Genomic DNA, 72,089 nt, shown 5'->3' with positions numbered 1-72,089 from the left:
TTAATATGATTTTATAAATCTCCAAACACCCCAAATAGGTAATTTCTATATAAACACACTAATGTACATGAACACACATACATAAACAATTATTTTAATATCTAAACACTGATTATTTTATATTTGCTCCCATATCACCCCTGACTCTTTAACTTCCATAAACTCACCCATGTTCTCCATTTGAAGTTAGCCAAAGTATAAAAAAAATAGTAAATTAAATAGCAATCCAGCTTGTGCCACACCAAGAAAGTTACAGATATTTTATTCCTCAATTTCCTCAATAAAGTGGAGAAAATTATCACATGTAACCTACTAGGGGTTGCATCTGTTAATTATTAATACATTTAAAGTCTTTGGAATTATACCTGCAACATAGTAAGCTTTCACAATGGTTAGCTATTATTATTTTTACCTCTTTGGAATTGATATAATTAATTAAAAATTTTTTAATGTTTATTTATTTTTGAGAGGGATCAGGGGAGGGGCTGGAGACACAGAATTGGAAGCAGGCTCCAGTCTCTGAGCTATCAGCACAGCGCCTGATGGGAACTCTAACTCTCTAGCCATGAGATCATTACCTGAGCCAAAGTCAAATGCGTAACTGACTGAGCCACCCTGGCGCCCCTGATGTAATTAATTCTTAAAAAAGAGTTAAGAAGAATGATATTTTGCATTAGTAGAGGACATGGCATTAAGGGAATTGAGTCAGCAAATTCAGAAGCAACAGCACCATTCTCAAAATCTGTGGGAGACACCAAACAAGCATAACTGCATAATAAGGCAATGACAGTCTTTATATAATTTTGCTGAACATATCTGCATTTAGACAATTTGTAAAGAACTAAGACTTAGGAATGGAGAAAGGAACACTTGAGTCTTATCCTCTACTTTTTAATCCTTTAGGTCTATTGACTGACTACACAGTTGATATTTTGGAAAGGGGCGTAATGTCGTTAACTCTGAATTTGTAATTGTTTGGATTTAGAGTTGATAAGGGTTATCTGTTTTTAATATCTGTACTATAATGGAAGCAGCATAAGACAAGTGAGTTCTAGGAAGAAGATATGATACTGAATTAGACAAAGAATGCCACAGGAAATGTTTAATGATAATATAATGGATATTTCAGAAAAGAGAGGGCCACATTCTAATATTTGATTGTTATTCCATCTGTATGATGAAAGTAGTATAACCCAAACACTTAACAATATTCATACAAATGGAAAAGCTAATGAGATAGATTTTTCTGCCAAAGGCCTTATATTTTCAGACCTGTCAGGACTGAGATGTTGCAGCCACAGGCATATGTTATGAACAGTAACCTGGTGTCTTTCATGGTTGAACAAATTTTGCAGAAAATAACCTTGAAAGTATAGCATCAGATTTGGGTCCCCAAATGAAAGCCAGTAATATCACAATTGTCACTTTTTGGTAGATATTTAATAAGTAGAAATAATTCTGAAAAGTGTGTATGCAGTTATTATAGGGTCTGTCAATAACATTATGTACTGGGAACCCCTTTTTTTCATTCATAGTTAGGTATGATTAGTTTGATCACTTGAATTTCTCCAATATTCACTGAGGTTTTTTTTCTAATTCTTTTTCCTAAATTATTTTCCCCTAAAATCTTTACTTGGTCCTACTTCCCACAACAACAAGAAAAAATGCAAAGTGTATTTACTGAGATATATTACTTTAAAACAATAAGATTTTTCATTGTTGTGACTTGAGACAAATCTCATTTAAGCACAGATATTATCTATATTCATTTAATTTGATCACTGAAAAACTCCCTTATTTCTTTAGAAAGATAAGTTGGTTTCACCTTAATTTTCAGTCAATCCCAAGTAATTATATTTTATGAACAACTGTGACAGTAATGTTTTTTAATCAAAATTTCATTTTTTCTCACCCCCTCTCCCTCTGGGGAAGAGAATACTTTCCTAGCTCATTGATTTGGGGATTTTTCCATGTGAATAGCACTAGCTGAAAAAATAGAGATGGAAGTGACACTGTGCTTGTTCTAAAACTAGGTGTTAAGACTCTAAAAGTATATGTTCATCTCCGTGGGAGCTTCTTTTCTGTCAAAAGAACATTCTCTAGAGTTGCTACCCCTTCAGCCTGAACACTGGGGTACGACATGCAGAGGAAAATCCCTCTGACTGATCTGCACATCTGCATTTTTTTTTAATGTTGATATATTTATTTTGAGAGAGAGAGAGAGAACTCAAGCATGGATAGGGGAGGAGTGGAGAGAAGGGGAGAGAGAATCCTAAGCAGGCTACACACTCAGCACAGAGCCCAATGCAGGGCTTGATCTCACAACCATGAGATCATGACCTGAGCCAAAATCAAGAGTCAAACACTCAACTGACTGAGTCACCCAGGTACCCTCAGATTTGTATTTTGAAGCAGATCTATTTTTAATCCACATACTTGTAAAGTATAAACACTTATGCCTTATACAAATAAGCACTGAGGTGATGAAAACAGCACTATGGTGAAAATGGTTAACAAGCACAGCAACTATCTGCAAACATAGTAGGAAAATAATCTGGTAGAAAATATTCTGGATTAACAATTGAACTAGTACAAATATTCCAGAAAACAATCTTAATTTACAAGGTATTTTGTTAAGTAATACTCTTTATATAACACCTAGTGCTTCAACCATGATGTGCAAGTATTAGAATTTTGTATCTGAGACTCAGTGCTTGCTACAAGCATGTATGTAGGGTGAATAGTGAAAATATTTTGGAATCATTCAAAAGCATGTATAACATTTACAAAATCATTTATTATTAACCTTCTTAACAGTGCATATTTTAACATGTAAAGTGTGTTAAAAAATATATTTATTGAGATAATAAATTATTCCTGCTATGTATAGTGAAAAAATTGGCCTAGCCCAAAAGAAGTTTGGCATTTGCTCTTTGTTTTGGGGCTGTAATTGCTGTACCCTTGAAATGACATTCTTTGCAAATTTGTGGTCATTCTGATTATTATAAGCCTATGTTATATTTTATAAAGTATTTATTAAAGATTTTTTAGTCAATTGAGAATTTAAAGAGCTATAAATCTTAATTTCTTGCTCTTATATTGAAATAATAATCTTGGTTTATATCTATCACTTTGTTTTGTTTTTATATTCCCTTATTAAACTTTTTCATAGTTCTCAAAAATAGTGTGTCATTGGATTTTGTTTTCTGAATAAATTGGAGAAGCTTATATATTCAAAATATGGCTTGTTTTTATTTTCTTAAAAAATATTCAGTTGCTTTTGCTCTTCTTATACCATTTATAATTTTCTTTGAAAGGTAAACTCTATAAAGCACTTCTTATATTTCAAAATAACTGTTTTAGGTTTTGAGTTGTATTTCATCAAACATATAGATTGAGGTAGATTTAGTTGTTACAGTTAAAAGTAGTATATTTTACCATTTATTAAAAACTTTCCCATTATGATTACAAATAATTGTATTCTTTTCTTCTGATGACTCAAATATGTTTCTGATTAAGATTACCCCTGTGTTTTATTGCTCTTCAGTAGACTTTCTGGAAATTTATTGAAAATTGAACAATTAATTATCTCTTGCTTAATTTGTGCCAGGTACTCTACCAGATATTTGACATACTTTGTTAACCCTTTCATAAAAACATTTGTTCAAATAAGAGAAAGGAGTACATGTTCTATGATAACAATGTTTGAAATACTTTCATTGAACTGTAAAGTAATACTGGAACGTTATTACTTTTTCTGAACCTGTATTTCTCCGAGGAAATATATTTCTCAGAAACCTTCTATAACATGGCTTCTTAAATGTCGATCGATAGATAAATGCATAAAGAAGATGTGTGTTAGATATATATAATGGAATATTACTCAGCCATAAAAAAGAATAAAATCTTGCCATTTGCAATGACATGGATGGAGCTAGAGACTATAATCCAAATAAGTCATTCAGAGAAAGACAAATACCATATGATTTCATTCATATGCGGAATTTAAGAAACAAAATAAATGAGCAAAAGAGGGGGTAAAAAAGAGAAAGAGAGGCAGACCAAGAAATAAACTCTTAACTACAGAGAACAGACTGAGGGTTACAAAAGGGGATGTGGGTGAGGTGGTGGGAGAAATAGGGGATGGGGATTAAGGAGGGCATTTGTGATGAGCACTAGGTGTTGTAAGTGATGAATCACTAAATTCTATACCTCAAACTAATATCACACTACATGTTAACTAACTGGAATTTAAATAAAAACTTGAAAAGAGGGGATAATTTCAGACATCTGGTGAAAAAGTTCAGAATATCTGGTTAAAAAAACTTGAAAAGAGAAAAAAAAGAATGAAATTTGCCATTTATAACAACATGGATAGAGTTAGAGAGTATAATGCTGAGTGAAATAAGTGAGTCAGAGAAAGACAAGTACCGTATGATCTCACTGATGTGGGATTTAAGAAACAAAATAAATGAGCAAAGAAAAAAAAAGAGAGACAAAGCAAGAAACAGACTCTTAACTATAGAGAATAAATTGGTGGTTACCAGAGGAGTGGTGGGTTGGGGTATGGGTGAAGTAAGGGAGGGGGATTAGAGTACAAAAATAAACCACAAATAGTTGAGAGAAAAACAAACAAAATCAACTTGTGTGTACAAATTAAGACTGTGATATTATTTCTCTTCTATTAAGAAACAGATATCTTTTAATATAATGTCATACAAGTTAACAGAGATCATAGCCTTTATCCATGTGCATCTTTATACTCTACAATCCTTTTTGCTTGGCCCTTTGGTGGCCAATCTGCTTCAGATTCTGTCTCTCTCTCTCTGCCCCTCCCCCACTTGTACATGCACTCTCTCCCTCTCTCTCTCTCTCTCTCTCAAAAATAAATAAATATTTTAAAAAATGGTTTCTGTTTGACACAGAAATTTCAATTCTCATTTCTGGGAATTTATACCAAATAAGTAAGTACAATATTGTAATTATGAGAATGTTTACTCTTAGATGAGAAATAATCTTAACTGCTCAAAAATAAAGATTTGGTTAAACAACAACAACAACAACAACAAATAAAGCACAGCTATTTTCTCTCACATTGGTCTATGACAAGGTCAGCTATGTGCTCTCCTTGATTCTTATCGCTGGCTCCTGACATTAACATTTTTGCCTTAGATGATATCAGTGGCCATGTTTTCTTGCTATATACATCCTAAGCATCCATTTCATTCCCCATAAATTCTTAATATTTTTCACTGATATATTTCTTAGTGCTTCAATAACTACATAGATGCTGTTTTTCAACATACTGTCTACTTAGTTCCTAAAACTTCTTTTGCCCACCATTGATCTTTACCCTATTTTTTTTTCTCTTAAGACTTTGTCCTTGGCAATAAAAATCTACTCTTTGCGTCATTCAGGGCCCTGACAGGCATAAGGCCCATTAAATTTGACATACTTTATGGGAGATTTATTTATTAGATGGATATTTGAGAAAGTATGGGAAGGGAATAGAGGAATCTTAATCACAGTGAAAACGCATGTGGTTAGTAGCAACAGAGTTTATTGTTCTTAAGCCCCAAGGATGAGGCTAAACTAAAAAGATGTCATGCAGAGAAGACTATCTAAAGAGGAACAGTGTCCTTGAATTGAGAAATATAGCAGTCAAAAGGATCTCACAGAGAAATAGTCCATAGAAGGGATATGCTGATCTTATTCTCTCTTCCACGGTGATTTTATGTTTGGGTTACCCATTGGCTGGACTTAATCTGTATTCGTAGAGTGTGGTGAGTATTGTCCATAGAGGTGAGTCTCCTGGGGAAAAGATAACCATGAAAGATAGAGAGTAGATCAGGAGAGGCAAAGAGAATAAATATGCCCCACATCCTATAATTTCAATTTAAATAATTTTACTGTGTATTCTTCTATCTCACTCTTTATAAAATCCCAATTGCAATATTTTAAATCTGTTACCTAAAATCCCATGATTCTGCAATACCCATTTCTTTCTCAGTCTATGCATGTCTAATTTTACTTTGGCGCCATTAGATTCCATTGTCAATCATAGTATTCACAACCTTGCATATTTCAGTAGTTCATTTGCCCTTTATTTTCTGTTTTGAACTAAACTGGCGTAATCCAACCCTTGTTAAATTCAATTCTCCATTTACTCTGTCTAGCTGTAGGTGGTGGTAAGAAAGCACACAATTATGATGGCTGATTATATCATTAGTGCTTCTGAGCAAGTGTGTTGGTTTCCTAGGGTGACTGTAACAAATTATGACAGACATGGTGGCTTAAGACAACCAAAATTCATTCTTTCACAATTTTGAAGTCAGGTTTCCAAAATCAAGGTATTTTCAGAGTTGATTTCTTTTGGGGGCTCAGAGGAAGAATATGTTCAGTTATATATTTCCTGGCTTCTCGTAGTTGCTGGCAATTCTTGAATTCCTTGGCTTGTGGTAGCGTGAATTCAGTCTCTGTCTCCATCATTATGTGATGCTCATCTTTTTGTGTATTTCTTTGTCCACGTTTCTCTTTACTTATAAGGAGTATAGTATTATATTGTATTAGAGACCACCATAATCCAACATGACTTTATCTTAACTTGATTGCACCTGACAAAACACACACACACACACACACACACACACACACACACACACACACCACACACAATAACTATTTCCAAATAAGGTCATGTTCACAGGTTTTAGGGGATGTGAACTTCTCTGGGACATTATTCAACCCAGTACTGCATCATACAATTTTTCCTAAGGACACTCACTGTGTCACTTTTTCTAAATTATTATTTCACTTTTTCTCTTCTTGCTTGTTTTTATTCCAGATAATGACGATGGTATATATTTAATTGGGAAAGTATAAAACATAGAACAATTCCTCCATGTTGCTATTACAAGGTCTATTGATAATTTGCCTCTTATTCCTTATATTCTGCCTTACCTGCTCTTATTGGGGCATAGATTTCCTTGTCTTCCAACTAAGTTGAGTCTAACTACTTATTAGAAATTTTTACATGAGTGTGTTGATAAACCGTTTTGCTTTCTTGAAAGTACCTTTATTTTACTGTCATTTTAAAAGATAATCTCATTCTTTATATGAGTACATATTAAGAGTTACTTTCTTTCACCTCATTAAAGTGTTTGGACTCATCTTCTGAAAAGTCCTGAAAAGAATGGAAAATTATGAAATATACATACTGTCAGTGAAGAAGTGATTCGCTACAACTCTGCAAATCTGACATCAACTGTTAGAACTGAAGATTTGCATCCTCAAGCTGTGTAGATATGCAACAGAGGAAGCATAAAATAGCTTCTAATGCTACATAGAATCATTATCCATGATCAAAATATGGAAACAATCCAAGTGGCCTTGAACACTGAAAGGATATGTTTTTTTGTGTTATTTCCCCCAATTACCTACTGACCCTTTCTATGAGGGAAAAGCACATGCACTCCACACTTGAACTCAGGCATGGATGTGTGAGTTGTTTGGGAATGGAAAGAGAAACAGACATGTGCCATCAAACTTTCATGAGACATATAGTTCTTTTATTTTTTCCTCATTGTTATGAAAGTAAATATCTGAGATAGGGCCTGTTCTTTAAAGGCTAGAATGAAGAGGCCACATAAAGCAGGAAAAAGAGAAAGAAATGCGCAATTGTTGTAGTGCACTGAGATTTGGAAGGTCTTGTTTCCAGGCAGAAGCAGCTAACACCACATATTAAAAGCCCCAACACAAGAAAACAATTATGATATTTTGGAAAAGTCTATAACAACTTTGTTACTTAGAATCTAGTGTTTACTCATGGCACAGCATTACCCATAACCCTAAACATCAGCCATAATGACTAAAAGAGATCAGTGCTTCAAACAAAAGACGACTATTTCTGAACACTATAAAAGTTTGTGGTTTGTGAAACTGCCAACATTAAAGTCAAACACTGCTTTGGAATGAGGAGACATTTGAATGGCAGAAGTGTGTAAGTAAGAGCAGAAACAAATTAATCCACTCTCAAAGCTCTTCCTCTCAGATATTGAAATGCAAAGAAGTAATATTTTCTGTCAGTAGCAAACATCCATTTCATCCATTTGCATCCATGAAGCAAAACTCTTCATGTTTTGTTTGTGGTTCTGAAGGAACTCAAAATTAACATAATATTGAAGAGTTTTACACAGAGCCTAAGGAACATTTGCAATATTATGATTAATAGTACTTTTGAATATATATAGTTCTAAATGTAACAAACATTGTTTTTCGCCTACATAATTATAAATTATCATTGGATAAAATGCCACCACCGTCTTATGAAAATGTGTTAGTTATTTTCTGCTTCTTTTTTCTTATATCATCTATCATCTATCTTTGTATCTATCATTTCTCTCTCTATCAATCATCAACTATCTACCTATGATGTATCATTTATCTATGTAATAATATTCTTGTCATTATATTGGTTTTCTGGTAATGACAGGAGAGAGTTTTGAGATCAATATATTCTTGAGTATGACTTACTAGCATTTGCCACTGATCTCAATATTAATCAATCCATACAAAAATAATTTGACAATTATGGAGTGACTACCAATTATATTCCAGCCACTCTCTTAAGACCCTGAGAAAATGCTGTAAGCAAGAGCCACAGAGCACAAGTTTGGTTGGGGTGGGGGGGATATTAACAAAAAACCACCATGTAATTTCAGTTATATATTTATAAGGAAGGGAAAATCTAATCTTGTTTGGTGGAATCTTGGGAGATCTCATTGAATGAGAAACAAGTAAGCTGAGGCAACAAGGATATTAAGGAGTTAGCCAGGTAATGTAGCAGGAAGAGAGTTCAAAGCAGAAGGGTTTACATTTGCAAAGGCCGTGAAACTTAGATAAAGTCTTAGGAAATTCACAGAATATGTGAGTAACAGAGGTTTGTCTATATTTATTTTATGTAGCTATAATATTAATATTTCATTAAAATTTTAAACAGCATAAATAATTATTGTTTTGATATAAATTATTTGTTTTGATATAAATTATTTGATATAATTATTGTTTTGATATATCAAAACAGCATAAATAATTATTAAACAGCATAAATAATTGTCAATTATATACTATTTCTCACTCTATTTTATATATATATTTTTTAATTTATTTATTCATTTATTTTTGGAGAGATAGAGCAGAGGAGGGGTAGAGGGAGAGGGAGAGAGAGTATCTTAAGCAGGCTCCATGCCTAGTGCTGAGCTCAACACGGGGCTCAATCTCATGAACCATGAATCATGAGACCATGACCTGAATCAAAATCAAGAGTCAGATGCTTAACTGAGTGATTCATTTTATTCATTTATTTTATTTACTTGATTAGATTTCTGAAAAACTTTTCATTAATCATATTTCTTAGCAGAGGTATGACCAGGTCAAGCGATTACAATATTCCAAAAACTTCTCAATCTCAAGATTCCAAAGAATGTTGCTGGCAGTTTATGGACTTAATTTATATCAAAAGCTGTAGCATGCATTTTTATTTTTCTCACTGTCGTATCATATGGATCTATGCAAACCTCAGACCTTCCTTTGTCCTGTTTTAGTTCACTTTTTATAGCAGAAATTCTAAGGTATAGTACCTTTCAATTCTATAGGTGTCGAGCCAGAAGAGGGGCTCTGGCAAGAGACTGTCACAAATGTCCTACTGTCTTTGATGAAGTTGATTTCATGCTTGCCTGGTAAGAAAGATCCTCTTAACTGGTTTCTGGATTCCCCACAAAGGGTATCAATCCTTGCTTTGTTGAATCAGTGTCTTTGTGGTTGAAGGAGGGTCTGGGCTTCCTATTTCACCATCTCTCTGATATAATCTCCAATTAATGACTATTATTCACTCAGATTTTGCATTTTATATATATATATATATATATATATATATGTATATATATACACACATATATATCACTATATATCTCACTATATATCTCACTATATATCTATCATTATACATCTATCACTATATATATCACCATATATATCATGATATATATATATATATATCACTATATATGTATATATAATATGCATATATATGGATATATATATCACTATATATGTATATATAATATGCATATATATGAATATATATAGTGGTTAATACAGTTTGGAGGAAAATGCAGCTTGCATCTGTATGTGCAAAAGAGAGGGATGGCTGGTTTACAAGAGAGAGGAAAAGAGAGAGGGAGATAGAAAATCTGGTAAAGCAATGCAGAATTCTTTCAGTATCTATGCCAGCTGGTTGGAAATCAAGCAGGTTTTAATTCCAGAGAATAGCTGCAGGGCTCACTATGACCCCATTAAGTTGGCAGAAAGTAATATTTTTATTTATGACCATAAACACATTGTGTGTTTCAAAGAATGTCATATTTTAAACTTAAGACAGGGAGACTAAGAGCAAGTCCTTCCCTGGTAGATCACAGCCTAGAATTGTAGTATATTCTCTGATCAGGAATATTTCAATAATGGATATGAAAGCCTATAGATTAACATTTTTTTGTGTGTTTGTGGAAGGATAGCTCTCAGATTTTGTTATTATTATAACCAATATAGATTTGGTTCTTAATTTTCAGGCTGAAACATAGATTTAGAAGTTTATTTAAGCAGAAATATATGAGAACATGTGGATTTATCAGGAAGTTACAAACATAAAATAAAATAAAAACATATATATATATATATATATATATATATATATTTTGAGAAATGAAACATCCTTTCATACTCTAATATCTTCCCAGAAAATAAGACTAAAAGTCATGTTGCTGCTGCTTGAAAATAAAACATAATGAGATTAATTTATCTTTTAAAAGCAAAGAATTTAGTTGAATTTTGGCTCCTCAGTCATATATTTTACTTACTGTGATCTGGGAGGCAAGATGGGTACAAGAGATTGAAAATTACATTCTATTTTAATCTCATCTCACTGCTTGCTACAAAACTTACCTTAAGATTTCTAAATCTAATGTGTTCTACTCAAAGTTTAGGTAGATTTTAATGGCAAATCAGAATGTGGTCTATCAACCAACTGCATCTGAGATGAGAACCATGGGGATTATTATTTTTAATGTAATAATTTTCATTTTTCTTTGAACCAGCCATTTAAATTGTGGGTTGTAATTGGAGGGGGTGGGGGGCAGGTCAGCCTCCAAACTTTGACATCAGAAGTTCCCTACTTGAAAACCTCAGTTTCAGGGATGATGACAAAGTTTGTGGCTTTCAAATATCCCGTCTGGGAATGCTGAATAAAATAGAGAATTCATTTTCTTGGAGTCATCTGAAAGTGCTGTCACTGAGGACAGAAGTTGCTGTAAAACTAACTAGGGGAGAACCTCACAGAGGTAATCTTATTTTTCTAGCCATTTTACCCTGGAGGTACATGCTAATTTGGGTGTGGGAAGGAGACTGAGAGGCTGAGCAAAAAGCTAAAGATAAACAAAGCTGGAGGACAGAGAAACCAGAGTTTGGAACAAAATTTTTGGAAGCTTCTAGGATTCACTAGTGTTTATCTCAGGATAGTTTCTGAATTTCAGCAAAGAATGCAGCATAGATTTAATTTAGCAAAATCCATAATTTAATCAATATTTATCACACTAAATACCTAGCTGAAGAATATAATTTTATACACATTATTTCCATCTAATAAAATCACTAGACAAATCAAAAAACAGTGGAGTATGATTTTTTTTTTAATCAAGAGTCTAAACAGACAATATAAAGGAATTCACAGGTGTTTGAGACATTGATGATAGCTGGCAGGACTCTAAGAGAACTGTGAATAACATTCAAAATGTATAGAGAAAGAGAAAAATACAAGAAAAATTGAAGGAAGTCACTACAAATTGGAACCAACAAAAATAAAAGTTCTAGATATTATAATTATAATATCTGAAATTTGATCCCATTGAAACAGTTTAAAACCACATTAGGCACAGAAGATACATAACTGTATTGGAGAACAGATCAATATTACTGTGATGTGGGGATAAAGAGTGCTCCATCCTGAGAAGAGAGAGGGGGACAGAAGATGCATCATAGAGTGGAAAATTCAAACATTATTGTATATTGGAATTGGAGCCACATAAAAGAAGAAAGTACGACAATTGCAAAAACAATACTTAAAGCAATAATGATCAATCATTTTTTAACCGGTACAATATAAACAGATTCAAGAAGCATACTACATGCCTCACAGAATAAGTACAAAAAATACCATGCATAGACACACCACAGTGAGAGTGTTAAATACTAAGGAACTAATAATAAAAGCAATAAGTGTGGAAAGATACATTTTCTTCAGAAGATAATCACCAATACAAATTATTTTATTAGGTTATAATATGTCAATGATGCATGCTATAATTTCTAGAATAATTTCAAAAGAAGAATAAACATATTGTATAACCTACAATTTAATAGAGAGATAAAAATGGAACAATGCTAAATTATAGATTGTTATATAGCATATGTAACAATAAAAAGTTATACAGAAAAGAGAGCATAAAATAAGAGACAGAATTAACTGTGAGATGGTAGTCAAATCATAAATGCATATGTGTGTAAATACATAATAGAAAGCATAAGTCAATTAAATACTACAAGTAATAGAATGATAATGTCAGATTGGGTTCATAAAGCAAAATATGGAAGAGGAGACACATTTCAAGTATAAGGACACAGAAAATTTAAAAGTAAATGGAAGGAAAAAGATAACATGGCAATATAAACTAAAAAAAAAGAAAAAAAAAAAGCAAACATTGTGGACCTGTATTGACTCAAAGGGTACATGAGGAGTTCAGCCCCACATGTGATGTTTTTAGGTAGGCAATTACAAAGGTTTTACCTGGCAGGACTCCCCCGGGAGCCTGCCCTCCCCACACCAAATTTGGTGCACAGGGAGTGCATCTCCGTCTCTGAAGTGAGTTGTAATCAAGACTGAGTTCCCCTGGTCATCCATGCTCTTACAGATAGCTGCATTCCTAGGCCAAATGTCTTCATTTGGGGGCCTCTTTGTTTGGGGCCTTTGGCTGGGGCTTACATGAGGTTCCTCTGCTGAGGTATTTTTATTGGAGAAGCGGTGAACTTGAAGATACTTCTCTACCTCAGAACTTTTTCTCTCCTAGACCTTCCTCCTTCCCCCAGTCCACAGGTTCATAAGACTGCAGAAGCCTTCTGTTCAGGACTTTCCTTGAAATGAGACATTCCCTACCTGTGTCATTCAGTGTGGAAAGAGAATGGAAAGGACAGGAAATCATTGCTTTCTTTGGTTGAGCCTCTTGCTTATACATACTATCAAAGTAAATGATTAAAGGCTTGATGGTTACTTTCATATTGGCTTGTTGTCTTAATGGGACACTCTAATATCTGGTAGCTGAGCTGTCTTGAATTTTGCTAAGCTTGTATGACAGTATACATTAAGAAGAGAGGTATCCTAGAGATAATGAAGGAATGTCATAATGACAAAAGAACCAATTCTCTATGAAGAAATCACTATTCTACATCTTTAAGCATATAATCTATGTACAGCAAAAATTGACAGAACTTAAAAGACAGTGGTTGCCACCCACCTACCTTTCTTAATAGCTAATAGAACAAGACAAAACATCAGTAAGGATACAGTGCATTTGAAGAATATAATTAACCAAATTTACCTAACTTGCATAAATGAAACACACTACAAATCAATTTTGAAAGTGATTTGGCACTAATACCTACAGCTCAGTGCATATACATGCTGTAGTTATTAGTGCCAAATCACCCAAGACCTCACTATTCCACTCCTAAGAAAATACTATATAGAATATGTAACTTGTTTCACCAAAGACATGAACTAGATGTTTATTAATATACAAGAACCTGGAAATTGTCCAATGCTCACCAAGAGGAGTATGGATAAATGATTGTAATATATGTTTACCTAATCAATTATGACTCAGTAAAGAAAATAAATTAACTACAGCCACTCAACAATTTGGAGAACTTACAAATATGATGTTAAGCAAAAGAAGTCAGATACTGAAGCTCATATACGGTATGATTTAATTGACATAAAGATAACAAAAACTGGAAGAACTAATCTCTGCTATGAAAAGACTGGATACCAATTATCCTTTAGTGGGAGATGTGAAAGGGAAGATTGTGTGGGCCTCTGATCTTCTGGATCTGTGTACAAGTGACAAGTGAGGAAAAAAATTGAGATCTTGTTATACTTTAATCAAAAATTTAAAAATAGCAATGTTAGAGTTCAGGATTTAAAAACTTTAAGGGGCACCTAAGTGGCTCAGTCAGTAAAGTGTCCAACTTCAGCTCAGGTCATGATCTCACGGTTTTGAGTTTGAGCCCCATGTTGGGCTCTGTGCTGACAGCTCAGACCCTGGAACCTCATTCAGATTCTGTCTCCCTTTCTCTCTGCCCCTCCATCGCTTGTGCGTGCTCTCTCCCTCTCTCAAAAATAAATGAACATTAAAAAATTTTGTTAAAGAATTTAAAAATAAATAAGTTAGAAATAATCACAGAAGAAAAGATACTGTATTGCCCTTGTTATCTATGCGAAGTCCATAGAACGGGACTTTAATCTTTCAATGAGAGCAGAGTATGCACCATATACAGACACTACCAGTAGAAATTGTATTTCTACTGCCACAGATAAGTCGCTGTTGACAATAAAAGCTGCTGATACAATCACTGCTATTGCTGCATCCAGAAAATTAATGCAGTTGCCACCGTTATACCCAATACTCCCCCCTACCAACTTCAACGATAAATAAATTACTCAACACGTTCTTAGTTCTTCATGTTCTTGGGTTCTGATTCAAAGTGCTAGTGGGTGATTCATAGCCCCACATTGCATCTTTAAAGGAATCTTGGACACTAAGTTCAGAGCTTCTGAGTAGAAGGATTTGCTCTGTTTCATGAAGAGGGAACTTGTCCAGTAATAGAAACTGAGGGCAAAGAGAGTATTAACTGGTGAGTTTCATATCTTAATGTATTTGTGCCAGTGGTGACTTTCATATCTTAATATATTTGTGCCAGATTGTTCTATTTCGTTTTGGTTACACTGAGAATTTCTCAGAATTACCTTCTGCATATATTCCTAGGTTAGAGCTCACTAAAGATGAGGTAGATTTAAGGGATAAACTGAAGCAGCAACAACTATGCTTTTTCGGTTGGAGGTGGTGAGAGACAGATCCCCAGAACACAAAGAGGAACTAACTATGAAGAGCCAAAAAGTTTCAGTAGGCTTTTATGCTGGCTTCTGTAGCAATCAATTATTCCAGTTGGACATTCTTGGCTTCCAGATTTACCAGCAAACTCAGGGAAAGCTGGTTTATTTGTACCAGGGTGTACAAATATTATATTGTCAAAATAAGCTAATGCCATATGTCTATTGATTAAGAACTTGCTCAAATTTTTTCTTAAATATTTAGATTTAGCAAGTAATAATTTTTAGAAGATTTATAAATAAATTTTAGAGTAGTGAAAATACTCTATATGTACTATAATGGTAGATACATATTATTATACATTGCCCAAACCAATAGATTACATAGCACCAAGAGTGAACCCTAATATAAACTATGGACTTTGAATGATAATGATATGCTAATGTAGCTTCATCAATCGTAGCAAATGTACCCCACTGATGGTGGATGTTGATAATGGAGGGGGCTATATATGTATGGAAGCAGGGCTACATGGGAAATCTCTGTACCTTCCCTTCAAATTGCTATATATAAAACTGCCATAGAGCACAAAGTCTTATAAAAAAAGTTTTGATATTTTTAGAAATCAATCTTCCTTCTGACCATAAATAGTTTATTAAAAATAATAGGTTAGTAGTTTTGTTATTATTTGTGAAATGTAATAAGTTCTTAACTTTCTAACCATAAAAAACTTTCAAATAGGGGCGCTTGGATGGCTGAGTCAGTTGAGCGTCCAACTTCAGCTCAGGTCATGTTCTCATAGCTCCTTAGTTCAAGCCCCGCGTCAGGCTCTGTGCTGACATCTCGGAGCCTGCAGCCTGGTTCAGATTCTGTGCCTCCCTCTCTCTCTGCCCCAACCTACTCGCATTCTGTTTCTGTTTCTCTCAAAAATAAATAAACCTCAAAAAAAAACCCTTTCAAATATTTGTTAAACTTAAAAAAGAATGAATAAATATGAGTTATAATTCACACTTAGCAAAACAATTTCTACATGAATTTCATTTGGAGAATGCTTGTAGAATATTCATTTCCTCTCTCCAAAGATGGTGATCAACATTTAAGAAATTTAAAAATTTACAATACATAAAATATGAGTATGTTTATCTTCATTGTTATATCTATTACAAAATATATTATATTATATCATTATTTAAGCTTATTCTATAAATAAATGTATACCTTAACTTTCTGCAATGTTCCCCTGTAGCATCTTTATAACTTTCTGAAAATGTGGTCACAGAATATGACATTTACCTGAGGGCAATAGTTCTATTCCATTTTACAGCTACAGCTTACATGTCAGAAGGTGAATATGAGAATCATAAAACATTTCTCATCCAAAAAAGAAAGGTCAAATTTATGATCCAATGTAAATCCTCAATCAATTGGAAATATCAAGAAATACACTCCTTACGCATGGGCCATTTTTTTAACCTAGATAGAAAAACAAGACACAGTAAAAGATCAAAAGCATTTGGTGAGGTTCTGTGAACTTTAAAATATAACTTTTGAGTTTATTTAGAGCACATGTGATCAATAACATTTTTAAATTTTTGGAATCAGTTTATTACTCAATTTTATTAATTATTTTTATTGTGCATGCTGTTGTAATTAATTATTTTCAAGGTTTCAAATGACTGAAATACTGAACCACTTAATTTTACTAAATACTAAACCATTTAGTATTTACTAAATACTAAATCACTTAAGTTTACTAAATACTAAACCACTACCTCCTTAAGTTGCATTTGGATGTGTAATATATCAGAATAGTATTGAGTTATTTCTCTAAATATTATGAAATTAATGTAGACATTATTTTGTATGTCAAAATAGTTTTACTTTGATAATATAAGCAGTAATTGAGGATCTATTATGAGGTATGGTTAGCATTACAAACTTAATAACACCAATATCAGGCCAATGCTTGACCATATTTTTATCTTAATTAACCAACAGATGTCTATAATTGCTTTCCAATGTGTTTTACACATGCATTTAAAAAAAACACATTTTGGCTATTTATGACAATGCATTGTAATATACCTTGGTTCATCACGGCTTCCCAATCCATTGTTTTCCTTTGATTTAGAATCAAGCACATGTTTTTAATGGGGAGAAAGGATTGACAAATGGGTGGGGTTTTTATTTGGGGGGGGGAAGGAGATTTCATAATGATAGTGCTTATGTTAAAAGAAGATTGTATGTTGTTTTGCAAATGCATCAAGTATTTAAAAATACCCCCTCTGTATCGTTGGAAATAAAACAAACTAAAATTTGATAGCTGATATTTCTTAGATGAGTTTGTGATGTTGTACGCATTGTAGGAGATGGGGGAGACTTTAAATTTGACAAGTTCTTGGGATTAAGGTACAAACAGCAAACAAAATGCAGTCCCTATGGCTTCAAAACCTTGCACAGTCTCTGAAATGCCAGAAGCACTATTTATTTCTTCCCTTTTTGCCTTATTGCACACTGTCCCCAGATGATGTTGTGTGTGGTATAAATTAGACAGACAGTTTATTGAATCTGCTTTTAGTCCATCTTCTATAACACACAAGGCATCACTTTCAAGGTGTCACTTCAGAGAAATAAAGGCAGACTAGAGCAATATTTCAAGTCTGACTGGGTAAAATATGGTTTGGAAAACTACAAGTGCAACATTATTGGGATAGCTCAGCAAGATACAGAGCACATTGGATGCCATTTGAAGTGTGATTATCGAGTCAGTTTCTTGTATTTGCATAAAATCAGGTGGAATAGATACATATCACTCAAGAAGAAATTGGGGGTTCAGCATAAATGTATTCCAGTCAGTTTATGTTTTGCCCTCACTACCATCACTATTTCCGAATCATGATATATGTGGGTCTCTGATTTTTGCTGCATCGTGCAGCTGAAGAGACACAAATAATGGTGAGTTTGGAATACCTTACTAATCCTGTGCACTTGATTATTACAATGCTGACTATTCATATGCTCTACATTTGTAAGAAGATATCCTTTAGAAGGAATGGGTCTGAAAAACTTGCATATCCTGTTAAGGCAGGTAATATTTCCTTAGAGGCAACAATTATAAGAAGAGTAAATAAATGTACGTCTAAATTCTTATAAAAGTGCTGGGAGTCACATAGCAATAGATCTAGTATTTAAGACACACAGACAAATGGGGCACCTGGGTGGCTCAGTCAGTTGAGTCTCTGACTTCAGCTCAGGGCATGATCTCACGGTTTGTGGGCTCGAGCCCCACATCGGGCTCTGTACTGACAGCTCAGAGCCTGGAGCCTACTTTGGATTTTGTGTCTCCCTCTCTCTCCGCCCATCCGCTGCTCACACTTCCTCTCTTTCTCTCAAAAATAAACAGTAAAAAAAGATACATAGACAAATGAAAGAAAAGAAAAGCCGTATTTAATAAATTATAATGTTTTGAGAATATGCAGTTCATTGTAGCTTAGCTTAGCTTTCCTTTCAGAAAACCTGAGATAAAGATAAATAATATGAAATGGGTAGAAAGGATATCAGTATAACTACAGTGTAAGATGTCCCTCTTTTTGTCTGCCTTTATTACTAGCCTCTTAGGCATCTATCCATAACTAAAGTGCCTATGAGGGAGTTGTGAGACCCAGTGCCATATATCAAGCAACCCAGGAGGAGTCTTGATACCTATGCATTTGGTAATAGGCAGATAGACCTTGTTATGGGCTGCAAAACATGCCTCATCTCATCCCAGCCCTGGTCAGAGAAGACCTGGAGAGTGTTAACTTTGTCCAAAACCCATGGACAAGAGTTTGTAGAAATCTAACTTTGGAAGGAGAAATTATAGCACACCATTGAAAAAAAAAACAAACAAAAACCACTTTGGATGCATTGGAGATGGTAAAAAGTTGGTGCTCAACTTTGACAGTGGGCACCATCTACAAAGTGACATTGTGTGGAGCAGAATTAGCTGGTGGTAACCTTGTTTTTATTTCTCTTCTTTTCTGAATTACTAAAGAAAAAGGGGACCCAAAGGGAGGGATGATGGCTGTTTCCTCTTAGAAGGGAGTACTCAACAATCTGGAACTCTTATGTGTATGTCTGTGTAGATGATGTGCACCAAATTTAGTGGTCCTGCTGATATTATATTTCAAATAAACCTATCTTCTCCTTTGTGTGGATAAAGATAGAGTACGAGGCTGTGGCTGTTCCTCAGAGAAGGGTAAGTACAATACCAAATTGGGTTCATTCTTGGGAGCCAGTAATTTCACACACTGTGCCATTGACTAGTTGCCTGGAAAGGTTGTTACTGTCAGACCCCATTTGTCCCCTCTAGACTTGGGATCTGTCTGGCAGTTATGATTCTCAGCTCTCTTTCATCTTCTGTAGCCCTGGTCATGTCCTGAATGGCTTCTGATACCCCACAAAATCTTCCTTCAGGGGGATTGGCAACTCTGTTTTGGAGCAGCAGGATAGACCTTGACAGCTCAGTGTGTTCCTGGAAGTTCCCTCCCCCTGGGGGCCATTGTATGTCTACAAGGCCCAGATATGGTCCAATTTCATGGAGCCTGATTGCCAAGGCTCATCCCACTGCACATGGCATCAGGCATCCAAGACTTACCAGCCTGTGTGAATAGCACCCCTCCCTGACTCCACCAGAAGTCTGGCTTCCAGCACTCCTAATGTGAAGTGGGAAAGGTCATTGGAGCCAGTTCCCTTAAGGCCCTTCACTAGTAAAGTACACAGGGCCTCTGTGGGTCAGATCTCCTGGGTGACTCTCTGGCTCAGCAGGATGACAAGGCTAAGGAGTTCTAGGGAGATCTGGCTTCAGGGGAATAGGCTTCCTATCTTTACCTTTTCCTACTCCCAACCTATTACTACATGTGTAGCATCCAAATCAATGATTCCTTGAAGCGTCCTCCTAGAAAGGAGGGTTTTTCAGTGATTCATCATCTTTACGAATTCAAACAGAAACTCATGGATTTGATAAATTCAGTGTGGAGCTGTTTTGACTAAATCCTTGATTTCTGATTCTCTCATCCATCAAAACCCAAAGTGAGAATACTATTAGTAAATTTTTTACTTGTGTCTCCATCTGCCTCAGTCACTATAATTTCTGGTTGCCTCACTGATCCTTTTCTTGTATAGTCCAATACATGGTATTTGTAATTTCTACCAGTTGAAGACAATTAAAATGGTAATCAACATTCTCCTGTGGGCATTTCTTTTAATCCATCAATCTAATTAGACCACGCTTTCTTCCCAAATGTGATACTATATAATTTGGTAATATTTAAAAGTTGAATTAACATTCTTCTGTTTTCAACAACATTCTCTCCTCATCTTGTCATTTTTCTGATCATTATTTTCCACTCTCACTCAACAATTCTTCCTCAGTGTTTCCATGCTGATTATATTTACTCAGTATTACTAAAATATATATCAACTGTATTTCTTAGGAAATTTTGCATGTAGATTAGTCCTTTTTGAAACCACTATTTCCAAAGTGAATTTCTCTATCAGACTTCAATTTATGCTATAGCTCATTTTCTTTTCTATGAGATCTCTCTATATTTTCATAAGGAGTTACTACCATGAATACTGATTGTCAAGTTCAGATACTGTTGCTTCCCCACTCAGACATGTGTAAACTTAATGGATGTTCACCATGTCTTGTAGTAAGTAGGTAAGAAAGCCAGAGGATCAAGTTGTGAATGGTGAGTGGTCTTCTTAGGGCTTTTCCTAACCAACTACAACACCACTTTACAGTTCTCTCCTGTTGGTGTGGTACCTCTGTGGGGCCCTCTTTACCTATCCTGGAGTTCCAGAGTAGGAGACGAAGGATAGGGATCAGGGATACACTGTACTGTCTAAACTCTGTTGCTCTTCTCTTTCCCTTCTCTTTAGAAGACTCCTGTCACTTTCCCAAAGGATTAGTATAGATAATACATTTATCTGATAATTCTCCTTTCGATCTATGGTTGCACTTCAAAATCTGGCAAGGATTTTAATTCTCCATCAAGAGTCCATTTGAAAAATCATCAATTAAAGTAGTAACCAGGGACCCCAAATTCTGTAGTAGGACCAGATCTAGGGTCTGTGATTTTTGGCAACACAACCAGACGTTATGGTAATTTTTTCCCCTCATGTATAGCATTTTGCTTTTCTATAGAAATACCACTTTATAAGTTTCTTGAAATTTATCTCATATAACTTAAGGTTATCCTATGGTGTTATTTTCTCCTCACTGCTTCAGCTCCTTTTTGCCTTCCTTCCAGGCACCAAGAATGTAATAGAGTCCTTAACACTATTAACTGAATGAATAAAAGAATAAACTGTCCACGCCTCCAATAGAAACTGGACTCTAGTTGTTTCATCATAAAATTAGATTTTATAAATCAAGTCCATTACTTCTTCTGATTGTTCTTTTTTCAAAATGTTCTAATGATGTTACTTCAAGTACATTGTCTAGCAATTATACTGGCTTTCAGATGATATTGCAATAAAAAGTCTTATTTCTGTTAACCTGCCAAACAATGAGGCTTTCACACATATAAAGAATCTCCTCTTGGGAAAGGTAGGGGGCAAAGTAAAACAACTGTAAGATTAAGTAAATATTGCGGCCCAAACCATACTCCTAATAACACACCAGTGCCTTTTTACTCCCTGAAAAATGCTGTGGTAGTTTTTGGATATATTTCAGTCTTGTAACATGCTACTTTAATAAGTCAATACAGATCTTTAAGACTAAAGTAACAGAAGAAATACATGGGGTGAATTTTCACATCAATCTGAAAGACATCCATTTTACACAATTTTATCATTCAGAAAATAAAGAAAATCATTATTTTTTTTTCAATAGGCAATTTGAGGCCTTGGGAGAGAATATTGGTATTTCACTGTCAACAATGAATTAAGAATATGGTATTTCAGATAGACAAGTTAGTTGCAAAAAGCAAAACAAAAAAAAAGCAAATGAATGTTTTGAAAATGCTCAAAGTGTTTGTAATTTGTGTCTCATAAAATCATTAAAATAACATTTTACTTTTAACTATAGGATTAAAAAGAAAAACAAAATCACAACTTAAATGTCATAAGTACCTTCAAAAGTAAAATATTTAGCTCAAAACAGAGCTAAGCATAAAGTTATATATATATACATACATATATATATTTGTATTATACATAAATACGTATACATAAAAATGTACATATATGTATGTGTACATACATATGTATATTACATATGTGTATATTCACATAAACATATTATTAAGGAAGATTGTATTCAATATAAGGGTGGAACTTAAATTTCTTGAGTCACATTATTTTTCATTTCAAATTCAAATGCATATGGGAATTTCGTACAATTAAAGAAAAAAAGTCAGCCAATTGAAAACTTAAACACATTATTCAGACCAATAAAGGAAGAGTAAATATCAAGACAGAGACTCATAGAAATATAAACAGAGAGTTTTAAGGAAAATGTCAAAATATCCAAGATCAATGATAATTCAGTTCTCAAAAAGAACATTTGATTTGCTTAAAATGTATTAAAACAATACACCATATAATAATTTTATTACAGAGAAATAATAAGATAATGATTTTTAAAAAGCCAAAATGTGTCCCCCAAAAGTAAATGCTGAACTTGGATACGAATAAATGCTATCCCAAATTTATACCCACTTTATATCAAATTTATATAAATATGCAGAGCAAAAATAATTCCTATAATTTTGAAAACTGTATTCTAATTGTACACCTTTAGTGGAGCAGTAGCTAGAATGGATATAATCCAACACATTTCAATTAGCAGGTTCACTTGATTTAATTAGATATTTATTATCTGCTTATGCTCCAGGTATAGTACCTAGTCTGGGAACATGTGGATTAACCAAATTTGTTTCTAGACTTTAAATTTCCAGGTCTATTCTCCACATGTAATAGCTACATATGGTATGGAAGCACAGAGTTGGATATCTTTTGTGGGCATTGGAAGAATTGGAGAGGCTTCATTAAAAAAAAATAAATAAATAAAGGAGAAGTTGAAGTGAACTATGAAGAAAAAATTAAATGACCTAGGTTAAGAGAAGGAAATAACATGCATAGGTGCTGAAGATGTGACATGAAGCTATCAGTTGACTATCAGACTATTCAGCTAAACAATAGAAATGGCTCTGTGTTATGTAATATTATCCACCAAATGGCAAAAAAATTAAGGCTGCATAAGACAGCTATCACCATACAAAGAGAAGCTTCAAACCTATCCAAGAATTTGCTGTGTGTGTGCGTGTGTGTGTGTGTGTGTGTGTGTGTGTGTTGATTTTTAATCTCTATCTCAGGTGCACAGAACTGAATTACTCTTTATCTAATTCAGGACATTATTTTATCATTAGCCAATACATGGTTCACTTGCATGCGTGAATGTGTGTGTATGTGTGTGTATACTTGTTTTTAAGAATATAAATATCTATAAACTGCTCCTCCTACATTAAAAATAAAATAATGACAAGAATTCATTTCCTCCTGTGTAATACTACCTTATTCAATTTTCCTATCTCCCACCACCCAAGATAGGCATTCTCTTAATCTTATCTTTATCATTATCTTTGTTAAAAATGTGGTTTGATCACATTCAAGGCATTTCTTGCCTTAGATATATTGCCTTAATATATATTGTCTTGGTAATAGTCTTAGATATATTGACTTTATAAAAAATAGTATCAGACTTTACGCAGTCTTTTGGGATTTTTGACCAAATGCATTAATAGAATTCACCTATATTACCAAGATTAGCTGAAGATCATTTACTGTTAACACCATTGTTTGAATATCCCATACATTTTTTATCCATTCTCTTGTTGATGGGCACATTTTTGCTATTCTAAACAGTGGCACTATTAACATTCTTGTATCCTAGAATACGTTTGTATTGTGTTTCTTTTGTATGTACTTTTGATTTAGAGACTTTTTCATTTTAATGCAATCTCATTTGTCAATCTTTTGCTTTATAAATGGCAATTTTTGCCTTACTTAAGACATACTTCACCGCTCCAAACTCAGAAATAGAACCAATTGATTTTATATCAATTTTTTAAATTAATATTTTTGATATTCAACTTTTTATTTCATATGCATTTTACTTTGGTAATGGCGTGAGAAAGGAAACCAACTTAATTTATTTCATATAAATAATTATTTTCCTGCTTTATTTAGTTTTTTAAAAATTTCCCAATTTCAAAAAAAATCCTACCTTCCTCCCTGATTTTCCAAGCTAATTCATCATATTTCAAAGAGATATGAAACTTGTCTCTGTTTGGTTCTCTGTTCTCTTCTGTTAAGTATAATTATTCAATCATGTATATTAATATCTTCAAATTACAAACTATATTAATTATTGTAGTTTTAGAAATGTAAATATCCCATAATTCAATTTCTTGCTCCTTACTTCTGGGGTGTGTCTTATTGTTGTCCTATTCCTCTCTCTTATAAATATTTGAATATTTTATCAAGTAGTATAAAAAATGTTAGTATTTTAAAAAAACGGTTTTTGATATTTAGATTTTGAGAGAGAAAGAGAGACAGAATGTGAAAGGTGGAAAGGCAGAGAGAGGGGGAGAGAGAGAATCCAAAGTAGCCTCCAGGTTCTGTGCTGTCAGGGCTTGAACTCATGACCTGTGAGCCGAAGTCATATGCTTAACTTACTGAGACACCCAGGCACCCCCAAACTGTTAGTATTTTAATTTCAACTGCATTGAATTAACAGAAAACTTGTAAGTAAATTGACTGCATTGCAATATTTATTTTCTTATTCATATATGTAGAATTTCTCTTCTTTATTTTTTAAATTTCCCCCCAAATGTTAAAAATTCTCTAAATAGAATCATTAAAAAATTTTATTCTATATATTTTGAAATAATTTATACTATTTAGTGTTATTGTAAATGGTATTTTTATTAGTTTATTTTAGAGGTATAAAATTGCGACTGACATTTCTTTTTTTTAAGTTTATTTATTTATTTTGAGAGAGAGAGAATGCTAAAGAGGCAGACAGAGAGGGAGGGAAGGACAATCTCAAGCAGGCTCCGCACCATCAGCGTGGATCCCGACGTGGGGCTCAAACTCACAAATTGTGAGATCATGACCGGAGCCAAAATCAAGACTCAGACACTTAACCAACTGAGCCACCCAGGTGCCTTACAATTGACACATATTTAGCCATATTTCCATAATATTTTCCATAATATTTTAAATTTTGTTTAGCATAAAATTGTATAGTATCAGTTTTTTTGAAAAGTATTATAATGTCCTCCTAACCAATGTTTTGCTTTTTCAAAAAAAATGTTACTTTATAGGTCTTTCAATAGGAAGTGAAAAAGAAGTGATAATATAGTTATTTTTGACTCTTATCTTGATGGGAATGAATATGATCATGTCATATTTAGGATGATATCACACAAAAAAGTGCCATATTATTCGGTGGTGAGAGTGGATATCCCTGCCTTGTTCTTGATTGTAGAGGAAGAGATCTCAGTTTTTCCCCATTGAGGATGACATGAGCTGTGGGTCATTCGTATACGGCCTTTATGATGTTGAGGTATGTACCTCTATCCCTACTTTGTTGAGGGTATTTATTAAGAATGGATGTTGTACTCTGTCAAATGATTTTTCTGCATCTATTGAGAGGACCATATGGTTCTTATCATTTCTTTGATTAATGTGGGATAGCACACTGATTGATTTGTGAATATTGAACCACCCTTGCACCCCAAGAATAAATCCTACTGGATCATGGTGAATGATTTTTTTAATATACTGTTGGCTTCAATTTGCTAGTATGTTGTTCAGAATTTTTGAATCCATGTTCATTAGGGAAATTTTTCCTGTAATTCTGTTTGTTTAGTGGAGTCTTTGGTTTTGGAATCAAGGTAATGCTGGCTTAGAGATGAGTTTAGAAGTTTTTCTTCCCTTTCTACTTTTTGGAACAGTTTGAGAATGGGTATTAACTCTTTTTAAATGTTTAGTAGAATTCCCCAGTGAAGCTATCTGGTCCTAGACTTTTGTGGGGTTTTTTGGGGGGAGATTTTGGAGTACTGATTCAATTTCTTTGCTGATTATCGTTCTGTTCAAGTTTTCTATTTCTTCCTGTTTTATATTCTGGATCAGGCATATTATTTATGTCTGTATTTCACCAATGTGTGTAATGCTAGCTACAAGAACTTAACCTGTTTAAGGAAGTTTCCTTCTATTCTTGTGTTTGAGTTTATTTTTTTAATTTATTTTATGAAAAAATGGTGTTAAACTTTTAAATAGTATTTCTGAATGCATTGAGGTAGTCATATGTCTTTATTTTCTTTTATTCTGTAATTATTATGGATTATATTAATGGATTTTCAAATGTTAAATCTTAACTTATTTTCTTTTTTATATTTTCTTGGTGATATTTGCATCTACATCTTTTTCATTTCTTGGAATATCTTCATTTGGTATAATGGTAATGAGCTTTATAAAATTACTTAGAGAATACTTCCTTTTTCTCGATTATTCTAAAAGTGTTTGCATAGGAATGGCATTACTTTTTCTTCCTCAGTTTTTTTATAGAATTTACTGCCATAGCCATCTTGACCTAGTGTTTTCTTTTTTTTTTAATTTTTTTTTAATGTTTATTTATTTTTGAGAGAGAGAGGCAGAGTGCGAGCCGGGTAGGGACAGAGAGAGAGGGAGACACAGAATCAGAAGTAGGCTCCAAGCTCTGAGCTGTCAGCACAGAGCCTGACACGGGCTTGAACCTATGAACCATGAGATCATGACCTAAGCCAAAGTCGGACACTTAGCCGACTGAGCCAACCAGGCACCCCGGCCTAGAATTTTCTTCATGGAAAGATTTTATTAAGAATAATTTCTTTTAAAACAGCTATTCAAAGTTCTTATTTCTTTTTAAGTCAGTTTGGGTTTTTTGAGTGTGTATTTCAAGGAACCTATCTAAATAAATTGTCAGATTTATTGAAATAAAATTGTTCATAATAGTTTTTTATGATCCTATTAAAGTATACCAGTCCATTGTGACATTGTCACTCTCATTATTGGTATTGCTTGTTTGTATCTTGTTTCTTTTTATCTTTATCAGACTAGCTAATAGTTTATAAATTTTATTAATTATGAAAAATAACTTCAGATTTTTGATATTTTTCTTTAGCTGTTCATTTTCTATATCACTTATTGGTTTTATTATCGTTTTATTACCTATTTTTTTCAAAAATCCTTAGAGATAATTTAATTTTGCTCTTCTTTTACTTTTCTTTTTTCCATAATGAAAGGACATTTCACTGTTCTCTTTTTTTTTTTTAATGTTTATTTATCTTTTGAGACCGAGAGAGGGGGGCACAGTGAGGGAGGGGCAGAGAGAGACAGGGAGACACAGAATCCAAAACAGCTTCCAGACTCTGAGCTGTCAGCACAGAGCCCAATGCAGGGCTTGAACCCATAAGCCCCAAGATCATGACCTGAGCCGAAACTAGACACTCAACCAACTCAGCCACCCAGGCGCCCCTTGCTCTTCTTTTTCTACTGTCTAAAGTAGATGATACGACTATTGATAGGCCTCTCTTCTCCTCTAACACAAGAGTTTAAAACTATCAATTTTCCTCTGATCACATATAGCTGTATCTCAGAAATTTTGATATATTATGTTCTTATTGTCATTCAGTTAAAAATATTTCCTAGTTTTTGCTATGGATTTCCTTTGTTCCATGAGAAGTATGTGGTTTAATGTCCAAATCTGTGAGAATTTTCAGGTAAATTTATGTTGCTGATTTCCAATTTAATTCCATTGTGTTTAGAAGACATATTCTCTATGCTTTTAATTAATTGAGACTTATATCACATAATGGCCAAACATATCTTCTATGAGAGCGGATATACCATATGCTATATAAAAATGTGTGTTCTGTTCTGTTGTGTGAAATGTTCATTAAATACCTATTATTTCAAGTCAATTGATAAATTTGTTTAAATCTTCTATATACTTACTGATTTTATATCTACTTGTCCTAGGGATTAATGAGAGAGGAGAGGAGTATTGCAATACTCAACCATAATTGCCAATTTGTCTATTTTTTTTTCCAAATTTGTGGGCTTTGCTTCATGTGTTTTGAGCTCTTTATTTAGAGCAATACTTTTAGAATTGCTGTTTATTCCTAATGAATTAATGTGTTTATTGTTATAAATATCATTATTTATCTCTGGTAATATTTTTTTCCTGAATACATATTATCTAATACCACTGTAGCGTTTTCATCCTGTGTTTACCCCTTCTGTAATACATATTATTTTTGCTTTATTTTTAAGCAATTTATATCTTTATATTTAAAGTGGGCTTCTTATAGAAAGCATGAAGTGGATAGATGTTTTATTTTTTCAGTCTGGCAAATTCTGGTTTTTTTAGTTGGAATTTTTGGTTAACTTAATTTTAGTATAATATTGAATACAGATTTATTTAAATCTAACATTTTACCTTTTGTTTCTTTGCATGTCCAAGATATTTTTCTAATTTTCTTCTCCATTTTTATTATAAATTCTTATGATTCTATTTAATCCCTACTATTAACCATTAACTATACCTAATTTAAAGTTACTCCTTTTTCTATGATATATAATATTCATCTTTACTGTATCACAGTCTACCACAAGTAATATTATATCCCATTACCTCTGATATGAATTCTTATAGCAGTATATTTTCACATACCTTCCTTTCTTTGTGCCACTGTTAGAATGCAATTCAAGTGTACAAATGTTATATACTGCATAATACTTTGTTGTTGGTTTCTAATGTTTGTGTTAAGCAATTATATGTCATGTTTCTAAAGTTCTTTTCTACTTATTCTCTTCTTTCCTGGGCTATGATCCAAACCTTTCCCTTGGAACCCTTGGTATCCATCTTCTAAACTCAGGGAGGTTCCCATGCCTTATTTGGGTTCCCCTCCCTGCATCTTTGATTTAGAAGTTGCCTTCTAGCAAATAGTGATAGTAAGTGTAGGGATCTCCTAGATTGTTATCCTTCCAGGGATCACATTCCTGCACTGATTCTCTTCTAAATTCTAAAAACATGCATTTATATACTAGTCTAGTTTTATAATTGTTGACGGTGAATGATTAATTCCATTCCTTATATCACTATGAACAGAAGTGAAACTTCATGATGGCTGTTTTTAGCTACAGTGATAAAGTTAGCAGAAAGTTGAAAGGTAACTTAATAATACACATTGATAAATACTAAATTTATGGAGGTAATTCAATTCTTAAATTCCAAAAGGAAAATATATTACCGTTTAGCATTCTGTGTATTGCCTGGGTACTATGTCTTACATGAAGAACAGCTTTTAATGATGTTCACGGAAAAGCAGGAAGTCATGTGGCCCAACAAAAGAGTGCTCTTGGTAATCACCGTACACACTCATGTAGGTCCTAGGACAACCACTGAGGAAGGCTCTGGATTCAGTTTCCTGTATAACAAGGACAGTCTAGGTTATCTGTATTACCACAACAGCAGAATATGTCTTCAGCTGCTTGAAAACAAAATGTATTTTGTTTCCAAAAAAATGTAAATGTTATGTTAACCTTCAATGGTGTATTACGTTTCCTTGAGTATTTATAGTGCGAGAAGAGAAGTTCTATAAGGGCCTTTTGTAAATTTTTGTTAATGTTGCCTGCTACGAATAATCAGTTCATATACAAATGTCTAACACACAGTAAGTACTTAATGTATATGGTAAATATATGAAAGTGAAAATCAAGAGTAACCGCACATGGCTAAATCTGGCCTTGACTGCAAGCTTGCCTAGTCGAAAGCAACCCCTGCTTCATGATCTATGTACCTTAAATACAGGCATACACATAAAATATATTGATAATTATATATGAAAATTTTAAATTGTCATAGCATTATAGTGGAATCAGTCAAAGAATTTTTGCTTCATAGGAGACCATATATAAACTCCCAACATCCACTTTATATATATATATATATATATATATATATATATATATATATATATATATATATAATTTGCACCAATCATTGTTTTTCAATCATCAACATAACCTTGTGAAATTCTCTATTCCTAGAAGATTATTGTCATCAGATTTCAGCATTAAATTTGATGGAATATGAAAGGCAAATTTCATTCAGTACTTTTCTCCTGCACCTCTTCCAGGAAAGAAAAAAAGAAAAAAAAAAAACCTGGAACAATTAGCAAATCAAATTCGAGGATGACTCCAGTTCAATTACTCTTTTTAATAGTGTGGAATGATGTTTCATGCTACATTTTTTCATGAAAGAGATAACAGAAAAGAAAATTGAACATGACAATTCTACTTTTATGGCAATTACTAAGTGAGAAAAATGTTGCATATAAAAATTCTTATTCTCCTTATTAGAAATTTGAGTCTGAGGCTCCAATGCTGGCTCCTCTTTTGAAATTATTCCTTGGGTCATCTCCAAGATAAGATAAAAGAATGTTATAAATTAACTCCTATTGCCAGTGTTTGTAACATGAAATACTCTATAAAATGATTTCTTTAATGTAATATATTAATAAAACTAGATTCTATCCATACATATACAATTATTAGTATTGAGAGGGAAAAAAGCAAACCAACTCAACAATGTAAACTTCTCTTCTTTAATTAATTAAGTAAAAATTATACCTATATTTACTTTAACCTGTTCATTTCACTCATATCAGTTATTAAAAGTGAAAGATTAAAAGCATGGAAATGGTGGGGTGCCTGAGGGGCTCAGTCAGTTAAACATCTGATTCTTGGTTTAGGCTCAGGTCATGATCTTGTGGTTCATGAGTTTGAGTCCCACGTCGGGCTGTCTGCCGTCAGCAAAGAGCCTGCTTTGGATCCTCTGTCCCCCTCTCTCTCTGCTCCTGCCCCACTTGCACTCTCTTTCTCTCTCAGAAATAAGTATATGTTAAAAGAAAAAACATTTAAAATGGTATTATATTAACATGATAATATAGTAAGGGTACACCAATAAAAATGTGCTGCATTTTATCCAGATTCATTAGAGATTCAGCTTCTAAAATAATACTTGAAACAGTTTCTATAATGAGGCACAAAGAAGAAAGTCAAAAGAATTACATTTGTCTCAGTCATTTTTGTTTTAAAAGACTTAATTTACTCAAAAGTAAAATAAGAATAAAATATCTATTTACTGAATATATTTATAGATACTTGTGATTATAAAATTAAGTTACATTCATCAAAGTGTTTCAGTGGTTGTGAAAAAATACATATGTAGCATTTGACTTTAAGTATTGTTAGTAAACTCTATAACCCAAGTACAGAATCTCTGAAAAAATTTTGTTCAAATTCGAAGAAAAACATTTTAATACATTTGAAATCAGTCTCATATTTTGCTGGACTTTGAAAAAATTTAACTGCTTAACTGTTATTCATGGTAATTCTCTATATTTTGCTATTTTACTTTTAAATATTCTCCATCTGTTAGCAATGAAAAATGACTATTATTTTCTGTATACTTGGGAAAGCCTGGTTTTCTCTAATGTACATCTTTCTAGAAATACATGAAAAAGTATTAATCCTTGAGTTTTTGTAAAGTTGTCACTACTAAACTTACACACAAAATTAATCACAATTTGACGATCTCTATTCATTTTACCACGTTTCATGAAATATGGTCAGTAATCTAACAGAAAGATCTAGAAATATTACTGGAATAAGTGTTCTTTATATACAGTCAATAATCAATAATATTTTCATCTTAAGAAAGTTTTAAAAGGAAGGAAGATGACAATACGCAAAGCTATTCCTTTTCGTTTTATTGAATTACCACATACATACTAAAGTGCATAAATTATAATTGTATATACAACATAGTGCATTTTGAGAGTGAACACATTCATGTAATGAGCACTTAGATCATGAATGAGAACATTGCCCGCATTCCAAACTCCTTCTCCTACCTCTACTTAATCACCACCTATGTATACGTGATCACCTTCCTAGTGTCTAAAATGATGCATTATCTTTGCCTCCTGAAAAGAATATACAAAGAAATCATACAGACAGGACACTTTATTTTATTTTTAAATGTTTATTTATTTTTGAGAGAGAGCGAGAAGGGGAGGGGCAGAGAGAGAGGGAGAAAAAGAATCTGATGTGTGCTCCAGGTTCTGAGCTGTCAGCACAGAGCCCTAGGCGGGGGTCGAACCCAGGAACCACAAGATACTGACCTGAGCCAAAGTAGGATGCTTAACCAACTGAGCCACCCAGGCACCCCCAGACAGAACGTTTTAATATCTGGCTTCTTTTAGTTAACATTTTGTTTGTGAGCTTCATCCAGGGTATTATTAAAATTTTGATTTCTAAATTCTCAATGCCATATGACAATGCATTAATTTACCGCAATTTAATTATCCATTCAGCTTTTGATGAATATTTGAACCGATCTTTTTAGTTACTGTTATGAACATCACTGATAATGAAGATCCTTGTGTATGTGGTTTGAAGAATGTATACACATATTTGTACTGCCAAACCATTTTCTAGAGTTTGCTCATAAAACATTTATTAAATATTATCATACTGAGGCTACTTTCAGTTAGATTCTCTTTTTGTCTTTTTCAAATCACACAGAGACCATGAATGAATCCTTAAAATCTAAGCATGAGGCAGTTCATGACTATGAATTATGAGGGATAGGGGCTGCTCTTTTATTTCTCCCCTCTTTCCAGTGCCAAGTTTGAAACAGTTCTGTTGAAACTTCATTCTGGGGGGGGGGGAGAGTTCTTTTCCCATTAGTCCTTACAAGAAAGGTGTAGCTCCATGAGGATCTAGATTTAGAAAGTTTATATCACTAGATTTCTATTTGGTTATGGCTTGTTCTTTATCATTTGATCCTCTGAATTCCACAGAACATGAAAGTATATTTTCCAAGTTTCAGATGGAATTGTTTATATCAAAGTTAACTCTGATATTTGCATACTTCCTAGTGTTTCCTTCTATTTTGAAGAATGGTTCATATATATATATATATATATATATATATACACACACACACACACACACACACACACATATATATACATACACATATATATGCATATGTGATATATATGTGATATCTGTATGCATATTTTATCTATATGTTATATATTTAACAAATATATGAGGTATATATATATGTATATATATATTGTATATAGTATGTATTCTGTATAACATATATATTACATATACCAGCATAATGATTTACTGCAACATTTTGTTGTTTTATATTTTCATTGTATGTCAAATATTTTATGTGCTAAGTTCTTTGGTCAGGAGGCTCCCTCTGAGTGTCTAGCCGATCATACTCCCTGATTTGTAAATCAAGGATTTTTTTAGGGTAGTTTATTAACAAGTGGAAGTGGCCACTTCTTTGGGAGGGAATTCCTGACCCCTCCATTGAAGTCTCATTACTTCTTTAAACTCTCTTTCTCATAATACTATTTTATTTTCTTCATACAGTTATTTGTTTGTTTGTTTGCCACATTGTTTTTCCATTTGTTTGTTTTTCCATTACATTGTGAACCCAATTATGGAACTAATTTTTATGCATATGTTAGTATTTTCTTCAACCCCAGAACTTATTTTATTATTTTATTGTATGGCACATAAAAATAATTTTTGAAAGTGTGAATAAACAAATCAGGTCATCGCCTAAGACTGGAAATTTAAAAATACAGTCCATATTTTAAAAAAAAGAAAAAATAGTTCACCAGTGAATGCGATCACTTTGTAGGGCGGCTACCATGTGGTTATACAGATGTTCTTGTCTTCTTCTTATATGTAAGTAATGAGAGATACAAAAAACTCATTACAAAGCTGAAGATGAAATTTTAAAATAGAAAGGAAAATTTTAAAATGAGTTTTTCCATGGGTGTCTAAAAATGCTAATGTGCCTACTAAAATGATATACCTGATAAAATGATAAACTGGTATCATATTCAGTCTTTATGCTCAGGAAGAAAATGAGAGTAGTGGAATGTAATCACATCTGAAAGTACTGTAATTTGTTCTTAAATTCTTTTAAAAGATAATAAGAACAGCCTTACAAACTGCAAAAACCCTGTAAAAGGACTCAAAGCTTTATTACTTCAGATTGATCATTTATCCCCTAATCAAAAGTATATAGCAATAGCCCAGGAGGGATAGAACTAATGATAACATTTTGCAAACGTTTTATGAGCAAGCAACTTGATCACCAAAATTAAACCTACTTGTAAAAGGAAATTGATAAACGGGTTTAGCAATACTATGTCGTTTTGTCCAGTTACATAAATTCTTCCCTGATTGACAAATGAAATTCTCATGCCAAAAGGTACAGTACATTATTGTTACTTTATTTTATGCTTTGCTTACCTATAAAATTGCTACACAGCCCTAAGCAAAACAATGAAAAAAGTGAAATTTCTTACTGGCCTATTCTTGACTTCCATTTGAATGATTTTCTTATTTTCTGCTTACTATGTAACCAAATAGGCGTAACTATTTTCCAGGAAAACACTATTTACAGAAAGAAGTTACTGCCCTGCTAGACCAAGTTTGACTCTCCCCGCTTTAGCATCTACGTATAATTAATAAGAATTAAAATAGAATTTGATCTGATTTTCTATGTTTTTTGTCTTTATTTACTTTTGCAAACATTGGTGTCATAAACATCTTTCTAAGATGAATCTTTGCTTTCATATAATTATCACGTGCAAGTATGGATCTAGAATTAAGCTAGCAGGATCAAATTGCATACACCTTTGAAAAATATACTGTTCTGCTGGAGCACTGGGGTGGTTCAGTCAGTTAAGTGTCTGACTCTTGATTTAGGCTCAGGTCATGATGTCAAGGTTCATGAGTTTGAGTCCTGTGTCAGTTTCTGCATTGTCTGTGTAAAGCCTGTTTGGAATTCTCTCTCTCTCTCTCCCTCTATCTCTGCCCCTCCCCACTCACGCGTGCCTGTGCAAGCAATAGACTTTAAAATACTGCTTTCCTTAAAGATAGAAACAAATTATACTACCCCTTACAATGTGGGAAAATACACATTTTGCTATAGCATCGCCAACTCTGTTTTGCTCATCTTTTATAGTCATTGACACAGTGATATCACATTTTCTTTGTATGACTAAAATTTGCTCCAACCTGAACTGAAGCAAAATCTGTTTTGAGATTACCTACTCCTTTGGGAATGAATTAGCATTCTTGATATCATCTAAGCAATTTTTTTACACACTTCCATGAATTTAAGGAGTCCTCTGTAAAACCACTCAAATGACTATAGGAGAGGCTATCAGTGCCCCAAACATAACCTGCTGGCCTTTCCCAAAGATCTCCTTGGTTTCCATAAGCACGAACAGGTCCTTGCACCTTTCTGTCAGTAGTTCTGTCCAGGCTACAGAATTGCCTTTAGTTTTCTTGTCTCCTTAGGCTTCTATTGGCTCGGATAGTTTCTCAAACTTTATTTTTTTAATGTTTATTTATTTTTGAGAAAGAGAGAAAGAGAGAAAGAGAGAAAATAAATAAATGTTTACTTATTTTTGAGAGTCAGAGAGAGAGGGGGACAGAAGATATGTGTTGACAGCAGAGAGTGAGATGCAGGGCTGGAACTCATTAACCTTGAGATCATGACCTGAGTTGAAGTCTGACACTTAACAGACTGAGCCACCCAGGTGTCCCAGCCTTTCCTTAAACTGGATGATCCTGATGGTGTCTAAGAATACTGGTGAGGAAGGTTGTAGGAAGCTCCTGTTTTGGAAGCAATGTGATTCTTTTCTCATGATTACATTAAGGCTTGGGTTTCTGGGGGAAAGATCACAGAGGCAAAGTGCCAGTTTTATCAGATATGATAATATCAAGGGTACACACTACCATCAAGAGATCTGAGTGTTGATGCTGAACTTGACCACCTGGAGGAAGTAGTGTTTGTCAAGTCTTTCTTCTGTAATGTTACTTTTTTTCCCCTTTCCTTCCACATGGTGCTCTGTGGAAGGAAATCACTATATGTAGTGCAAGCTTAATGAATAGGGATTTTTGCCCTCCTTCCGTTCGGATGGAGTATCTACGTACATTACTTGGAATTCTTTTGTACAAGAGATGTGGCTCTTCTCCTTCATTTACAAATTTATTCACTTATTGTTATTAGTATGCACTTATGAATATTTATCTAAAGTGTGCTTGACATAACTCACTAATACATTTTTAATATCAGCAAAGTTTTATTGCCTTAAGATATCAAATTAAAATGCAGGTTTTTGGGGGTACCTGGGTGACTCAGTCAGTTAAGCATCCAACTTTGGCTCAGGTCACGATCTCACCATTCCCAAGTTTGAACCCCACATCAGGCTCTGTGCTGACAGCTCAGAGTCTGGATCCTGTTTCAGATTCTGTGTCTCCTTTTCTCTCCACCCCTCCCCCACTCATGCTCTGTCTCTCTCTCTCTCTCTTAAAAATAAACATTAAAATGCAAGTTTTTTAATTTAAGAATTTTATTAATATACAGGTTCTGTAGTATATACTTATATATTTGACAGTAGCTATTTAAACTAATATTACATAAGTTAATTAATGAGCAATGTTTTTAAAGAATTTAAATGCATAAAGAATTTTTAGTCACCAGAAAACAATTGTTATCTTTGTGACCTTATCTATATGTAAATGTTAGCTCTTCATAACATTTAAATTTAAAAGGTAAAATAGTTGTATTAAACAGACATTATCATAAATATATTTTGAAAGATTGCAGTTAGAATCTACAATTTAAAATTTTAAGTGCTATCTACTATTATTTGCTTGACTCTATATATATGCATACAAATAAAAGGCACATATATTAAGGTGTATGTTGATTTGTTTTCCTAAAAGAAGGAAGTGTATAGAGTGGAGAATACTTTATAATATTTGGGTAGGCATTTTCTTGTCATAAAGAAACAGAGAAGTTATTTTTTTTCTTTATATTTTCCTAGATGGGAGAGGTTTCTTAAAGGTTTCAAATGTACTTTATTTCTTCAATCATGCCATATTTTAATGGGTACACAGTGCTTTTACTTGGCATCAATTATGAGTTGGTTTCTAAACAATTCAATATTACACCAGCTGGTATGATTGATTGCTGATCTCTCCATTCCTTCGGGGTGACTCTGCCAACCAGGGACAGATTTTATTCTATTCCAATTTGTGTTGCCATATACGCCCACATAGCAACACAGAAAGTGGCTCCCCTAGCTGATACAGCATGACCATATTTGTCATGGAAATCAGGTGTCCATTTCTGGTGACTCTGCCTTGCCTTTGTTTGCTGAATGCTTTGTAACTTGGAGGTGACTTAGAACATTTCTGGCCACAGGAAACTCAGTGAAGCTGAAGACAGAATGGTGGCACCTGCAGCTGCTGATTGGTTACAACTCCATGCCAAGGCCCCTGCAAAGAGTTGGATGGCAGAGATATTGCCCCACTCAACTCAAAGTTGCACTCTTCAAAGGGTCATTTACCTGTTGTCTTGTTCTTGCACTAATTAATAGAGAAGTCAGAAAAGCAAGAAAAAAATAACCCAATGTTTTCCACAACTAAAGAGAAGCTGAAATTCCTTGTGTCTGTGTACTTATTTGACTTTACATATGGATTATCCTCTGCATGCATTATCCCATAAGACCTTCTAAGTGTTTTTGAAACTGTTACAGGTAAGGTCTCATTGTATGTACCATACTGTCAACAGGGAATTCCTCACTCCCGGCTATAATATTGTTAGTTGCTGCAATAAACTAATTGACCTATTCAGTATTATCATTGTCTGGTGATTTCTGCTCTTCTCTAACACTAGCTCGAATGTCCTGCAATGAATTAGAAGCTGCAGACCAGATATTCTAGAAGGAAAATCAAGATGTATCATTTTTAAAAACTTTATTTTCTGATAAACATATGGTGAAGGTCTTTTACCTTTTTTCCTAATCTGCAATCTTTAATTTTGCAGGTTTCAGGTATACGTTTACAACGGTCTCAGCTTAGAAAAGCCACTCTTGTCTGTTGATCCAGGGCATTGGATTAAATTTTCTTAGTTCTAACTACAACACCCTTGTGAAAAATCAAACCATACTTTGCAAACAGTGTCACTGTTAGAATTTATAACGATTCTGTTGAAATATTATATATAGATGAACTTGTTTGCAAAACTACTCAGAATGGTTGCCAGACATTTTCTACTCATTTTGTTTTCATGTGGATATCATTGCCTGCATAGATCAATATGTATCATCTGTCTTTCAAACCAGGGTATAATTACATAAATGGGGTGTATAAAACTGAAGATGATAGAAGGATTATAGTTAAAGATAAATTGCATTTACTTAAGTACTTTAAGACATCTGTTAAGGAAACCACAAAGGTTTCATTTTATTTTTCTTTCATTTTTAAAAATGTATATTTTGAGATAATTTTATGTTTACAGAAGAGTTGAAAAATAGTCGAGTGTTCCATATGCCCTTCCCACAGCTTATATTTCCTCTTACATAACCATGGTAAAATTATAACTAAGAAATGATCATTTACACATTCTATGAAGTAAAAAAAAAAAAAAAAAAAAAGACAATTTTGATTTCACTGGCTTTCCCAACATTCTTTTTCTTTTCCTGGATCCAATCTAGGAGACCATTGGACAAAGGTTGTATTTTATATATGGAAATGGTGTCTGTAAAGTTCTCCCCCAAATTTAAACTTGTACTTGTTCCATACCTTGGAGACTATCTGTCCTATAGGTTTGAAGAATTTTATTCTCTGAAAAGCCAAGGACCCTCACAAAATTTAGAATCTTGAAGAAAGAAGGCTATCCCAAATATTTAAATCAGTGGGTACTTGTTTTTTGGTTGAAAAGTGGGCCAGGTGAGAAGGACAGCAAAAAGAAAAATATATAATGACACTACAGAAGAAATCCAAAATTCAGCCCTGAGGTATTATATCTCCATAAAAAAGTTATTTCTCTGCCCTTGGTTTGTTTAACAGCTACACATGACCTTTGGTATTTATTTTGAACATAAGTCATGATATTTAATTCTTTTAGTTAATGAATTTTATATATCTATAACTCAGAGTCTATATAAATAAAAAAATGGCAAATAAAGTATGTATACTAGAAAAGCTTAAGTTTGAATAAAAATTCTCCCACTGAAGCTGAGTCATTCTTATAATAATGATAATGATGAGAATTTTCCTGGAAAATATGCATAATACAGCAAATAATCTGAAGAAAAATGCCAATCTGTGCACAAATATTACTCACAGTGTCAGTTGTCACCATTTTATAAATATACAAGCTTACATCTACACAGTGGAAAATGTAAAAGCAAATTGACTCTAACCTAAATTCAAATGACATTAGCACAAACACATAAATCTTTAAAATTTACCTATTTTAAAAAGGGGGCTTTGAAAAGTGTTCCAGTTCTAGAATGTGGCATAACTTTGTGGTCTAACCGCATTAGTTGATCCTCTGGAAACTGAATTAGCATTCTTGAAAGAATGCTCAATTTTCAGATGCGCTTTAATGAGCTGAATAGATGTTCTTGGAAATCCATTCAACAAAATGTCCATTTTAGGAAGAATCTTTAAAGATCTCTAAACAGACTTGCAAGGAATCTAATGATCTTCAACCAGATTTTTTTTTAATGCAGCCTAACAGCTGGTTACATAAAGTCGTTTTACCTCCGCTATAAATATCTCTGCCAAAAAGTGATCTTTGAATTAGCTAGACAAGATGACTCTTCTCTTGCAGCAAATTTGAAATAAAATTTTGATTCATGATCAAAATTAATTAAGCCTTGATTATCTTATTATGTATTTCGCTTCTACTGAAAATTAAGTATCTAAATCTTCTGCCTATATATGCTTTACAATATTATTTCCAAATTGTCATTTGTTTCTAAACTTTATTTTATAGGCTTTCCCTTCATAACATTTTTAATTCATTGCTTTATATCAATTAAAATTGCTAAAGCTATGTAGTTCCTGTTGTGCTTACAAAAATAAAAATAACAACAAAATACTCTTTGTTATCTAAATTGAATTAATGTAGACTATTTCTTTAAAAATGGGGCAAACTGGGGCGCTGGGGTGGCTCAGTTGGTTAAGCATCCGACTTCAGCTGAGGTTACGATCTCACGGTCTGTGAGTTCGAGCCCCGCGTCGGGCTCTGGGCTGATGGCTCAGAGCCTGGAGCCTGCTTCGGATTCTGTGTCTCCCTCTCTCTCTGCCCCTCCCCCATTCGTGCTCTGTCTCTCTCTGTCTCAAAAATAAATAAACGTTAAAAAAAATTAAAAAATAAAGTAAAAATAGGGCAAACTAACAAAATGAATAAAACACAACCTTTCTCCCCAAAGTGTGAATATTTGTTTTTCCATTAAATAATGCATATATTCATTGGTGTGTGATAAGGCTTCTCAGATAATAATGATGATTACAAAGACAACATAATTAAATAAGGTAACAATTTCTTCTTAGAAGATGATGTAAACTATACCAAAAGTCATCCACCATCAATAAGACTAAAATACATTTTTTTAAAAAAAAATTTGAGAAAGTGTTATTCAAAATCAGAATCTTCAAATTCTCTCAGTTGATCTTGTGGAATGGAATATTAATTTCAAACCAACTTTAAAAAAGAAGAAGAGTAGTGAAAGAAAAAGAAAGAACAAGTAACTATTTTGAAATGTTCATATATCATGCAGGATAAAAAAATTGTACTGGTACAGAATAAAACTATCATAAAATACTGAAAATAAAGGTCTTCTACATGTAAATTTTTTTTTACATTTTTATAGACTTTTTAAAACTTTTTTTAAAGATTTTTTGTTAAGTAAGCTCTACACCCAATATGGGGCTCAAACTTACAACTCTGAGACCAAGAGTTATGCTCTACTGACTGAGCCAGTCAGGTGCTACGTAAATATTTTGCCTCTTAGAAAATATATATCAGATATAATTTTCCATAATTTAATGCTTCTTAGAAAGAAGCATTTAATGAATACATGGCATTATGCAAGAAATTCGATTTCCTGATATAGCAATATTATAGGTGGGTTAAGGGTTACATACTTCTATTAAAAATATATATATTTCTACCATGTTGTTCAGAGATTGAGAACTGTTTCCCTCCCTCATTTGTCTAATAGTTGTTTCTCCTATCAGGCTGTTTGCTCTCTTCTCTCTCTTCTACACTTTTCCAACATCTCCCTGCATTTATCTGTTCTTGTCTTTGTCAAAGATACACCTCATTTTAAGAAGAGCATTTAAAGACCTTTAACAGATATGCAAGGAATCTGATTATTTGTAAACCCACACCCTTTTTGTTGTTGTTGTTATTGTTGTTGTTGTTGTTATTGTCGGCAAAGGGAACCAAGCTCAAAGGTTGATTGAAATGTCTCTTTTTCATCAAATTTTTCTTCTTTCATCATGCTTCTCCCTTTTCATTTTCCTCCTCTCACTTTCTAAGCCCTATGAAATTGTGTTCTTTTTTTTCTTATAACAATTACAACTTTATGCTATTCTGTGAGGTCAAGGGTATGAAGCTTGAAATTTGCAATTTCTGATATTATGTTATTCTTTACATTATCACAATTTATTTTGTGTATGTAGAAAAGCTATTGATTTTTAGAGCATATTACGTTTCCAGCCATCTCGTAAATCTTTCAGTAGCTATGTTGTGCTTCAAAATATTGTCTTGCAAGGTTTTTTTAGTAATGATAAGATCTCAAAATAAAACAATGACTGCTTTTTAAGTTATTTGTGAAAGCCTCCTGTTTGCTTTCATCACCTAGACCTTGCAGATGAATGTTAAGTAGCCATATAGTAGCAGACATTCTTAAATTGTTAGAGATGTTAATGATAAAGCCACCCCCTTATTGCTTCTAGGATTTCAAAAAAATCTGCTGTCCCCAGAAGTTTGTCCTTCAGAGAAATATGGCTTCCTTTCAGAGGAATAAGAGGTCAAGTGAGAGCCTTAGAATAAGATTGCCACATATAATCTCTGTCTCCATGTATAGGTAGATGCTAAGAAAAGGCCAGAAAGACCATCCGATACTCCACCCCAACCAAACTCACAGCCTTCCATCACCATCTGCCTTGAAGACCCATAGCAGGAATCTGATGTGCTACTTACCTGCTTCTTCATTCACGCAAGAATCAGCTTTTCTCATTCACTCCAATCTAATCACCATACACTCAGCACAGTCCATCTCCCATCCAGTTTCCTTTCCCCACTTCTGAAAACTTTCCCTCAGTCCTGGAAATCCATGAGTAATCACCAGAGAATAATTAAATGAGGCAACCTTTCTCTTAACCTTTAGTCTGAATAAAACCTCTCTTTTGTTGGGATCATTTTATACCCTGTAGATATATTCTCCATTCCTTGTATTTACTGGAACTGAGGGTAAATAAGTACTCTTGGTTTCACATAACCACTATCTGGAAGACTTTAAAAATTACAAGGATGTGCCCAGACTAAAATCATCAGGATTGCTAGGGATGGGTTTTAAACATTAGCATTTATTCAGCTTTCTGAGTGATTACACTGTGTGGGTGTATTTGAAAACTGCTGTCTAGCTTCTTATTTCCATTTAAAATTCATCCTCATTCCCCTGTCCCTAAAGCGCCCCACTTTTATTTTAGTTGCATAACTTTATACAGCTACTCTGCTACTTGTCCTTTCTATTCAAATCACTACTTCTCATCTGGACATTTTTCTACTTTTCTCTTAAGGTTTCGTCTCCAGGATCACTCTCACTCTGTATAGCCTTATTATTTCTTCATACTTGTTAATTTAATATCTATGTTGATGACTCTAATAAGGCTTTGTCTTCCCCTTCACTTGAATTTCTCTTCTCTAAAGTTCTCGTCCTTCACTCCAGTTCAGCCACCCATTATCATGGTCATTTCTAGCTTTTCATTAGCAATAACAATAATTTCTCCATAACTTTAATTTCAATTACTGCACTTTTTAACCTCATGCTTTGGTGTTCCCAATGCTTTTTCTGTGGTATCCCAACATGAACAGTCTAGTTTTTCTTAAATGATCTCTGTTGATCTGAACACTTTATTGTATAACTCAACTACTTCATCACCAGGGAATACATGAAAATAGAGACAAGAAAGGAGTCCAAGAAATTAGCCTTGGGTCATTCTAACATTTCCAGTAAGGGAATTAAAGGGATAATCACTAGAAGAAAGAGAATCAGAGATGGAGATGGAGAAAGAGAGAGAGAGAGAGAGAGAGAGAGAGAGAGAGAGACATCCAGTAAAAACCCCAAGATAAGTCAAGTAAAGAAAATATTTGATGCAGGAAAAAGTGATTCTCAGTAGCTGCTGATAGGCTAAGCAAGATGAAAGCTTAGAAATAAACATTGGGTTTGGTGATCTGAAAGTAAATGCTTCTGAAAAAATATTTATGTAAACTTGTGATTGGAATGAGTCTATTAGTGACTACGGGTGTAAAATTTGGAGACAGTATAGATAACTCAGTTGAGACTGTCTGAAGATCTTTTTATGTTGATGAGAATGACTTTATGTCTGGGAACAAGAATTCCTGTCCCCTCAAAGGTCCTTCTGGATAGACTAAGAATCAAACTGATGTGAGTCAGATAAACAAATTTAATAGGAATATATACAGGGAATCCACACAGGCATGTAAATTCCAAAGACAGTCGAGCAAAAGGAGGTAGGTATGCCATTTTGATGTAAGGAGAAATTGGTGGGGAGTTGGGATTTCAGAGGAAAGGGATGACATACAAATGGGTCACTCAGATAAAATTTATCTCTGTTAATAACTCTGTTATTAACCCATATTCTGGTAAAGGCCCCCAATTCAGATTCTTCTACGTGGTTAAGGGAGAGACAAAAGTTTCTCTTGAGTCTGAAGAGTCTTAAGTGACTTCAGCTCAAAATATTCCACATGCTATATAAAGTGGCACATTTGTGGGGAGGGCTGTCCTGAATCCCCTCACTTGGTAGGAGGGGGAATTTCTGGAGCAGTATCCTATATTAAGTAAGGGAGATAAGAGATAAGAGATTATCTCTTATTAAGAGATAAGATTTGTAGATGATCTTAGAGGACACTGGATATTTAGCAACAGTTTCTATCTTAATAAATTTGACACCAAATTCATTATCTTTCTTTTAATGAGTTCTTCCTATATCCCTCCAATAATTCTTAGGAAGTGCCTGGAGACATCTTTGAGTCCTCTTTCCCTCACCTTCCAAATATAATTCATCCACAAGTCATCTTAGCTCCAATTAAAAATATATTAAGAATAAAACTATTTCTCTCCACCTGCACTACTATTATCCCGATTCAAGATGTCGCCAACTCTAGCCTGGATTGTGATAGTGTTTTACCTGGTCTTTCTGCTTCCCCACATAAATTCTAGTCTCAGAAGAGCAGCCAAGTGATCCAGGTTAACAATGGGTTACATAATCTTGCTTCTATGCTTCAAACACTTTAATGTTTTAGGGGATTTTTTTAGCTTCAGAGTGGAAGCCGAAGGCCTTACACTGAACCCTTAATGCCTTTTATAATTTGTCCACAATCCATTTTCTATGTGTGCTCACTCATTTCCAGTCACACTGACTTTCTTGATGTTTTTTGAGTTCACCAGGCAGATTTATACCTGCTTCAGGGTCTTTCTCATATTTTTCTCCCTGTCCAGAAAGCCTTTGATGAAACAATTCAATCTATCGTTTTCTTCAAGTCATTTCCAAAATGTCGCATCCTCAGGAGCATTTTTGTACTGCCCAATTTAAAATGGTACTCTATACCCCTTATGCCCTTCTATCATTTACCTTTCTTAATGGCAAATATCTCTTTCTAACATAATATTTACTTTAAAAAATTTATTTCCTGTTTTCTATCTGCCTCATACCCAGTAAGATGTAAGCCCTATTAGGACATAAATTTTATCAGATTACTTTTTCTTTTTTCATGGCTGTAACTTAAGCCTTTAGGTGCAATGCTACTGTCATATCTTTACAAAACTAGTTGCTGTAATAAAACTCGTGTCACATGAAAATCAATGTGCAACAGGGAATAAGAGTGACAGTGTCTAATTGGATTCTGATGTTCACCAAACATGTGCTAAGGATTTAGGCATTATATTTATTAAGTTGCCTCGGCATAACAAAATACTACACGGAGCTATTAGGTATTTATTTTGGTGTAAGTGTGCCATTAAAAAGTTAACATGACACTAAGAAGTCTCTGTGCTCTGGGCACCTGGGTGGCTCAGTCTGTTAAGCATTGGACTCCAGGTCATCATCTCTTGGTTCATGAGTTCAAGCTCCACATTGGGCTGCATGCTAACAGCTCAGAGCCTGGAGCCTGCTTCTGATTCTATGTCTCCTTCTCTCTCTGTCCTTTCCCCACTAGCACTCTCTTTCTCAAAAATAAATAAACATTAAAAAAAAAGATAGAAAGAAAAGAAATCGCTGTGCTCTAAGAGCTCTGAAACTCTGATGCTACCGAAGAAATTAATTGTTAGTCAGCCTGGTCAGCCATAGGTTTGGAAGAATTTCTAATGACCTGATTCTGACAGAAATCCCAAAATTCTGCTTCTGGCACCTTGTTTTATGTGTCCGATGAACCTTACATTCTAGGTGCAGTGAGTGCAGAACTGGGACTTCATCAAGTCAGTGAAAAGACTGTACAAACACACTTATTCTCTGCTAATAATTATTTGTATAATAAATATCAAGACTTCCTGAATGTGACACATGTCCAAATTAGTTTAAATAAGTGTACAGCATCTGATTGAAATCTAATCATCCTTAGGAAAACAACTAAAATATTCCTTCTGTAAGTAGCAAGCTATCTCTATTAATATTTCATAGAATATTGCACTTTCTACATTTAGCAATTATAGGAATGGAAGCTTTATGAATTTAGTATCTGGCATCAAAATTCCTTTTCAAAATGGAAGTTCTTTATTGGAATATTTTGTAAACTCAGATTGTTATTGTGAACTCAGAGATCCAGCTCATAAATTAATGCTTTTGCATATGAAAAATTAGAATACAACATTTTTGGGTTTTTTGTTTTGTTTTGTTTTGTTTTCTGTGATGGAAGGGGAAAGAAAAGAGAAAAAGATAATTGATGAGTATATGAAATGGGGCAAAGGACAACGAATTGCATGTGTGTTTGAGAAAAAAAAAAGAAATGGAAGTGAAATGGTCAATGATGGATATTCACGGGTGGAGAATCTCAAATGTATCTTAAGAATCATAATGCTGAAGGTATTTGCATGGATGTCATCTACAACACTTTTCCATATATGTACAAATATGAAATCAATTATGTTTTATTCACAAAGGCTCTAAAACTTTTGGGCTCAAGAGTGCCTGGGTGACTCAGTCAGTTAAGACTGAGTCAGACTTTGGTTCATGTCACAATCTTATGGTTTGTGAGTTGAAGCCCCTTGTCAGGCTCAGTGCAGATAGCTAAGAGCCTGGAGCCTTCTTAAGATGGAGTCTGTCTCTCTCTTTCTGTCTCTGTCTGTCTGTCTGTCTCTCTCTCTCTGCCCCTCTCCCACTCATGCCCTCTCTCTCTCTCTCTCCCCCCCCAAATAAATAAACATCAAAAAATTTTTGGTTTGTGTTTATTTTCTTCTCTTTATTCCTTTATATTTAATGAGAATATTGAGTAAAGGAAAGGTTTTTCTTTTGTGTGCACCAGATACTGAAACATTAGTCCAGATATAGAAGGGAAAACTGATACCATTGGTAGTTTTAAATTCAAAGAAATCTTAGTTGAATTTCTCTAGATTGAAATCTTAGTTGAATTTTTCTAGATTGAAATGGTTGAAAGGTATAAATGAAATCAGGGTTACATAATTTTCACAGTATGCAATCATAAATATGCCATATGATATTCAATCAATTGTATTTCATTAGAAACTCTAATTCCATGAAAAATTTGCATGTGTCTGTTTGGCCCATCATTTTAACCTTAGCAACTATCACTCTGTCTGACACATTGAAAGAATTAAATTAAATTAAATGAATTTTGAATGGTGTCAATAATTTTTGTGGAGTTGTCAAGCTTGACACTTGATACTATTTATAGACTTGTTATAGTACAACAGATGGATACAGTGTAAGCCAATTTCTCATATTTAAAATACAGTAAGAGTTCTTGATAGCCCCAGACTATGATTTATTAATCACTATATCTTTAACACTTAATTCAGTGCCTGACATTAGTAGGTTCTTCATCAACATTAGTTTATTAAAATGAACTGAAGGAAAAAAGTATGTGATCCTTCCCACCCACTGGCCTTTGACTTCTGTCCTATATCTCATAGTTTATGAGATCATCATCAGTATCTAATTATTGTGGTTCCATATGCTTCAATCCATAAGAGAACGTTCCCTAAATTCTAACGGGCTATTTGTTATGCAATATATTTTAAACATTAATCCATGTATCAGAGTAGTAATTTTAAATCGTGTGGTTAAAAAACTCATCTTTGAACATGAGTAATTTTTATTGTTAATAGTTAACTGATTTTTTTTCTAACTCAGTATTGGTTGTTGAAATGGAGAAAGATATTTTGTGTTGCAAGTGTATAGCATTAACTAACAAACATTAATATAAATAGGAGAACGCTAAACTCTATGATTCTTCTTAATTGTTAATGAGGTTTCTCTCTAGATCTGCCCTTGACCATTTCCAACCCCCAAATTATTTCCCAAAAAAGAAAAGAAAACAAAAACAGGTTTTTGTTTTAAAAAGCGTGTGTCACATTAGTTATTTTAACATTCTTCCTTTCTTACTTGTAATATTTAATTTTTCTCATATGTAAAATTCCAATGAAGACGGATAAGATGACTTCTATATATTTTTCTAAGATCGATGCTTAATTATGATTTATATAAAATCTTTACGGGATCACTTTTCAAGTAAAAGGCACTTTACAATTTAGGCAAAAATGATAAAATATCACAATAAATTTAGATACCCACTATGAAAAACAGAAACCAATTTTTGCGTGTTTCTTCAGCCTTAAAAATCACCAAATATTTTAAAATAAGTTAACAAACCAATGAAAAGGTTTTACTTTTTCTAGAATTAGGAAGTGTTGAAAGATTAGATTTTTGTTTCTAGTTAGGGATAGACTTTCTAATTCCAACACTAACTTTGTTTATAAACAACTTTAATTGCACTAGGAAACTTTCTGTAAAAAGGAACAGATAATATATTTTTTAGGCTTTGCAGGACTCATGGTCACTGTTGCAACCACTCAACTCTGTCATTCTAACGTGAAAGTAGTCTTAATAGTAAGCAAGTGAGTGCACTTACCTGACAATAAAACTACTAAACAAGAACAGGCGGTGGGCGGGGCTTCCCCCACAGGCTAGTTTGCCAATGTCTCACCAGATGGATGCCTAAGTGTTCAGTTTAAATATTTAACCTGAGCCTGCTGTGTCACTTTTATGGCAAGAAAAACACTGATGAAATCAAAATACAATTTAATGTAGTTATGTGGACTACTGTATATTCAGTTGACCTCTGATACTATTAGGATGAATTAAATATGTTGGGAAGCCTGGCTTCTCAAAGATGTTTAGTGTTAAGTCAGCACTACTGAAGGTCTTTGAAGGGATGGTAAGCCATCACAATCATTCTTTTTGTCTTTATTTGCATAATATTTGCCCTCAATCTTATAGAGGTCAGATTTTCAACCACTCTGCAATAAGGATTATTATCTTCAGGAAAGATTTTTTAAATCCCTTGCAAAAAAAAAATCACTGAAGAAAACCAGTTCAATCAGATAAGCAACTTGGGCATAAAAGGGAAAAAAAATGAAAGGGGAAATGGAGCAATTATCTGTGACCTTGGTCTGTGTTATTGTCGTTCAGAAAAATACTTTCTGAAATTCTTAGAAACGTCCGTAATAATAAAATATTCTTTATGGTGAATATTATTCAGCCCTATTAAATTTTCATTGGAGAAAATGTCATCTGATTGCAATAAATATTTATTTTTGGCAAAATCAACTCCATCTCTATCCATATAAAAGGTAACTTGCACATTTCTATTGGAACATGGCTATTCTCATTTACATGTTAAAAGTTAACTAGGAAAGAATAGATTAATATTGATTCTTCTATTAACATGAATTTATATTATATTATATTAATTATATTAATACATGGGCTTTAAAATCTTAAAGATAAAAATATGAATATATTTTCCATGATAAGGGTCAAATAAATGATGCTAACTCTATTTCCCATTGATTTTACATTACTAGTCCTATTCTTTTATACCACACTGACTCATTTACAATACTAGTGATTGAGAAACCAAAATGAACAGAAGCAAATACTCCTAATTTCTCATTTTTTAATATTCATTAAATAAATACATGACAAAGCTTCTCGTTAGTCAGCATAATGAACTGAGGAATGATCCTGTGTGGAGAAATTTACAGTTCCTGTGAAGCTTTAAATGAAAAAAGAACAGTCCTTGAAATTTAATCAAAATAATGAGTAACAAAGAGTAATCATTATGAAAAAAAAAACACTTCAACCAATCCAGAGACAGCTATGTCACATCACTATTTCCATTTCAAGAAACAAAACAGTATATTCATGGTCATTTTATTAACACATGTTATTTCTAAGACCATGGAACCAATAAAACACTATGAAAAGTTAATGATGTTGAGCAAATATTACCACTTAATGGGTATATTCACAAATCTCTACCCATTTAGCAAGCAATTCATTTATTGAAACCATCACCATTTTATTTGCATTTTGATATAGTAACTAAACTTCAATAGTAATTAAATGGTAGTATGTCCACTTCTTCAAGCATCTTCCCCCCACACCTTTCCCAGTGGTCTATCACAGCAGTTCTGGCCACCATGTAAAGTGGGCCCTTTCTTATGTTAAGCTTCTAGGCATCCATCTCACTGGGCCCTTGTTAAGAAATTAAATCTTGGGGCACCTTGGTGGCTCAGTCGGTTAAGCGGCCGACTTCGGCTCAGGTCATGATTTCGAGGCCCGTGAGTTGGAGCCCCGCGTCGGACTCTGGGCTGACAGCTCAGAGCCTGGAGCCTGTTTCAGATTCTGTGTCTCCGTCTCTCTGACCCTCCCCCATTCATGCTCTGTCTCTCTCTGTCTCAAAAATAAATAAACGTTAAAAAAGAATAAAAAAAAAAAAAAGAAATTAAATCTTAAGGTATAAGACAAAGCCCTAAATCAGAACTGCAAGCTTGGAGGGTCTATGAGAATCTAGGGTTCCATCTTCTTTAAAAAAACTTTATATATACCCCCATCCCAGATTTCAGTATCCTGGTTTTCCCTACATCCCTAGGGTGGCCCTAGATCGTTATCTCGCCTGGCAATTCAGAGCTTTGATATTCTGCCACTCTTTTTTTTTTTTTTTTAATTTTTTTTTTCTACGTTTATTTATTTTTGGGACAGAGAGAGACAGAGCATGAACGGGGGAGGGGCAGAGAGAGAGGGAGACACAGAATCGGAAACAGGCTCCAGGCTCTGAGCCATCAGCCCAGAGCCTGACACGGGGCTCGAACTCACAAACCGTGAGATCGTGACCTGGCTGAAGTCGGATGCTTAACCGACTGCGCCACCCAGGCGCCCCAATATTCTGCCACTCTTAACAGCCATGTGTCTGGCTTTTAGCTTGGTTGGCTCTCCAGCTACAGAAGACTGTCACTTCAGTGTTGTTCCAAAAGTTCTATGGCACCTTACACTTTGTTTCAATTTGCTGCCTAAATGATCTAAGCCTGTCATTTTATCTCTTAAATGTATTAGTCACCTATTAAAAGTCACCTAATTCCACATTCCTTGTGTTTGCTATTTTCTCCAATCTTTTTAAAGTTTTTTTTTCTTTTTCTTTCTTTTTTTGGGGGGAGGAGAAGGGGGGAGGGTGGGGAGGTTAGAATATAATATTTATTCAATTTCATCATTTATGATACTGTTAAAACCAAATTAAACCCAACATAAACGCTGACATTTAAAAACACAGAGAACATACTGATTTTTCAACCATTTTGTTTACATGTACTTTTCAATTCTCATGTAGTGCTTATAATTAAGAGATACTGTACTCATTTTTTGCTTATTAAGAAACAAGTAGAGGGACATCTGGGTGGCTCAGTGGGTTAAGCATTCGACACTTGGTTTCAGCTCAGGTCATAATCTCACAGTTCGTGAGTTTGAGCCCCACACAGGGCTCCATGCAGTGTCTTCTTGGGATTCTCTCTCTCTCTCTCTCTCTCTCTCTCTCTCTCTCTGGTCCTTCCAGGCTTATACTCTGTTTCTCTCTCAAAATAAATAAATAAACTTGAAAAAAAAACAGAAAAAGAAAGAAGTAGAGGGGGTAAACAAGTACCAACATAAATTCATTCTCCAAAAACTGTCCATGGATGTATTTTCACTGTTCCTTCTGATTATATACTTGTGGTACATTCTTCGTTAAAATGGGCAACTGCAGTCACATAACAATACTTACGACAAGGCAATGATACCATTGCAGGAAAAGAATACAACAAGTGAGACTCCCAAAGACAGGTGATAATGCACAAGTCAGAGGACCTCTTTACACCTATATTTCATCACAGGGTTCCCCAGGGGAAAATAGCCCTGCGGTAAGTAAGAGGACTCTTCAGTCCTCACCTACATACTACCTGTTGTGTGGTCTTCTTTGCAATCCAGCCAGAGAATGACCACTTACAGATCGATTGCATCCTTAGAGTTTGATTCCTAGGACTGTGTCAGATATGAAATATCTCAGATTGGATTCCTTAACAATAAGTTTGGGGGATTTATGTGAGAGTTATTTATTGAGGACAGTGCTCTAGAGAAAGGGAATTGATGGGCACAGAACAGGGAGGCAAAGCTAGTTAAGAATGTCTTGTCAGGAGAGCAGCATCCCTCTGGTCCCACAGGGCATCTCAACACAAGATTGACACATTTTGAGACAAACGGGAGATTTTTACCCCTGTCAATCAATTGTTGGGGATTGACTACTTAGACAAGAGGTAAGGTGCTTAACTTCTCAGACTGAGAATGATTTTCTAGAGAAGAAGTGTCTGTAACCCCTGTCAGCCAACATTCACAACATCTGGGCATGGTGACATAGCCCAGTGAAGTTGGCTACCTAACATACCCCAAAGCCTTTATTTCTGAAATTTTTGGCCTTTGGATACAGAACCAGAAAATCACCTCAGTTTTCTCAAATAGTTAGGAGAAAGAATATCTCCAGTAAAATTTTCCATAATTCAGAAGAGATTTCAAAGTTGTGAGTCCACAAAGAACAGAAAACTAGTAACATATTTTCAAAGATGAAAATAATTGTAAAATTACTTTAAGAAATACTACAAACCCTTATTAGGTATGCAGAACTTTACAACATAACATTGTTTCCAATATGCCCTTTTACTCATTTACATATTGCAACCATTACCACAGACATATAATGACTGCCAATTGTGTGTCATTTGCCGTACAAATCACCAGGACAAAAGCAATAAACAACATGTCTATGCTTCTGTGGTTTACAGAACAGAAGGCTTATATTTAAAGATGTAGATTTCAACCATCAATGGAATATAGTTTTAACAGGTCTATGAACAGAAAATTTGGAGGGATAGAAAGAGGGAGGGAAGGATTAGTTTTACTAAGGAGAATAAAGAATTCATTAATGATTAAACAGTATTTTATTTTATTTTATTTTATTTTATTTTATTTTATTTTATTTTACTTTTTTTAATGTTTATTTATTTTTGAGAGCGAGAAAGAGACAGAGCATTAGTGGGGGAGAAACAGAGAGAGAAAGAGACACAGAATCTGAAACAGGCTCCAGGCTCTGAGCTGTCACCACAGACCCCAACTTGTGGCTCAAACTCACAGACCATGAGATAATGACCTGAGCCGAAGTCAGACACTTAACCGACTGAGCCACCCAGGTGCCCCAAAACAGAATTTTATTTTATTTTTTATGTTTTTTTAATTTTATTTTCAACGTTTATTTATTTTTGGGACAGAGAGAGACAGAGCATGAACGGGGGAGGGGCAGAGAGAGAGGGAGACACAGAATCGGAAACAGGCTCCAGGCTCTGAGCCATCAGCCCAGAGCCCGACGCGGGGCTCGAACTCACAGATCGCGAGATCGTGACCTGGCTGAAGTCGGACGCCCAACCGACTGCGCCACCCAGGCGCCCCTAGAATTTTAAATGTATGTTGAAAAATAAGACCTTGATATTCAAACAAGTCAAATTATTTTGCAAAAATAAAGAATACCTTTCTAGGAAAAGATATCTTTATAAATAAGGACATGCAGCCAAAGAAATAATAATAGCTTTTATGCTTTAGCCTGAAAAAGTTTTCTTATGATTCTTCTATTCTTGCTTTCCATATTTCTTCATTCATTCATTCATTCATTCATTTGGTTTTCAATTCAAAAGACATTTTAATTTTAGTATGCTTATATTCTAGTGAAGTTTGGATTTGGCAGAGAAGTTATTTCAAATTAATCAGTATTTTAAACCAATTTTTATATATTATTCCCATTTTTATATGGCAATAGTGATACTATAGCTCTCTGAGTTTTAATTCTCAGTGTGGTAAGCAAATCCAGTTGGCCTTTTTCAACACTTGATACAAAGTAGTAGCTGGAAAATTATTTCCAAATTTGTTGTGTATTGAAACATTAACAAGCCTACTGGAGGAGCACAATTCCTTGTTAGCCACAGAACAGCCTTTCAAACCTCATGGATTTGGACTCCAATATTACTCACTCTTACTTGACAAGTAAATTCCCAGAACTGGTCTCAGTTTAAGATAAAATATGATATTCTTTTTCATTTTTTCCCTTCACTATTTGTATGGAAGTGTCTATGTCTTAAGAAAATTTGTTTGCAACAGATACAGTTTCAGAGATTCCATAAGAGGAAAACTGACATTTATGTGTGCACAGTCATCAATTAACTAAAAATTAGCCTAATTTATTACATGGTTATTATGTGCAGCAGAGTCGGATAGGTACTTTTAATACGCTGTCTCAAAATTCTGTATAAACCTGCTGGGAAGGAAACAAACTGGTCCTGGTCTGTCACCATATTCTTTCCCATTTTATCGTTTCTACACAAGTTGCTTAAACTATGTTTGTGACAAATTTACTCACAGTTGATAAATCACATTGCTAATTCAAAAATAAAAATGTTTTAAATATTTCTACTCTGGTTATTTTTGTCAGAGACCTCATTCTAAATTTTTTCTTCAAATTTCATAAAGTTACTTTGTAGGTTTAAATGCTTTATTTTAAATTACCATTTCTTCTCTTCTGAAAATAGGTACAAAATGTCACATATTTTATGATTCCTTTGATATGATATACCCAGAATAGGCAAATCCATAAAGACAGGAAGGGGTTGCCAGAGAAGGAGGGAGGTGGGAATATCTTCTTATTTCATAGAATGTTTTTCTGGGGTGATGGAAAAGTTTCAGACTAGAGAGAGGTGGTGATTATACACCACCAATGAATTAAGTGCCACTGATTGTACACTTAATAATATTTCACATATGTTATGAGAATCTCATTTCAATAAAAAAAGAAAAAAATACATATGGAAGTTTTTCACCACACATTTTTAAGTTACTAATTCACTTAAAACCAGATATTTTAAAGATCTTTTTTCCTCACTTTATTTTTTTTATTTTCAACATTAATAGTCCTTAAAAATTATTATTATTCTTTTTTAGATGATTTTTACTTTATTTTTAGATGATTTTTAAGCCACTCTATCTACTTATGACTTTACCATACCATTCCTTGTCAAATACATGTCTCCTACTCCTTGGCCAAAGAGAATATTCTTGTTTATCTTTTGACTTGCTTATTCACTGTCATTTGGAAAAATCCTGTCACTCAATTTCCAGAATTCTAATCATTTCTTTGACTTTCTTGTCTTCCTAAAATTATACTGTAAAAATACTCATCCCCTCCTGTCATTCATATCTTATCATCTCCCTCTCTAAATTTATCTAGGGACTCCTTTTTGCCATATATATTATTTTAAAGTCAAATTGCTGCATTTTGTGTAAATATGATATATTTTGACAGAAGCCTTCATTCAAGAGTTCAAAAAGCTTGAATGCATAAATGGAGTTATGCATAATAGAACAGTTTATTTTAGAAGGATGTCTGAATTCATCAGACAATATATCAATAAGATCTTATTAAGTGCCTACTTTGTCCCTAATTTGTAAAAGTCAAGATTCTGGACTAACAAAGTATTAACAGAGCTAAAACTAAAGTGACACAAAACAATTACAGAAAAGGATAACTGCCTTTCAGAACAGTGTGACTTCTGAACTTATACAATGATAAATGTGATATTTTCCAAAGACAAATATGTCTCCATATTTGACATAGGAAACACCTTGCAAGATAACTTTCACATGTAAGCAATACCGATTAGGATGAAGGATTGGAAGCCAGTTAACCAATTAATTGCTAGGTGTAATAGTGGAGTAAGGAAATGAATATGACATTGCTTGAGGATCCGCAATGTACTTATCTCTGTCATAGGAATCTTACCATATATAATGTGTTCAACTTGGGTAAGACTGGACTCTAGAGATTTTTTCATTGTTTGCCTTTGCGAAAATAAAATAAAATAAATAATAAAATAAATAAAATAATAAATACATAAATATAAATTTCTATATCTATATAAATATAGATATGGAAGAAGATAAAGAGATATATATTAGAGAGAGAGAGAGAGAGATGATAGAGATAAAATCTGGGGTGCCTGCATGGTTCAGTTGGTAGACCACATGACTTTTGATCTTAGGGTTGTGAGTTTGAACCCTACACTGGGCATAGAGCTTACTTAAAAATATATAATATAACATATTTTAAGTTTCATATTATTTTCCCTTCAAGTTGATGAAGGACTTGTTTTGCTTTGAGAAATACTATTTGTTCTTGGAAAAAAGCATACAGTCAATGCGTACTTATGCAAAATTACATTAAAGATATTCTTTAACATACAGACATTTGAGGGGAAACATAGCAACAGGAGCTGTCTCTGCCTATTAATGTAAAAAGTTGTTATGGGTCGCCTAGAAAACATTCCCACTTGTCATGCATTCATATGGCTCCATATATTCTTGGCAAGTTGAATATCGATTGTTCTGGTTTGGGATTTTATTTGCTCAGTTGTTCATTTGTAATTTTCTGGCAATTTATGCAGAGTTAAGGTAGAGAGTCCTTTAGAATGTACACACGTGCCTTTAAAAAAAAATCTCATATTGTAACAGAGAAAGGAGCTAACAGATTGTTGCAGCCTCAATCTAGACTATTGTATCTTATTATTGAAGCTTAAGTTATGTAATTCAGGAAGTAGGCATTTATACTATTACATTTTCTTGTATTTGCATGTAGGCTAAAGGCTGGGATTAGCCATTCATTAAGGATGAGTGGCTCTTGACTGAAATAAATGTTTTTCATTTGTCACTCTAGATGTCAGTCCAGAGCACTTACTGCAAGCTGAAGTGCTATGCATTTATGTGTTTTGTTAATTGACTATCTTTCTCCACTACCAGACAGGGGACCTATATATTCCACTTACTATACTATTCCTCGAGCTACAATAAATACATACTACTTTCATAGACACTCTATATTGTTAAATAAATGATGGATGTGAGAATTAAATTGCACATTACTCTAAATCTGTTTTTTCTTCATTATTTTTTTATTTTATTTTGTAACAGAAACAAAGATTGATGGTTTCATGATTTTTTTTTACTTGTATGTGGTTTTACTAGAACCTGAAAGGTTTAGAAAGTGTGTTGATTATTAAATGGAAATATATTAAGTTGAGTTTTGTGTGTGTTGAAGTTGGAGAGCTCAGCAGGTTATCAAAATAGAGATAAATAGGAAACAGTTGTGGGGCGCCTGGATGGCTCAGTCAGTTAAGCATTTGATGTCAGCTCAGGTCATGATCTCACGGCTCAGCTCGGGTGTTTGAGTCCCACGTCAGGCTCTGTGCTGACAACTCAGAGCCTGGAGCTTGCTTTTGATTCTGTGACTCCCAGTCTCTCTGCCCCTTCCCTGCTCGTGCTCTGTTTCTCTCTCAAAAAATGAATAAACATTACATTTTTTTAAAAAAAGATAAAACAGTTGCTAATATGGTTAAGCACTGGAGAACCTGTAGAGGTAATAAGTAGGTGGAGTTTATAAGTCCTCTAGTCTTCTTATTTCATAATATAATTAGCTCTTCATTTTTAACCAATTATATGTAAGTTTAAAAAAATTCTATTCTGGAATATTAAAATTGTAAATATGGATTTGAGCATAAGAAATATGAAAATAGGTTTATTTTTAAGACTCCCCATTGGTTTTGTCACACCTAAGGACCAAAACATAATCAATAAATTGAAAATGCAGGTACATGCTAAGTAGTGATGCTGTCTTTCTACTTATCAAGGGTTTTAATTCATAGCAGTTTTTACTTTAACAAAATGTAACTGTAATAAGCACTCATTCTGGAGAGTTACACATAAAACGCAGTAAATGTCTTGAACAGGAAAAAAAGGCTTAAAAATTCCTATTAACTATAACATTTCTGGAGAGCTAAGACCTCAGTATGTATTAAATGCACTACAAAAAATTATTTTCTGCCTTATGTACAACAATAACTCACATTTCAGCTCTCAAGCCAGAACAAGCATCATATAATTGCAAAACAAATTTTTGACAGTTTTACAAGGGAGGTGGTCTTAGATGGCTTCTCAGAACTACTCATATTCATTTATATATTAATTAATATCACAGGAAATAACATATTTGCTAGATACATGTGCACATGTAACTTTTTGTATCAGAAATGGGGTTTGTAACAGTGAGCCAGAAGTGGCTCTTTTATTTTGGTCACTGAAAGAGGTGACACATAGTTATGCAAGAGATTCACACATTATATTTCATATGGCTAGTTTTATTATTAGTTTATGAATCTACATTACACTAACTGGTCCATGGGATTGCCGACTTTGCAGTTTTAATCTACTAAATCTCAATTCCAACTGAGTACTTTCGTGCACAACTCTGAATCGTGACATTTACATGATATTGTGTGCACTGGAGGATCTTATGAGAAAATAAGGAGAGAGAACAAATTGCCCAGGAGGGATTGCAGAAAAAATGGCAACAGGGGAGAACTCAGCTTCCCTGTCCCCCCTGACAAACATCAATCGATTGCTATCTATGAACCAAAAGAGCTATGGGAGACTGTAAAATCCACTTAGGAAGTTTCAGCAACACAATAAAACAAACAAACAAACAAACAAACAAACAAAAAACAATAAGGAGAGAAGGAAGATAATTTCTTTGTTCCTTTGTCATCTCATCTCCTAATCTAGCATCATTCAGTGACAAGAAGGTACTTCCTAGTTGGAGTTCTTCTCACCAGGAAAGGAGGCGGAGCATGAGCAACCAGATCTCCAGCCTCTAGGAGCACAGTGTAAAGATCCTGCCTTGGCTTTATCCCAACCAGTTTGGCAAAACATATGTTTTGAGGTAGCCAGAATCATGGAAGGAAAGCAGAGGTTATTTTAGCATGCATGCATGCAGCAAGAGAGATATCAGTTCCCAGAGACTGGCTCTGTAGACAAAACCAGCAGATTTTGCCGCTGATGAGTCAATAGCCAGCATAGCCTCTGCAGACACCCTGAGGATCCTGCCAACTTTCACCCCACAGGTATTTGGGTTTGCTGACACCAGCTACTTGCCAACCACCTTATTCTCTCCCTGCTTCGTCCACCACCACCACCCACTGGAGCCTAGGATTGGCACTGGAAACCATCCAAAGTCTCTGAGCTTGCACTTGTAACATGTCAGCTACCTGAGTTCTTCCCTGCTCTTCTGGAGCCTAGAAGGTATGCTGGCAGCCAGGCTAAGCTTCTGAAGCTGCATGTAGATAAAATGCCAGCCTAGCCCTCCCAGTTGACCCCCACCACTGTGTCCACACTTAAGACTGGCTACTCCAACAGCATCCTATAGACTAATGCTCTTCATCAGCCTCCCCTGCAGTATGCATACCCAAAGGGAGAGTGTGCAGTCAATGGTGAGCACACTGACAGCTAGGTTCTTCACAGCTTTCTGTGGTCATGCCTTCCCTTCTGTCATCGGTTTATATCACTACAAGTACCTATAGCTAGCCCTTCTAGCTGTGCACTGCCACACCCCCAGCCTCACTACATCATCAGTTTCTACTGCACTGTATGTGTCCAAGGGGACAGTGTGCAGCCACAGGAAAGCAGGTTGACAACCAGAACCCCTATAGCAGCCAATGAGCCCACTTGCTAACTACCCTGACCCCCATCATTACATGTGTATCTGCAACTAGTCATTGCTACTACATAGGCACCTACAGCTGGCCTTGTAACACCACCAGCTCTGGCCACCACCACTGCCTGCTCTGGTCCTTGCCAGTCTTGGAGGCATCACTGAGGACCACAACAACCCTTATAGTCACTGCAAACCCCCACCACTACAGTGTTTGCTAAGACCACACAGTTGTTGATGCTGTGGAACTCAGTGGCCTGAGACAAAGAGACATCATATTCCCTTATATCTGTTGATTTCATGCGTTCCCATACTCAGTGGCCTACACCACTAGAATCAGAGTCATGGTATCATCCAGCATACCCCCATCTGAAAGTAAAAACCTTCCCTTAATACAGTCTGTGAAGTCTGGAAGATGTTACTGCTTCTTCAAACGCACAGACACCTGTGCAAGGCTATAGGGATTATGAACAATCAGGAAAACATGACGCCACCAAAAGAATACAGTAAACCTCCAGTAACCAAACCCATAAAATGGAGATCCAGAATTACTTGACAAAGAATTTAAAATAATTGTTATACTGATGCTCAGAGAGCTATAAGAGGACACAGATAAACAATTTAATGATATCAGAAACACAACTCAAGAACGAAATGTGAAGTTCAACAAAGAAAACATAAAATGAACCAAACAGAAAATATGGAACTGAAGAAAACAAAGGCTGATCTCAATAATTTTCAGCAGCAGACTTGAAGTGAGTTAGAAGATAGACCAATTGAAATTATCCAGTCAGATAGGCAAAAAGAAAACAGATTGAAAAGGAATGAAGAAAGTCTGTGGGAAGTATTGGATGCCATATAAATAATAATGTACATATCATTGGATTCCGGAAGAAGGAGAAAAGAAAATAGAATTTATTTAAATAAATAATGGCTGAGAACTTCCCACGCCCTGGGAAAGAGTTGGACATCTAAATTCGTGAAATCAATAGGTTACATTCAAATGTCACACCAAAGCAATGTTCTCCATGACACATAATAATAAAACTGTCTAAAACCAATGGCAAGGAGAATTTTAAAAGCATCAGGAGGAAACAAATTTTTATACAAGGGAACTCCCACAAGGTGATCAGTGGATTTCTCAGCAGAGACCTTGCAGGCCAAGAGAGAATGGAATGATATATTCAAAGTATACAACAAAAGAAACTTCCAACCAAAATACTTTACTCAGCAAAGCTGTCCTTCAGAATCAAAGGTGAAATAATTTCCCTAGTAAACAAAAGCTGAGGAAATGCTGAAGGGAGTTTTTCCAGCGGAAACAAAAAGATGCAAATTAGTAATATGAAAACATACAAAAATGTATAGCATTATGATAAAGACAAACATATAGTCAGTATCAGAATATTCTAATACTGTAATATGGTGATGTGTTAACCACTTAGCTCTAATATAAAAGCTAAAGGACAAAAATATTAAAAATATCTGTAGCTTCAACAATTTGCTAATAGATACACAAGCAAAAACTATGTAAATGGTGACATTATAAGAATAACAATTGAGAAGAGTAAAATGATAGAGTTTTGAATGCTATTAAAGTTACAGTATTATCAGTGTTATATGTACATACATATATGTGTTATGTAAGCCTCATGGGAACCATAAGAAAAAAATCTACTATAGGTACACAAAAGATAAAAAGAAGGGAATCTAAGCATACCACTATGGAAAATCACCAATTTACAAAGGAAGGCAGCAAGAGAAAAAAAAAAAAAAATAGAACTAAAAAACAGCCAGAAAGCAAACGTTAAGATGTTAATAAGTCCTTACCTATCAATAACTATTCTAATTATTAATGCATTGAATTCTCCAATCAAGAGGCACAGAATGGCTAGATGGATTTTTAAAAAAGGCCCAATTTTATACTCCCTACGAGTTTTACTTCAGATTTAAGGACACACATAACCACAGTAAAGTAAATAAATATAAGAATGCAAAAGATATTCCATGTAAGTGGAAATCAAAAGACAGCAGGTATATCTATACTTATATCAGACAAAATAAACATTAAAAATGGTAATAACAGACAAAGCAGTCATTATACAAGGATAAGGATGTCAATCCATCAAAAACATAACAATCATAAATATATATGCATCTAATAGTGGAATAGCTAAATATATTAAGCAAATACTAACAGAACTGAAAGGGGAAATAGACAACAATGCAATTATATGGGAATTTAATACCCAACTTTCAACAATGGATACACCTTCCAGACAAAGAAACCAATAAGGAAATTTTGGATTTAAACCATATTTTAGATTAAACAGAACTAACAGGACTACACAGAACATTCCATTTAACAGAAGCAGAGTACAAATTCTTCCCACGAACATATATGATGCTCTCCGGGAAAAATAACATGATAAATCACAAAACAAAGTCTTCACAAATTTAATAAGATTGAAATCATACCAAGTATCTCTCTGACAAAAGTGATATAAAACTAGAAATCAATAGCAAGAAAAGTGGAAATTTCACAACAATGTGGAGATTAAATAACTTGAGCAAACAGTGGGTTAAAGGATAAATCAGGTGGGAAATCAAAAAATACATTGAAATAAATGAAAAGGAAAGTAACTTATCAAAACCTGTGGGATGCTGCAAAAGCAGTTGTAGGAGGGAAGTTTATAGTGATAAATGCCTACATAAAAACACAAGAAAGATCTCAAATAAACAATGTCACTTTACACCTCATGCAACTAGAAAAAGAACAAAAAACTGAGCCTAAAGTTAGCAGAAGGTAGGAAATAAAGATCAGAGTGGAAATAAATAAAATAGATACCAGAAAGACAACAAAAAATCAATGAAATCAAGACCTGTTTTTTGTTTTTTGTTTTTTTGGAAAATATAAACAAATTTGAGAAATCTTTGGCTAGACTGACTCAGAAAAAAAGAGGTAGTCTCAGGAAAAAAAAAAGAAATGAAAGATATTACAATTGATAACACAGAAATACAAAAATCATAAGAGATTATTATGGACAATTATACTCCAACAAACTGGATAGGCTAGAAGAAAAGGATAAACTCCTGGAAACATATAATTTACCAAAAAAAAAAGAAAAAAAAAGAAGAGAAAGTAAGAAAGAAAGAATAGAAAATCTGAATAGACTAATGAAAAGTAAGAAGATTGAATAAGTAATAAAATCTTCTCAACATAGCAAAGCCTAGAACCAGACATCTTCAGTGGTGAATTCTTATTTTATTTTTTTATTTTTTAATTTAATTTTTATTTTTATGTGAATTCTTATTTTAAAATTTAAACATGAACTAATCAATACTTCTAAACACTTTTGAAAAAATTAAAGAGAATGGAACACTCTAAAACTAATTTTTTTTCTTTTTTTGTGATTCTAAATTTATTTATTTAAATTCAAGTTATTTAACATACAGTGTAGGACTGGTTTCAGGAGTAGAACCCAGTGATTCATCATTTACATATAACATCCAGTGCTCATCCCAAAAAGGATCCTCCTTAATGCACATCACCCATTTAGCTCATCCTTCCACCCACCTTCCCTCCAGCAACCTTCAGTTTGTTCTCTGTATTTAAGAGTCTCTTATGGTTTGCCTCCCTCTCTGTTTTTATTTTATTTTTTCTTCCCTTCCTCTATGTTCATCTGTTGTACTTCTTAAATTTTATATATGAGTGGAATCATAAGATATTTGTCTTTCTCTGACTGACTTACTTCACTTAGCATAATACACTCTAGCTCCATCCACATTGTTGCAAATGGCAAGCTCTCATTCTTTTTGAACACTGAGTAGTATTCCATTCTATATAAATATAGATATGCAACATCCTTTTTATCCATGAAATTAATTTTTTTGAAGCCAGCATTACCCTCATCCTAAAGCCAGACACAGACACTACAAAAGAAGAAAACAATTACCAATAACCCTGATAAATGTATGTGAAAAGATTCTCTCTCTCTCTCTCTCTCTCTCTCTCTCTCTCTCTCTCTCCATGACCAAGTGAGTTGTATCCCTGGGATGCAAGGGTGGTGCAACATCTGCAAATCAATAAATGTCATATCCTATGTTAATAGAATAAAAGATAAACATCGTATGATCATCTCAACAGATGCAGAAAAAGCATTTAAAAAAATACAACATTCTTTCATGATAAGAACCTTCAACAAACTGGGTATAGAAAGACAACTTCAACACATTAAAGACCATATATAGCAAACTCACAGCCAATACCATACTCATTGGTGAAAGTTTGAAAGCTTTTCCTTTGTGATCAAGAAAAAGACCAGAGTGCCTACTCTCACCACCCCTATTCAACATAGTAGAGGGAGTCCTAGCCCAATAAATCAGGCAAGAAAAAGAAGTAAAAGGTGTCAAATTAGGATATAAAGAAGTAAAATTGTCTTTGTTTGTAAATTATATAATATTATATAGAGAAAACCTTTAAAACCCCACCAAAAACTGCTAGAACTAATCAACAGATTCAGTAAAGCTGCAGAATACAAAGTCAACATACAAGGAGTAGTTGTGTGTCCATATCTGATCACCAAATCGTAAAAAGAAAGAAAGAAAGAAAGAAAGAAAGAAAGAAAGAAAGAAAGAAAGAAAGAAAGAAAGAAAAGAAAGCAAGCAAGCAAGCAAACTCATTCTCAACTGGATCAGAATAATTAAAAACTTAGGAATTAATCTGACAAAAGAGATCAAATAAAATCTGTGCACTGAAAACCACAACTTTAATGCAAGAAAATGAATAAGACAAAAATAAATGGAAAAATATCCCATGCTCATGCATTTGAAGAAAAGTTGTCATTAAATTGTTTATAGCACCGAAAGAAATCTACAGATTCAATGCAATCCTTTTAAAAATTTCAATGATGTTTTCCCAAGAAATAGAAAAAAAAAAAACTATTCTCAAATTTGTATGGCACCACTAAAGTCCCTAAATAGTCAATGAAATCCTGAGAACGATTAACAAATCTGAAGGCATTACACTACCTGATTTTAAGCTATACTACAAAGCTATAGTTATCAAAACAGTATGGTTTTGGCATAAAAGTAGACACACAGATCAATGGAACAAAACAGAGAAACCAAAAACAAGTCCCTGCATATATAGCCCATTAATATTTGACAAAGTATCCAATAATAATCAACAGAGAAAAGATAGTTTCTTCAATAAATTCTGTTTGGAAAAAGGAAAGCTGCATGCATAAAAATGAAATTGGATCTCTATCTTACCACACTCATAAAAATTAACTCAAGTGGATTAAAGACTTAAAGACACAATGTGAAACCATAAAAATCCTAGAAGAAAACATTGGTAAAAATCCCTTCACCTAAGTCTTGACCGCAATTTTCTGAATATGACATCAAAAATGCAAGCAACAAAAGGAAAAATCAACAAGTGGAAATATATCACACTTTTCTGCACAGCAAAGACAAAACAAAAACAAGCATACATACACTCACACACACGCACACACACACACATACACACACACACCCCACCCAAAATGAAAAGGCACACACACAAAATGAAAAGGAAACTTATAGAATGGGAAAAAAATATTTGCAAATCATATATCTGATAAGTGGTTATATGTCCAAAAGATATGAAGAACTCCTTCAACTCAAAAGCAAATGAAAAGTAAACAATCCTGTTGAAAACTGCACAGACGACCTGAATAGGCATTTTTTTCAAAAAAAAAAAATTGAAGTACTGTATGATCCAGCAATCCTACTTCTGGGTATATATCTGAAAGAAATAAAGTCAAGATCATGGGAAAATCGCTGAACTTCTATGTTCGTTGCTGTGTTATTCACAATCGACAAGATATGGAAACCACCACATAAGTTGCAGTCAACGGAAAAATGGGTAAAGAAAATGTGGTATGTAGCACTGGAATATTGTTCAGCCATGAGGAAGAAGGAAATCCTACCACTGGGGTCAACTTTGGTGAATCTTGAGGGCATAATGCTAAGTGAAATAAGTCAGACAGAGAAAGGCAAATACTCCGTGATATCATATATATGGAAGCCAGAAAAGCAAAACTCAGAGAAAGAGAATAGAATCATGGTTACCAAAGACTGGAGGGTGGGAGAAGGGAAAACTATTGTTCAAAAGGTACAAACTTCTAGTATAAGATTAAAAGTTCTGAGGATCTAATGTATAGCATGGTGATTATAGCTAGTAATACTGTATTATATATCTGAAGTTGCTAAGAAAGTAAATCTTAATTGTTCCCACCATGGAAAACAAACGATAATTATGTGATGGGATAGAGGTGTCAGTTAATGCTATGCTGGTAATCATCAATATATAAAGGTATCAAGTCAACAGTTATCCACTTTAAGCTTACACAATGTAATATGTCAGTAATATGTCAAGAAAGCTGGATGGAAAAAAATGCCAAAGAGGAACAACTGGACTAACAATACAGATAGATTCCCCATCATTATCTAACAGGAAATCTATTTTATTTTCTAAGCCATATAAAATATTTGCTAAAATGAAATAAAAACTTTAATGACCAAATATAGTTCTTCCATGTCCATTGGATATGAGGCACATACTTAAGATTTTATGTCATAAGAAAGACTATATAAGTTTGTCTATAAAATGTGTAAATTGAGACTTGTAAGGTATAGCATGAAAAATGAAAAAAAGACAAATATACTCAAAATGAAATGTACTTTCAAAAATCATGATATTTGAAATTCATATATAGATGCAGAGATCTATAGAAATTCAGATTTAAAAATGACATAAAAACAGCCAAAATAAAATAATAGGTTTATGGAATGCTTAATATTTGATAGTGCCCTTTATGATTTATCATATTTAACTACTGAGATGAAGACAAATGCTTGCTATTCGTATTATATAGTTCATAAAATTGAAAGGTAAGGTATCACACATTACTAATAAATGACAAAATAAGAATGAACCATACATACTCTGATTGCAGTATACCAGTTCCTTTCCCATTTCTGTTAGAAGACATTTATTTTATATATCCATATTTCACAAAGATCAATTACTATAAAACATAAAATTTATGTATTCTAAAATTTTCACTGAGATCATTTATTCATAAATTCAATACATATGTTTTAATTATATCCTAGGTTTCCTATTTTTATGCAAATTGAAGAAATAGCCTGATGACTCATTAACATATGTATCCTAAACTAGTTGAAAGGCCTTATAAGACATAAGGCCATAGCACATGTCTACAACTTTGGAGATAAAAGGTATGAGAGATCAATTTGGAGCAATATTAACCAGATAAATCTTCAAAGAAAACTGAGTGAGAGTCTGTGAGTTATAAGAATTAATATTAGGTTTAAAAAATATTTGTTAAAGATGAATGAAATGTAATATTTGTTATGTGTGGCCTATGTGGAATTGGATTTGACTATCGCATAGGGCTGTTTTCCAGTAGCAGATTGACTGGTTGAGTGACTGTGTGTGTGTGTGTGTGTGTGTGTGTGTGTGTGACAAGAGGAAATAATTTAGATTCGAAAGGCATGGGCTGATAAAAAGGAAGTACATGAGATTAATCAATTATTGACAAAAACATCAGTAGAGCTACTTGGTGCAAAGTAAATAAAATGGGAAGTGAAAATTTAAAGATAGAGAATAGAAAAGCACACAAGATCCTCCAGGTTCTCCTGGATTTATAAGAGGTGTATTAGGTCAGGCAGAGCTAGACACTCTGTGCAAAGTGTTCAAGAAGTGGGAACTCTTCCTAGGTATCTTTTTAAGATTTATAGATCGAATTGAGAGATGATAGTTGAATATGCAAAACCAAAGTCACCCAGGTCCGGAAAGGTAGTTCATAAATAGGGTTTAAGAGCTTGCAACACTGCTGAGCAAGCAAGTGTGCACACACAAACAAGTGTGCTGATGTTAGGAGAGGCTTTGTTGCTTGTCCCCTGAGAGGGATCAGTGCAACTGGAGCCCCTTGCTGCTAAGCATAAGAAAAGGAAAGGGGTGGATTTGCCAAAGGCCATTCTAAACTAAAGGGCCAATTCTTCTCATCAATTTCCATAATTAGAACAGAATTTTTAAAGGGCAAGGGGTTTGTCTTTTTTGTTTTGTTTTGTTTTCAATCCTTGAAACCCCAAAATGTGCTCAGTTAAGTGTTTGTTGGATGAATGATGCAGTAACAGTAGGTAAAGACACTTATTTTGTTTTACTGGGTTTCAGTATTTATATTAAAATGAACATCTTTAAATATTCTTGTGTTAGAATATTACTGATGGCCTATCCAGGTCTGAGAATCTATGATTTTTTATGAGTTAAGGTAAACTATGATATTTGAAAGCTATGTCCTTATTAAGAATTTTAAACACCATATTTTCTATTCTTTCAAGTTTTGTAGCAAATACAAAGAAAAACAGGCAATAGTTTCTTCCTTCTATATGTGATAAATCAATTATATTGCAAAAATTTTTATATTGTAAATTACTCTAAAATACAAAGTGTCTTTAAATATCTATCTATCTATCTATCTATCTATCTATCTATTTATCTTAATCTTCTTGGCATCACTTGCAAGAATAAATTTTTTCTGAGATATGTGTGTATATATACATGCATGAAACTACCTAAAAATATGAATCTTCCAAACAACTGTACTAAGAAAATAGACCCAATTACATTTAAATTAAATGACCAAATATAAGAATATCATCTGTAGATCAAATATTGTATTTAGTATAATATTTTTATCAAAATTTAATGATATTTTGTAATATATGCTTAGGAATTAGGTGGACCTACCTATTGCTGCAACTATTACATGTAACTGCCTTAACAATTGGATACCAAAGGTATCAACAAAAAAATTGACATAATATTACTAAACTTGTTAAGTTATACTGAATATTACAGATTTTCTTTCCATTGCTCAGTATAGTAGTTGGCAAATAATTTTGATAAATTATAATATCTGTTGCTTTTATTGTTATTAATATGTATCCAGTCATTAAAGATAATTATGATTATTATATAATAAAATACTAAATGTTTATAAAATTAACCTAAGAGGCATGTTTGTACTCATTATTAAAAAGAAAAAATGTTAGGGCACCTGGGTGGCTCAGTTGGTTAACGGTCTCACTCTGGATTTCTGCTCATCATGACTTCATGGTTCATGGAATCCAGCCCCAGGTTGGGGGGCTGTTTAAATGAACATAAAAAAAAATAGAAAAATGTACAGAAAAAAACTGGAAATTTGTAAGCAAATGGTAAAATGTTATTTACCTTGGCTAAGCATTCTTTATTATTTACAAATATCTTATTTTTTATTAATAAGACAAGTTATTACAAAGAAGTAAAAGATAATAACCTAGTAAAAGGCAAACAAAAAAGTTAAAAATTCAAATTATATACTCATATCTGAATACAGATGAAATTTCTATAAGAAGAATCAAAATATATAGTTATTGAAATAAGATACATTTTCATTTCTTAAGTGTCAAGTCTACAGCTGCAGGGTTTTTTCCATGTCAAAACATTGTCTGCCTTGGTAAGAAAATAGCACTGACTTCAGAAAATAAGTTGGTAAGTGCCCCTGTCTTCTATATTTTCTCAAAGTGCTTCAGTAATATTGGTATCATTTCTTCCTCAAATAACTGATAGTCTTGACCCCTAAGATATCTGGGCCTGGAGTGGTTTTTGTGGAAAGATTTTTTTTTAAAGCTAGAAACTATTCAGCTTTTCTATTCCTGTTTCCTTCTGTTTGGGAAATTTATATTTCTTAAAGTTATCTGTACATTTCATTTAATTCGTCAGATTTTCGGCATAAAACTGTTCATAATCTTTCCTTCTTACTTGCAATTTGTCTTCTCTCAGCCTTTATCAGTTTATTTAGAAACTGATGAATTTTATTTATCCTTTCAATAAACCAGCTTTTAATTTCACTGTTTTTTCTCTATTAGTTGTTCATTTTCTTTTTTCTCAGATTGATGCTTTATCTGTATCATTTTCTTCATTCTATTTTGGTTTTAATTTGATCTTTTATTTCCTAATTTCTTAAGTTAGAAACTCATTTTTAATTTCTAAGTTTGGGAATTTTAGATTTTTCTTGTTTCCTAAAATAAGTATTCGAGGCTGTTTCCCCCAACCTATTGTATTATCTGTCTCTCATAATTATGATACGCTGTGTTATTATTTAATTTAGTTCAGATTATTTTCTAATTATTTGTCACTTCTTTACCCATGGATTATTTAGAAGTGTATAGTTTAATTTACAAATATTTGAGGATTTTTTTCCTATTTTATAATCATTATTGATTTCTAATTCAGTTACATGTGGTCAGATAATATACTCTTATGATTTTTATATTTTATTATAATTTAATTATCACTAATTAATGGTTGGTAATTAACTGAAATATAATGTAGCCAAATAAATTTACAATGGACACTGAAAACAACTAACAATATGTTAATTTGGGGTGTAGTATTTAACAGATAAATATTAAGGAAAGGTAATTGATAATGTTTTGTCTTTTTTGATATTTGCTTTGGTTATTTTATCTCTTCCTAAGAGGTGGTTTTTAAACTTTTGTCTGTTTGTGTATTATTTATTTCTTCCTTTAATTCTGTCCCTTTTTTCATCATGTATTTTAAAGTTCTGTCATTGTGTGCATATACATTTATGACTATTAATACTACCATATGAGTAGGTTCTTTCTATTATTTGGAGATCTCTCTCTATGCATCCAACAATACTGTTTGTCTTGGTACATATTTTACCTGATATTAGTATAGGTATTAGAGATTGCTTATTCTTGCTGGACTGAATGTTATGTTTTGTCCAACCATTTATTTTTAACTGCTCTGAGCTATGTATAGTTAAAGCTTGTCTCTTAAAAAGCATATAATCGTGTCTAGATTTTATTATTCATTCTGGTGATCTGTAGCTTTAAGTTGGAATCTTTCATCAATTGACTTTTTATGTAATTATTCATAAGGTCAGCTTAGATTGCCATTCTGTTTTATTTATTCTATTTTCCATTTTAGTTTTGTGTTTTCTACTTGCATCTGTAGATTTTGACTGTCTTCTTTTGCAGGACTCTTTTTGATTGTTTAATTTTTTTACAGTTTCATTTTAATTTTTCATTTCAGCATCAAGCCTGTACTTATTTGCATTATTTGTAGTGATTTTACTAGGAATTAAAAGATATATCTTTAAATTTCCACAATTTAGTGTTATTGTATTACTCCGTGTAAAATGTAAATGTAAAATGTCTATATCCTTCTTTATGTTATGATTTGCACTTGTATTACATTTAAAATGTTTTTAAAATGCCTATAAGGACTTTTTAAATGCTTTTTTACCATAAGTAGTGTTATAAAAATTTAAGATATGCGCACGCACACACACACACACACAATACCTTATATATTTCCTTAGATGGTTAACATGTCTGATTTTAAACAGTCCTTACTTAAAATCTAAGTTTTAACTGGAATTATTCTTCTTTGCCCTGAAAAACTTTCTTCAGCATTTCTTTTATTGCACGTTTTCTGGCAATATGCTCTCTTAGATTTCTTTTTTCCTGAAGATGTCATTATTTTACCTTTTTCTTGAAGTATAATTTTTCTAGATATAAAATTGTGTATTGATTTGTTTTTCTTTCTTTTAGCATTTTAAAATTGCTTCCTTACCTTATACTTACATCCCAAGTGTTTTATGATACATTATTAATTGAATAGCTGGTCCCATGTATTATAATGCATCTGTTTTTCTCATACTGTATTTAAGATTTGCTCTTAATATTTGGCTTTCAGTAGTTTCATTATTACCTGCTATCTTCCCCAGTCTGGGCTTCTTCGTGTCCAATTTAGAGGGTGTTCATTGAATGTCTTATGTCTGAAAATGTCTTCCTCCATCAGATTTGAGAATATGTCAGCTTTTTCTTTCCATTTTTCAGTTATTTCTTTGTATATTATTCTGCTATACATGCTCTATTCCTCTGTTTTTCTGGGACACCGTTTCACTTTTTTTGCAACAGTTGATGTTCTCTAACAGATGCCTTTTTTGTAAAGTTTTTCTTTAAATTCCAGTTAGTTAACACATAGTGTTATATTAGTTTCAGGTATACATCATACTGACTCAACACTTCCATACAGCACCCGATGCTCATCACAAGTGCATTCCTTAATGCCCATCACCTATTTCACCCAACCCCCTTCCCACTTCCCCTCTGGCAACCATCAGTTTTTTTCTCTATGGTTAAGAGTCTGGGGCGCCTGGGTGTCTCAGCTGGTTAAGTGTCCAACTCTTGGTTGCAGCTCAGGTCATAATCTCACAGTTCATGAGATAGAGCCCTGCGTGAGGCACTCTGCTGGAAACACGGAACCTTGTTGGGATTATTTTTCTCTC

At 33.7% G+C, this 72,089-nt stretch overlaps 1 pseudogene; it reads right to left on the bottom strand.

Annotated features, from left to right (window-relative positions):
* Positions 1–37,350: 37,350 nt before the first annotated feature.
* On the bottom strand, positions 37,351–42,475 carry LOC101086717 (annotated as a pseudogene).
* Between the last annotated feature and the right edge of the window lie 29,614 nt (positions 42,476–72,089).

The sequence above is a fragment of the Felis catus genome, chromosome B1 (genome assembly GCF_018350175.1).
Source record: "Felis catus isolate Fca126 chromosome B1, F.catus_Fca126_mat1.0, whole genome shotgun sequence".
NCBI classification, from domain to species: domain Eukaryota; kingdom Metazoa; phylum Chordata; class Mammalia; order Carnivora; family Felidae; genus Felis; species Felis catus.
This window is presented reverse-complemented; position numbering and strand designations above follow the sequence as displayed.